Consider the following 58,196-nt stretch of genomic DNA (forward strand, 5'->3'; position numbering starts at 1 on the left):
AATTTTGTAAGGACCAACATAACGGGGACTAAGCTTTCCCTTCTTTCGAAATCTCTTCACCCCCCTCATGGGTAAAATTTTTAGATACACTAGGTCACCAACTTCAAACTCAAGGTCTCTCCTTCTAACATTTGCATATGACTTCTGAATACTCTGTGCAGTTTTCAACCTTTCCCTAATCAACTTAACATTTTCCATAGCCTCAAATACCAAATCAGGACTACTCACAACTGCTTCACCCACCTTGAACCAACCTATGGGTGATCTACACTTACTCCCATATAAGACTTCAAATGGATCCATGCCAATACTAGAGTGGAAACTGTTATTGTAAGCAAACTCTATCAACGGTAAGTGATCATCCCAACTTCCCTTAAAGTAAAGTGCACAAGCTCTCAACATATCCTCTAAGGTCTGGATAGTCTGCTCAGCCTGACTATCGATCTATGGATGAAAAGCAGAACTCAAAAGCACTTGGGTACCAAGACCCTTCTGAAAAGCTTTCCAAAATTGCGAAGTGAACTGAGTACCCCTATCCAAAATGATATACAAGGTAACTCCATGCAGTCTAACTAGCTCTCAGATATACAATCTAGCATAATCCTCAGCAGTATATGAAGTATGAATAGGCAAGAAATGAGCAGACTTAGTCAACCTATCAACCATAACCCAAATGGAATCATGATGGCGTCGGGAAGGAGGTAAACCAATCACGAAGTCCATATTTATCTCTTCCCACTTCTAGGTAGGAATACTAAAATCTTGTATCATACCTCCAGTTCTTTGGTGTTCAACCTTAAGCTGTTGGCATATTACACACTTAGCTACAAACGCTGCTATATCTTTCTTCATGCCACTCCACCAATAGATTTCCCGTAAGTCTCGGTACATCTTGGTGGCACCAGGATGAATAGAATATCGCACCCTGTGCGCTTCAGCCATAATCCTCTGTCTCAGATCATCAACATTCGGGACACACAATCTACCCTGCAATCTCAACACACCACCTCCCCTTTGGGAGAAAACCTCTACTTTTTGGTCCTTAACTAACTCCTTCAGTCTAACCAAACTAGTATCTAAGTATTGTTTTTCCTTCACTTTTGAAACCAAAGAGGATTCGGAACTAATCTGAACCCCTATACTACTTTCAGCAGGGTCAAACAACCTAACCCCCAATCTAGCCAAACGATATACATCACGAGCCAACTCTTTCTTACTTTCTACCACATGCGAAACACTACCCATGCACACTCTACTTAGGGCATCTGACGCAATATTGGCCTTTCTCGGATGGTATAACACACTCATATCATAGTCCTTTAACAATTCTAACCACCATCTCTGCCTAAGATTCAATTCTCTCTGGGTAAACACATACTACAGACTCTTATGATCAGTGAAAACATCAACATGGACACCATACAAATAGTGTCTCCAGATTTTCAAAGCAAACACAACAACAGCCAACTCAAGGTCTTGGGTGGGGTGATTTTTTCATGGGGTTTCAACTGTCTAGAAGCATAAGTTATCACTTTACCCTTTTCCTTCAATACGTAACCCAACCCAACTCTCGAAGCATCACAGTACACCACAAAACAATAAACACCATCAAGCAAAGTCAAAATAAGGACAGAAGTGAGTGGAGTTTTCAACTCCTAAAAACTCTTCTCACAAGATTCGGACCACAAGAACTTCACTTTCTTTTAGGTCAATTGAGTCATAGGAGATGCTATAGAAGAGAAGCCCTCAACAAAATAGTGGTAATAGCCAATTAAACCTAAGAAACCTCGAATATTAGTCGGAGAAATAGGTCTAGGCCAATTTCTAACAACTTCGGTCTTTTGGAGATAAACTCTCATACCCTCGAAAGAAATGATATGACCCAGAAAAGCAACTGACCTTAGCCAAAACTCACACTTATTGAACTTGACAAACAACTTGTGATCTCTAAGGGTTTGCAAGACAATTTGGAGATGATCAGAATGTTTATCCTTACTACGGGAGTACACCAGTATATCATCGATGAACACTATGACTAACATATCAAGATATGGTGTTGACACTTGATTCATGAGGTCTTTGAAAGATGCTGGGGCATTAGTTAACCTAAAAGACATAACAAGAAACTCAAAATGGCCATAACGAGTTCGGAAAGCGGTTTTCAAAATGTCACACTTCCTAACTTTGAGTTGAAAATAGCCGGAACGAAGGTCTATCTTTGAGAAATAACTTGCACCTTGCAATTGGTCAAACAAATCATCTATTCTCGGAAGGGGGTAATTATTTTTTACGGTGACTTGATTCAGTTGGTGGTAATCAATTCACATACGCAAAGAGCCATCTTTCTTTCTCATAAACAACACAGAAGTACCCCAAGGAGAAACACTGGGCCTTATGAACCCTTATCTAGTAGATCTTTGAGTTGCTCTTTCAACTCCTTAAGTTCTCAGGGACCATACGGTAAGGAGGAATAGAAATGGGCTGAGTATCGAGAAGAAGATCAATCTCGAACTCTATCTCTCTATCAGGAGGTATTCCTGGGAGATCATCCGAAAAGACATCAAAAAAATTATTGACGACGTTAACAGACTGGAGAGTTGGAGTCTCAGACTTAGTGTCTTTGACCTTAACCAAATGGTAAATACACCCCTTGGAAATAAGTTTTCTAGCTTTGAGGTAAGAGATAAAATAACTTATGGGTGACACAGAATTCCCAAACCACCCAAACACGGATGCACCTGGAAACTGAAACTTGGCCACTTAGTCCGACAATCAATAGAGGCATAAGAAAAATACAGCCAGTCCATACCCAGAATCATATCAAAATCTACCATGTCTAACTTAATCAGATCAGCCAACAAGACTCTATGAAGAACGGTAACAGGACACTTTTTATACACTTTCTGGGAAACAATCGAATCACCCACTGGGGTAGAAACTAGGATAGGCTCAGGAATAATCCCAGGACTCATTTCAAATTCTTAGCAATCAAAGGTGTAACATATGAGAAACTGGATCCAGGATCTAACAAAGCATACACATCAAACTAAAATATACGAAGCATACCAGTAATAACATTGGGAGAGTCCTCCTATTCTTGGTGGGACAGTAAAGCATAGAATCTATTTTGGCGCTGCCCGCCAGCATTGCTAGAAGAGACGGCCTGAGCTGGGGTTGGGCGAATCGCTGGAACTGAAGAACTAACAGTCTGAGTCTGGGTCTGAGGGCGATAGTCACGATGCCCTTGTCCATCATGTGGACAATCTCTAACTCTGTGACCCATGTCACCACACCTGAAATAACCCCTCTTCTCACCCCAACACTCACACAAATGAGCCCTACCATACATAGGACACAGGGGACATTTGGCTTACTGCCAGCACTATACTGGGACCTGGATGCATATGACCTTATACCTTGCTCCTACCTACCTCTAGGCACGAGAGCACTAGCAGATAACGGTGCTAGCATAGATGAATGATCCTGATACTGAGGGCGACTCCCTCCCTACGATCTAGTCTGACCCTGTCTGTGCTGCTCGGACCTAGCTCTCTTATTCCTTCTCATTCTATCTCTCTCCTTAATCTTGTATACATCAATCTATTGGGCATGAGTTATCAACCTAGAAAGATTCATCTCACTATTCAGCATAGAAAACCTACACTCCTTAACCACATAACTAGACACTCCAGTCACAAACTTACTCATACTAGCCCAATTATCAGCCACTAAGTCAGGAGCATACTTGGCCAACTGATTGAACTTTAGACAGTACTCCCTAATAGTCGTAGAGCCCTGTCGCAGGTTCATAAAATCTTCCACCTTTGCCTCCCTCATCTCCAAAGGGAAAAACTTATCCAGGAATGCATCCTGAAACTCTTGCCAAGTTGTAGGGACAGCTCTCTCACCTCTACCTTTCTCCAAGCAACAACCCAGTCATAAGCAAGGTCTTTCAACCTATACGAAGCCAACTCCACACTATGTTTCTCAGATACATGCATCACCTGAGTAATCTTCTGTACTCCTCTAAAAATAACTGTAGATCTTCATCAGACTTGGACCCATAGAATTCCGATGGATTCATCTGCATGAAGTGATGGATCCTAGAAGCAGCTGAATCACCACCCTGCAGCTGTGGAGCTGGGGTCGGGTTGGCCTGAACATTTGCAGTAACAGCTTGGGCCAGCGCCTAAAAGGATGCTTGAAATTCACCATGAGACACGTTTTCATTCAATGGGTCAGCAGGTTGAGGTTGCTGACCATCATTATTTCTTCTCGCTCGACGTGGAGGCATATTTTTAAAAGAGGAGAGCACAAATCAATAGCAGAGAGAGACACTTTAAGCACGATAGACTTCTAAAAGAAATAATCACACTTTTTCCTAAAACGTCTTGTAGCCTCTTGCTTATAGATGTGGCGCGCTACACACCAATGATCAAGACTCTGCTTAACGCGGCTTGTCAGACTCCCTAGGACACCTTAAAATCTTAGGCTTTAACCAAGTTTGTAATTCCCCGAAAATGGGTTTCGGAGCGTCACACGGTGCTTGAGGCTACAAGTAGTCCCAAGCTAACCCTTTGAGCTATTTTCATTTAGTTCAACACGAATCGATGGAGTTTCTATAAATAACCCTTAAATATCAACAGAGAAATCATCATCCAAGAATAAAAGAATTTTAGAAAGATAACAAAGTATTACTTATTAGTCAACTCCCAACATCTATACTAGTCTGACAAGCCTTTAAGAGAATCAATAAAACCAGTGAGCCACTGAGACATGCCCCAACTGACTCATACTCAGTTATCAAATGTAAATAATTCCGTGAAACCAATATCATACATCACGTCCTTGGAACATGAGGACTCACCATAATAGAGGATGCAAAATAGCGTGCCCAAAGAATCACTATCGAACCTAGAACTGAGCACCTAAACCTATATTCTGAGAAAATGCAGCCCACATCCAAAGATGTAGGTCAGTACCATGGAAAGGAATCGAGTATATGGGGGTATATGTAGTTTTATAAACATCATCATCATAAATATTGATAAGAAATATGCAGGATGTATGAAAGGCTCACATAGCCTGAAGAAAGTCATCATAATCATGAGAGGATGAAATAAGTACAATAACATATGTGAGTCATCATATAATTTGTCAATCACTTTCAGTTCATCAAGAATATCAATTCTCATAATGTAAATATCATTTAAATCTTCCGAAAGAATAACTTTCACAATTCCACTTTCAAATAACTTCACCACTCACCATAGACACAAGGAAACACACACACACTAGGAGATCCTATAACCGACATAAACCATGTGAGCTACATAGAGTCCAACGTACAACCCACATTGGGGAAAGCCGTTCTATCCTTGCCATCAGAGTAGGACTATCGATATCAAATTCAAACAAACTAGTGATTACTATATATAAATCAGCCTCAGGTTCACTCCTATGGGGGCATGTAGTTCTAGGGAAGTAAGGTCGCTTTATACCTCCCACTCGGTGCTTCAGATTATTTCAAAGAAAATTCACAACAAAACAATTTCAGTAATATATAAGTATACATCGGGAGCCATCATGCTTCCCATCTATCAAAATCAACCACGTTGTGGATTTCTTTCACGCTCGAGTTCAAAATAACTTCATTAAGACCAAAAGGTCAATTCATTCAAAATAACTCAAATATTCAACATCAACGTGCTTATAACACACACTTTCTCAAAAAAACATAATTTTCAATGGGGATTCATGACCCAAATATCAAAATCATGATAAATATCGTTCAAGATTCATTTTTTATATCTCCACACATGTAAATTTATCTTTCAAAATCATAAACATCAAGATTTCATAATAATCATCATAAGATATGGGTCCATCCTTCAAATTCATAAAAATCAAATAAAAATCGTGCGTTTGTAAAGAAAATTACTTTTGGGCACAAAAACAAAAGAGAGTTCTTATTGAAAAACCCCACATACCTTGAATGATGAACTTTCGATCGATACTTGTTTTTGAGATGTTAATCGTGCCTTTGAATAATGGTTCTTGGAGTTCTTGAACTTGGAACTTGGAATCTTGAATAAATTTGTAGAATTAATGGTGAACTTTGGAGGTTCTTGAAGTTGGATGTAGGAGCTTATGGTTTTTTTAGGGAATTTTATGAAATATAACATATAATGCTTCTAATGGGCTTTAATATAGGGTTTGGATGGATTTTGGGTGAGGGGGAATGACCAAAACGCCCCTAAAAAATAAATAATTCTCGAATCTGTCCTTTGGTGGACTATTTTGATAGTCTGAAGTAGATTTACCATAACATTTTACTCCGATATCCAAATTGGATTAAACCAATTTCATTCAAAAGAGGAGTCTCATATATTTCTATTGATATATAGTATCTCACCCAAATCATTGTGCACGAGGAGTTATGATCATTTGAAGTTGACCCAAAAATTTGCTTTTGATAGGATGAAGTAGATCGACCATAACTTTTTGCTTCGATAGACAAATTGGATAAAACTAATTTCATTCCAAAAAGGACTTGTAGAGATTTCCGCTGATATATAGTAGATCACCCAGATTATTATGTACAAGGATTTATGATCATTTAAAGTTGGAGAAAAAATACGTCAGGCCTCAGTGCTTTTTCCTGCATGTTTTATTGTTCACTACTATTCACGGTTTGATCAGAATGTTCATAACTCGTCGCTCGGGTGTCCGTTTTGGATGATCCACATATCGTTGGAAAGATTATTCAATACTCTTCATAATGGTGGGTCATAATATAAGACATTCTACATGGAAAATTTATAATTCTTTCTAGAAGATAGAACCCAACACATTTACGCACAAAATTTCAACAAAAAATTTCCCGGGGTATTACAAAGACCTACTATTCGAGTAACCCATAGCCCTCAATCTCAAGGGCTCTTTTCATTTCCAGTTGCCCTTGATAGATTCTTGTATTGCCTTTTTTATGTCTGCTTTCTCTTTTTCTGCTATCTCCACCTCTATCTGAGTCACCTTTGTCGCCGCTATTCTCTCAGCCTTTTTCTTTTTCTGCATTTTCTTGGCTCTGCTCTTGTCATTATCATCCTGCCTCTTTCTCTTCCCTTATTCTGCTTCTTTGTTTTTCCTTTTTTCTTCTTTACTAGCTCCGTAGAGAGATTAATGATTGGGAGTTCATCCTCCGATTCTTCAATTACCTGCCCTGCAGGTATCATAAATTGGTGTTGCTATAACACCCCAACATCTGCCTTTACTTTGTTCAAGGCCTCTCTAAATTTAGCAAGGTTTGCTTCTGTCATTTCTTTTGCCCTGGTGTCAAAGCAGTTTTCCACATCTGCAACCCATCCAGGCAAAGTAGCAAAAGGCTCAAGGGTATCCTTGATTCTCTTATCTATAGCAGTGGCAAATTGTTTGGCAAAGGCATGTATCTATGTTTCACACCACTTAGCCTGTTTGGACACTTTTTTTATATCAATCGATTGAGCTATAACTCCTACTGATGTTGTAGGAGCTGAAGGACCTGGCTCATCTTCAGGTACTAAACCTGCCTATACTGAATAGATTGGTGGTACAGTTTCAGAGTTTTGTACCTCCACCTCAGGTACTGAGCTAGGACTTGCAACTGATTACTCTACCTCAACCCTTACCCCTCTGTCAAGTGTCAGCCTTGGCTGATTTTTATCATAGCGAATAGGGTTGTAGGTTTTTGTGGCATGTAGCTTATCATCAAAGCCCTACTATCTTGGGTACCCTACTTCTATGCATAACCTTGTAATCAAACAAGGGAATGGATAAGCAGTGTGTGACCTTTTAAATCGAATCTTTATCTTTTTGGCAATAATCTCTCCAAAGTTCAAGTTGATGTTGGCCACAAGAAATGCTACCAATATAGCTTGATCATCACCAAAAATGTTGTCTCTATCAGTTGGCATCAAATAAGTGCGCTCGTTACCTCACCAAAACTTTGCTTATTGAGTCAAAAAAGCATTGTAAATATGTTCACTAGGTTTTGTCAGCCATATAGGATCACCATCAGCTATTAGTGTAGCTATCCAAGGACGCTGGTTGTCCTTAGTCTTCAAGCGATGGTAGAATGTCAGAGCGGTGAGCCGAGGAGTGAAGTTGGGTCCATGTAAGAATTGGTTGATAGTCATGTCAGAGACATCTATATTTACCCCTCGAACTGGAACTCTGGTCAACAAAGGCTGATCTGATGTGGTTTTTCCTTTCTTGCACATACCCTCTAACCTAGCCTGATAGTTCCTGTAGAATTCCTAGACTAATGTAGGACAAATGGCTTTCCTCCCTCAGAAGTCTATTCTAACCTCTAGTCTCTAAACTTCTACTCAACTATAGGATACTCTTTCAACCCTGTGATGATGACTCTCATTTCTGAAAAAACTGGCCTCTTAGTAGGTCTTCTTTTCATTCTCGTCAGGCCCTTAAGAAAGATATTCTCTACATTAGGGATCTTCCATATGGCATTATCTCAAACCATGAGATTCTTACATTTATTTAAAGTTCCCTAAACTGGAGGTTCCTTCTCAACTTATTTCTCTGCAGAAGGAGATTATGAGGATGGTTTCTTAGACTCAAATTTGTCATACCCAGTATGTTCTGACTCCTATTTTTCAAATTCAACATTCTCAAACTCAGACTGTTCGGAATTAGTTTGTTCAGAACTCTTCTTCTTAGAAGATTTGCTTTCAACTGGTGTTGTAGTTTCAGCATCATCACTATCTCCACCTTAACTAGTGGAGGTGGTGGAGGCTTTTTAGGGCTCAACTTCTTCTATTCTGAGCAATGGTACTTCTTCCCCATAATCAGAGTCTTTGTCAATGAGCTTCCGAACCACATTTGGCTTGGTAACTTTCTTTTGAGTGTTGGGACTCTTTCTTTTAGGTGCCATTTCAATATTCCAATGGCAACAAGAAAACAATATTCAGTACTCAAAATTAAAACACAAGCCTGCTATTTAATTCCAACAAATCATGAAAAACAAATTCTAATAGTACAGGTGCAGAAGGCTTTGACGACATATCCTGATAAGCCATCACATTTTTGAAGCCTATCAGCTATGTCGTCATCCTTAAATAGTGACGGTTTCTTTTAGCCAACTTGTGACAACATGGGCTAATAAGGCATCACTCTTGTGATAACCTAGCAGCAATGTCATCAACTCAGGGTACAACCCAACTCAATTTTCATTCTCAATTTTGGAACCAAATTTTTATTAGAATTGCATTGAGATTTCCATTCTTTGAACTATGGTTTCAATTTTTTGCAATTTAAGTACAACTCCATGGCAATCTTTAAAATTGATTTATTATTCTTGATAACCAAGTTTGCATCAAGCTTACCACTTTGTCAAGGAAAAGAAGAGATAAACTTAAAGCATACCTGTGAGTTTACCACTTAATCATATGAGAGAGAGAGGGAAGAACAGATGGGAGAGGTTTTGTTTTAGATTTCCTTTTCACTCCCACAACTACTAGGAGAGATGAGTTCTTGTTCTAATTGGGAACTATTTTGAAAGGAAATAAATATCCTAACTAAGAAAGGAAATAAACAAAAGGCGGGTAACTGAAAGGTTTTCTATCTGGGCCGGGTCGGATTTAATTTAAATTAGGCCCAGAGTTTTTTATTTTAGAGTTGTGGCTGACAATAACTTGTGATAAGGCATCACGTTTGTGATAGCCTATCAGCCAGGTAGTTAGCCTTAACAGTGAAGGCCTCAATTTTTGGTCTTGCTGACGACATTTTGTGATAAGCCGTCACAGTTGTGATAGCTTATCACGAATGTCGTCAAGAACACTTGATTGGCGTTGATCAATTTTTTCCTTGACCTTTTCATACCTTTTTAGTTCCTTATGATTATTACCTAAATAAATAAAAATAGACTGTATTAAAATAAAACCTTGGGTTGCCTCCCAACAATGCTTGATTTAATGTCGCGGCATGACTTGATCATCTTGACTACTCAAACTTCGTCAAGACACCAAGGAGATACCTCTTTCAACCTGCATCAAACACATCCACAACAGTCATGACATCCCACTTTTTTTGTTGTTTCATGGATGGATGCATTTTAAAACTTACCCCTTTATCGTTGAGCATCAATTTGAGCTTGTTTAGCTCCATGTCAATGATTACTCTTCCAATAGCTAAAAATGGTCTACCCAAAATAATGGACACTTAAAAATCCACATCACATTCAAGTACCACAAAATCAACCAATGTATCACGTAATATTCCCTCCGGTCGCTTCACGGATCTATCTGCCATTAGCAATTGCATGTTTGTGGGAGTAGGATCCCCCAAACCCATTTTTTATAAACAGCTAACAACATTAGATTTATGCTAGATCCTAGATCACATAGTGTTTTATCAAAATCCAACAACTCGACAGTGCAAGGGATGGTAAATGCTCCAGGATCCACCTTCTTTTGAGCTAAGGACCTTGTAGAAACAGCACTACAATGGTAGAGATTGTCTACTAGTTCATAGCTCGCCGTTCTCTTCTTTCTCACCAGATCATTCATAAACTTTGGATACTCTAAAATTTGTTTAAGTACATCAATCAATGGCATATTAATTGTCAATTGTTTTAGTATCACCATGAACTTGTTTAACTGTGACTCATCAGCTTTCTTTTTCAATTGTTGGGGAAAGAGAGGTGGTGGTATTGGCTTTTTTTTCAATATAGTTAGCCTCTTCTTTTGAGTTGGCCTCAACTCTGTCTTGAGCATCCATAGCCTTCACCTTTTCAATCTTGCCTAAAATCAAATGCTTAGTCAACAAGTCCATTTATATCTTAAGGTGGGATATTTCCTGATCTCGCTCCTCATCTCTTCTACATTGTTCCGCAGACCTACTAATAAAATAGTCAAGCCAACTACCTTAGAATCCCTGGTATGCTAAACCCAACTCTGCTTGGTCATTCTATCAGTATATCTGAAGCCTCTAGGAATGTAAGATCAACAAACGAACCACTCGTAGCATTATCTACTATCAGGTTTGTCATAGAGTTAAAATCCCTGTATAAAGTCTCCATCAAGGGTAAATCTGTCATGTTGTGGCTCGAACACTGTGATAGCTTCGTCTTAAATCTCTCCTATATTTCATGCAAGGCTTCAGTAAGGAGCTGTCAGAAGTTGCTGATCCCATCCCTCAACTGTACCCTCCTGGAGGGTGGAAAGAACCGTGCTAGGAATACATCTTTCAACTGCCTCCAGTGCATTATGGAATCTGAAGCCAACTCATTCAACCACATTATTACCTCCCCAGATAGAGACAACGGGAACAATCTTAACTGGAGAGAATTTTTACCAACTCCTAGATTATCGAAGGATTTGCAAATGGTGATAAAGTTCACCAAGTGCATGTTTGGATCATCACCAGGCAGGCCACCAAATAACCCCTTCGAATTCAGGAGTTGAATCATGGTACAAGTTATGCTGAATTTTGCACCAGGCTCCAACGGTGGAGGAATGATCGTACCTATTGCACCTGCTTCGTCCATCTCATCAACATCATCGAACAAATTATATTGGACAGGCTGATGTCCTTGTCTTTCTCTATATGGATGGTTCCGATTGACATTACACTACAATGGTGCAGCAAGTTGCTCTTCTCTCCTTGGGTTTTGAGGATTCAATAATGCCTCATAACCTAAGTCTTCGTTATCAGGATTTGGATGATGCTCCTGTTGATCGATATTTTGAACATTAACTTGATCCCTAGCCAAGGTGGCTAGTCTCTCATCTTTTGCTTGGTCTGCCATTCTACTAATTTTTTGGGGTTCTGGATTAAATAGTAATAATGTTTCTCCTGAACTTCTGGTATTTGGTATACACAGACCTAAACCTGAAATAAACAAAAATAATAAAAAAACATAAAATTAGAACTTAAACTAACAGTTAATTAGTGGTGAGTATTCCTGCCTATCACGCGGGTGACCTGAGTTCGATCCCTGGCAACGACGCTATTTTTTATAACACTCAAAGTACACCTCTAGCATAAGAATGTAAGAGATCATTAGCAATATAAAACCCAACTAGGTTGGGATCAATCCCACACATGGAATAAGGTGTCAATGCAAGTCGTTGGCATTTAATCAACTGGTAGCTGTTATTTCCTAAAGAGGGGGTTTTTAAAAGTAGCAAGTAAGGTTATCACATAGATGATACAGTTTGTAATCAATATAAATGGAATACCAAAGTTATGTTCACCATGGGTTTTGGGAATTGACAGATACTAGGTACTGCTTAAGACTCTTGAAGTAAGTAGGAACAGCAGAATATCCCTGACGATGATACTATCTGACTTATCTTTCGATCTCACCAAAAAATTTATTATCTAATTCTCTTAAACTTAGATAACATATCTATTTTCAATAGGTTGTTATCTCAGGTAGATTAATCCAGTTATGGCATCAATCATTAAAAAAAAGATTGGTAACTTCTAAGTCCCTATTGATAATTCACGTCCTCTAGTTCATTTGTTTGTTAAAAGAAAATAAGCCTAAGGCATAACCTATTGTTTGCAACCAATAGATTGAGTTAAAGCAACTGAATTTCAAGACGTTTTACTACTCTTTGAATCCTTTAAATACGTAGCATCATATCAAACCCTAATCCATGGATTCCATAACTTAGGCTAATGGAATTATCCGCTCATGATTTGAGGAAAGAAATAATAAGTTGATTTCATGATAACATGGATAAAATTATGAATGGATGAAAACCAACAAGTATCTCTTCAATTGAATCACAAGATAGAAATCCACCATAATTGATAAGTGCTTAAGAGAAAACAAGAAAATACTTGATGAAAAAGATGAGGCAATGTACGTGACTGAAAAGCACTGAATAAAAACCTAAAAACTTCTATTTATACCTAAGCCTAATTATGGAAATAAAATAGCAAAATAAATAAATCTTTGCATTAAGTGATGGCCTATCAGCAATCTGACGCCTTATCACGGATGGTGTCAACTGGGCTTCAGTCTTCTTCAAGTTCTGTCTTAGGCTGATCTATCTCTGATGCCACATCATGGTTCTGACGGCGTATCACCAACATCGTCAGATTTCTTCTTCAAGTTTTGATTCTCTGGTTAAGGCTGACGCCATTCCTGATGCCTTATCACCATTTTGATGCCTTATCACCAATTGACTTGACAACGTCTTCTCAGACTCAAGTTCCCAGTTTAGGCTTATACTGCTTCTGATAGCCTATCACAAGGCTGACGATGTATCACGAATGTCGTCAGCCATGTTTTCTTATTTTTTTTTGCATATTTTTCAAATCTTTTGCTCCGATTAAATTTAATTATGTCCATGAATATGTTGTTAGTTTGATTTCAAGTTAAGAGTATATAGGTTTTCAAGTGAAATAAGCCAATATATATTTTGAATGTTATAATCTTCATGCTAATTCCCTAATTATGAATTGAATTGTGTGACCATGATGTTTTTGCATGATTGCCCATTACCATGCTCAAGTTTATGACTCTTATGTATTTGATGAAATGCCTAAGTATTGGATTTTGAGAAATGACTCATCATTATGTTTTGAAACTCCTGTATAGCATTAACATTGTTTTCCATTGAGTTTTGGAGAGTTATGATCACCCGTTACTTAGCTGTTTACATAGTTTTTAGTGATTTTAGAATGGTTTCAGATAAACCACGAGCCTTGTCATTTATTTAGTATCATGTTTAGTTGTGTTTAGTTTAGTTGAGTAGTCAATGTTATTTAGTTTGGAGTAGGATTCATCACCGAGCGAACCCAAGGATGGGGGCATTTCTTCCAGGTTAAGGTTTGACCCTTAGTAACAATCCCCGAGTTACAAAACTACGTAGAAAGCGTAGGTTGATATGTCTTCCTTCTAATTTAGGGTTGATACATATCTAATAAGTACTCCTACAAGATTAGGGTGACACTTTAGTCCTTTGGGAAGCATTCTAGTAGATCCATACAGCTAGTGTTAGTACCTATGGAATGGTACTAACACCCATCTAATTGGGGATACAGGTTAGACCCTGATTAGCTTATAGTAAGGCATGTTGGTTAGATGTAGATTCAATATTCAGTATTTAATTTAGTTCAGGTTTGCATTGACCATAGCATATAATTTTAAGTTATTTAGTTATTATTTAGTATTTCAGTTTACAGGCTCTTTTAGATCATGTTATACGTTAGGTCATGCATTCTACATAGTAACCCATGCATATCAGCATAACCTCATCTTGCATACCAGTACATTCAAAGTACTAATTATATATATTTTCTTTGTGCCAATGATATCTTATATCATAGGTACAAATGCTCCGTTTCTTGACCAAGCTTAGACAAATTAGCCTATCAACAACAGTAGTCATGGTAAGTTCTTATCTATCGAGGACATGGTTATTTATTTCAATATATCTCAATAGTTTTGCATTTCATTTCAGCTAGACGGTTGGAGTTAGTTGGGTCATGTCCCTTCAACTCTTTTATGTTAGTTTAGAGGATTTTGGACACTATCAGACAATCAGTTAGTTTTATTAGTTTTTATAAGTCTTGATAGTTATTTTTCTTCAGATTTGAAAATTTAGTTGCATGTTCAGTATATAATACCTTATGGCATTTTCAGTTAAATTCAACGCCTATTATTTCTGATTAATTTTATTTAGTTATCATAGTAGGTACGGGATCAGAGGTTATCTTAGGGTCACTTGTGATCATAAGCACCATTGTCGTGACTAGGGGCTAGCCTTGGGTCGCGACAATGTTGTGACTTTCTTGGATCATGTTATTTCTAGTGAGGAGATTATGTTGGATCCATAAAAGGTTGTTGTTGTTAAGGGGTGGCCTAGGCCCACATCTCCATCTGATAGTCAGAGCTTTTTAGGGTTAGTCAGGTATTATAGTCGGTTTGTGGAAAGATTTTCTTTGATAGCTGCCCCATTGATGAAGTTAACTCAAAAGAAGGTTAAGTTTTTTTGGTTAGATGCTTGTGAGGGGAGTTCTTAGAAGTTGAAGGATAAGTTAACTTCGTCTACTATTCTAATGTTAAAAGAGGGTTGTGATGGGTTTGTGGTTTATTTTAAAGCAACTCGGGTAGGTTTTTTAGTTGTGTTTTGATGCAGCATGAGAAGGTGATTTCCTATTCTTTAAGGCAGTTAAAGGTGCATGAGAGAAATTATCCTACCTATGATTTGAAGTAGTTGGTCATTGTGTTTGCTTTGAAAATATGGAGGCATTATTTGTATGGAGTTAACACAGATATCTTTTCATACCATAAGAGTTTGCAGTACATGTTCACATAGAAGGAGCTTAATCTTAGGCAGAGGGATGACTTAAGCTTCTCAAAGACTATAACATGAGTCTTCACTACTACCCAGGTAAAGCTAATATGGTTGTTAATGCTCTTAGCAGGTTGTCCATGAGTAGTTTAGTGCATGAGGAGGAAGAAAAGTGAGGATTGGTGAAGGATATTCACTATTTTACTAATCTTGGGGTTCACCTATGGGACTCCAAGAATGGTGGTTTGATGGTGTAAGAATTTGTTAGATCATCTCTTGGTGAAGAGATAAAAAAAGCAATTGCCAGATCTTTTCTTGATGAAAATCAAGAGTGATGGTGGGGAAAAGGTAGTAGAGTTCGAGATTAGTGATGATGGTACTTTAAGGTACCAAGAAAGGTCGTGTATTCCTTAATGAAGAGGGATATGGTTGATTTTATTTCCAAGTGCATGGTGTGCTAACAAGTTAAGGTTGACCGCATAAGGCTTGGCAGGCTGTATCAAGAAATAAATTTTCATTAATATGGATTTTGTTACCGGTCTTCCTCAGTATCAAAACTAATTTGATTCAGTTTAGGTCATCATGGATAGGATGACTAAGTCTGCTCACTTTCTTCAAGTGCAGAGTACCTTTTTGGTGGAGGATTATATGAAGTTGCATCTTCAGAAGATTGTGAAGCTGTATGGGGTATCTATTTAGATTATTTTTTATTGTGGTATGCAGTTTATGCCTCACTTATGGTAGTTTTTCCAAAAAGTATTAGGGACTAAGGTTAGTCTCAGTACTTCTTTTCATCTGAAGTTGAATGGACAAGCGGAGAGAATTATTCAGACTTTAGAGGATATACTTCAGGCTTGTGTGATTCACTATAGTAGAAATTGGGTTGATCATCTACCTTGGGTAGAGTTTTCTTACAACAATAGCTATTATTCTAGTATTGGTATGGCCTTTTTTGATGCATTGTATGGTATAAGGTGTAAATCTCCTATTAGTTGGTTTGAGCTTGGGGAAGCGAATATATTTGGTTTAGATTTGGTGTATCAATAAATGGAGAAGGTGAAGGTAATTCAGGATAGTCTTAGGGCTACCCAAAGTTGCCAAAAGTCCTATGCAGATGTTAGGGATAGATACTTGGAGTTTGAGATTGGGGATAAGGTTTTCCCCAAGATATATCCAATGAAGGGAGTTGCGCAATTTTGAAAAAAAGGAAAGCGCAGGCCTTGGTATATTAGTCCTCATGAGATTTTACAAAGAGCAAGAAATGTTGCTTGTGAGTTAGAGCCGCCATCTAGCTCGGGTTCGGTTCATCCTGTATTTCATTTTTCTATATTGATAAGGTGTATTGGTGATCCTTCTTCAATTGTTCCTTTAGAGGGGTTTGGTATCTTGGATTCTCTATCTTATAAAGAGGTCCCGATAAAGATCTTAGATAGGCAGGTTTGTTGGTTGCAAACCAAGTATGTGGCTTCAGTTAAGGTTCTATGGCGATACCACAAGGTGGAAGAGGCTACTTGTGAAGCAGAGGATATGAAGTCTAAGTATCCAATCTTAGTTTCTGCTCCTGTGATTTATGCGGAAGGTATGTATTCTTTATCATACTTTAGTTTTCTAACTTAGTTAAAGGTTAGAATACATCCTGCATCTTTGTTTTCTAACTTAGTTATGGGTTAAAAGATATTTGATAATGCGAATGACTCTGTGTATGGATACCTCTACCTTGTCCATCATTCGGAGATGAATATTCCTAGTGGGGGAGACTGAAGCATCCTAGGATTTGTTCCTTAGAAAATTTCTTGGGATTCTATTATCTAGATCCAATACTAATCATATATACGAGCAATATGCTAGGGTACAAATGGTATGGTCATGTCGTATGCTGACCTGTATTGGTTGTTGGGATAAATTTGGGTCACTAGAATGGATACGACTTAGAGGGTATGAGTCGTATAGGTGGATACGTGTTGAATAGTTCTTTTACTTAATCTTAGTCTTGGTCACTTAGGTTGGGTTGAGTATGAGTGGCTTAACTTGAGCCATGAGCCAGAGTACAAATCCTACCTAGGACTCATATGGTAGACAATGTTCAATCCTCTTGGTATTACACTCTACCAGGGCTACGGGTGAGGGGTACAATCATATATTGTGATTACGACTTATTTGGATGAGTCGTATACTGGACAGTGAATGGTCTAAGGGTGGAGGCTCAGGATACAAGTGGCAGGTACCAACCGTATCTGAGGGTACGACTCATGAGGGTCAGTCATATCCCTATGATAGGTTTTTTGTGCAACTTAAGTTGGGGTATTTTGGATATTTTCCTACTTAGCCTAATAAGGTATCACGGCTTCTAACCAACTTGGAAGAGTATTTACCCTGTTATTCTATTCATTACTACTTAGAAATTACCCTTAAACACTCCATAACTCTCTCAAAAGCTTTAGGGAAAGGGGAGCTAGGGTTTCAACTAAGGGACTACTTTGGAGCTAGGGTTTCAACTAAGGAACTACTTTGGGGCTTTCTTTAATGATTTCTTTTAGTCATCTTTATTGGTTTAAGTCATGTTTCTCTTCCCTCTTTATTACTTCTTAAAAGGTATGGATTTTATGGATGTTTTCATGGTTTCAATATAGCATGATTTATGGTTTTTAAATATGATTTGGGATTTTGATATTAAATGCTTGCTTATGGTTTACTATGGTTTTAATTATGCTTTTATATGCATTAATGGTGGTTTTGGATAATTGGGTTGGATGAGAATGGTTTATTGGTAATTGATTTTGGTTTTGGTTATATTATGACCCTAGTGTGTTTGGTAAAATGTTTATAAAGATATGTGCATTGAATTGACTATTTTAAATGGAACTCTTGTATTTTTGGGCTTATATATAGAAACTTTAAATGGTTTAAATAGTTTTGGAAAGGTTAAAGGCTAATTGTCTATACTTTTGGAAAACATGGAATTCCCCAATTGATTTAATATGGTAATTGGAAGGCACTTGAAAGTCCGCTAAACCTAAACGGTTTGGTTGTGGATAAATGCTTGTGAGTATGGGTGGCATGATGATACCACTATTAAATGGCCTTGGTCATAAATAGAAAATGGGTTGTTTAGACATGATTTAAATTGGGCATTAATGGCAGGATATACAACTAAGCTGTAGAAGGTAGTGGTCCTGGGGGGATCGAAACTGGAAACTCATATTTGTTGATATGAGTATTGGTCTTAGTGGATCGTGTGCCTGATGTCACACTATTAGGGGATGTACTAGTCATCCCAGGGATATTTCACTGATCGTGTGGCTTTACGCACTGGAGCCCTTTCAGCAGGGGGAGCTGAACCCATATAGCCTGTGGGTAGTTTAGGACGGCAAAGCTACATAACCCAGGTAAAGGTTTTAAATGTATATTAAACTCGGTACCTTTCCTAGAACTTATATATATATATGGTTGTATACATTATGTATGGTTTTACTTGATTATTTTAAATGGAATTTCTTTATCCTTATCCTGAGATACATGCTAACATTCATCCACTAACCCGTCTATTGGCAGCTATATACCTTCGCTATGCAAAAACCGACCGTTCGACTCCTCCTACATAGTGATTGACTCGGGGATAGATTTGGATTGAAGTGGTGAGCTTCCATCTTTCCAAAAGGCTCCATTTCATGTTATGGATACTCTTAGATACTTTGACTTTATTTTGGATATTGGTTTTGGCCATGGTTGGGGTCATATCCTAACTAGATATTTTTACTCTTTTGGATAAATGCTTTGTGGTACGTCTGGGGGTTGGTATGGGCGGGATCGATAATGGTGCCGGCATTAGCATTGGCATAAACTAGTGGGCTATCTTTATTGGACCTAATTTCTTACTCTTCCATCGTATTTTATTTTATGGATTTATTATCAATAATTTTTTTTGAAACGTATTTGGTTATGGCCTGGTTTATGGTCCTTTGGTTTAGTTTGGTAAGGTGTAACACCCAGCACCTCTGAGCTCAAATTTAAAACATTGTTCCTACACATATAAACCCGAACTAAATGATTCCATGGTAATATATGTATGGTGATCAATCCTATAGTGTGGTAGTACCTTTGAATATAAATTGAGGTCACAAAAATCCCCTACCTCTAAGACAAGTTGAAAATATTTCTATCGATTAAGTTTTAGTGGACATTTCAACTTGGGTCACCTTTCATTGACTATTACTCATAGATTATGATAAGTTAAAGGGCATACTATATATCAAATTAAATCCCATCTAATCATCTTTCCAATGCCATCTATTGTTTGTCAGTTCAATTCCAGAGTCAAAAGTTATGAGTGCTTAAATGAGACACTATCCAAACTATGTGATAGGGCATGCAACACCCACTTAAGGCTATGCCATGGGTTGTACGTCTCCCATCTTGGATTGTGCTATAATTAGATAGTGCTAGATAAAATGAAATTTAGGGAGAAACATGAAAAAGACAAGTCCAAGTTCACCAAGTTAGGCAAGTTTTCCTTCATTTTTTTTTCTTTTGGTGGAGATCTGAACAAGTTTAATTAGGATCATGAAAATTCAAAGAATAACAGCTTAGAGAGGAAATAATTGTAGTGTAGCCAATAGATTAAGGAGAGCTCTATGTAGCTCTCACCTTACCATAGAATAGTACTCCACGTTTCATTCGCGGATTGAGTTAGTTCGAAATTAAAGTTTAGGAATTAATTTATCTTAATACTTCTAATGTGTGAAATAAAATAATATTAAGTTTAAGATAAAACTTATTCTCAAAATATTAATTATATATATTTTCAATCAAACTAAATATAAATTTAATCACAAATTTAATTTTGAAATATCTCATCTTATATATGAATCAGCAGGAGAATGGATTTGGGCCACTTACAATCTTTAATTTTTATTTTTTTTAATTTTATGGTCTTTTTAGAAGAGAAATTTATTTTTGCACATAAGAAATCTCAAAAAATCATTTTCTTCAATTCATTTTGTAAGTGGTCAGGAGATTTTAATTCTTCCACGAAATGAATCTCCATACCCTCATACGTTGTAGGTTTAGCACTATATACGTTAATATAAGCTTAATTAATTTGTTATAAGCGAAAATGATTAGCTAAAATCTCTGGAATCTACAAACAACCACTTCCTTCGTTTCATATTAGTTGGTCCTTATTGACTTGACACACTCATTAAGAAAATATTAATTAGAGATTTATTTTATCAAATTAGTCTTATTAATTATACTTTGAAAATACAAATTTGAGTAAATACACCTTGTTTAGTCATTTAATGTGAAGGGTGGTATTGAAAAAACAAAATAAAATTCTTCATCAAATGGACAACTAAATTAAAACAAATATTTTTAAAAAAAGGGCCAACTAAAACGAAACGGAGGAAGTACTACTAATATCTTTTGTCAAAATTAAGTACGATCCTTCCATTTTCCAAAGAATAAAGTGGTTCGAAGTAGGAGAGTTAATTAAGCCTTGTAATAATATTTTTCGCTTCCATTAATTGGAAGATTTAATCCTATGTTTAAACTTAAATTCACATATTATTTAGAACCTACATAATTCAAAATATACACATGATTTATTTTTATTTTTTATTTTTTTCATTGATGAATACATACCTAATTTTCCTACGTACCAATACTGATTCCTATATAAGAAGATTAGAAAAGAAGAAACAATAACATAACATAAACACTTTTCCTTTATTTAATCAAGTATAGAAAAAATATGTCTTTAGCTAAATGCATTTATCTGCTAAGTTTGATCCTCTTTGCATCAAACTCATTCGATTTTTCAGAAGGTCGACGACTGCTTTATTCACCAGAAATTCCTCCAACTGAATCCCCTATTATTAATATTATACAACTTGATCAAGATTCTTTGCCTCTTTCTCCCATCAATATTCATCAAATTTCTTCTGTATTATCTGATGATGATGGCTATGAAGTATTAGCTCCAGCCCCCAACAATATCCATGGTGATGATGCAGTATTAGCTCCTGTTAACTGAACGTATGGCATATTTTATGATCACTAGTGGTTACTCCATTTCATGTTCTCATGATAAATGGAGTTTCATTATATATTTGGAGTATATATTATTATTAAAATAAAACAGCCGTACGTTTTCATATGGGGTTACAAGTCCAAATTATGTAGTTTTCTTTGCATGTATTGATATTAATAAAGTGAATATATAATCACCTTTTTTATCTTCTTCTTGACTCCATCATGTATTGGTCTTTATTCTTGCTATTACAAGGTTAAGGTTTGATGTTATCCTTTTTTTTCAATGAGATAAAACGGTGAAAAACATATTTGAATTATCATTATTAATATTAGTTTTTTTTGCGAATTTCACACTCCAATGGTAATTTGTTTTCTTTTTTTTACCTGAACTATATATCACTAGTTTTTATCAGCTTTAAGGTGTGTTTTAATACATAAACGGTGATATAGTTCAAGCAAGAAAAGAAAACAACTGATAGTTGCTATGTATTTCATATGTGTTTTTGACTGTTAACTTGTGTTTTTGACTGTTAACTTGTTTTTAAACCATTCTGTTTCTAGTGCCAATCAGTAGTTCGACTATTTGGATTTATGTTGTGTAGAACCATCTAACGAGAAACACGTATTCCCTATCAAAAACTTCATCTCCAAAGTTCAAATTCGAGACTTTTAATTAAAATTAAAGGGTTCCTAGCCATCCATCTCACTCTCACCATATCCTTGGCAGAATAATGTTCAATCCTATGATGTTAATTAATTAAAGCCTATCTTGTGAATCATGGTTAGAGCATGCACGTCGAACATACAAAGTGACTTGAACTTTTTCAACTTCTTCAAGGATCCGGAGAGCAATAACTAATGAAAGTTTAGTTTGAACAAGATCTATCATCCAATATACTTCAATTAAGAAGATACAATAACAAACGAAATTTGCTACATATTAAGACCATATTTGAATTTACTAGACTGTTACACAAAGTGCAACAATTTGATATATGTATAAAAGAAGAGCATGGAATGATGACAAGGAAAGTTTGTTCACATATTAACTAATAGTGTATGTGAAGTAAAGGATTTCGTTCGCATAGAGATATTAAGTGTTCGATTAATTAGAAATACAATTATTGGTGTATCTAAGAGTAGAATGATATTAATTATGGAGGTGTTTACTGTAATTAAATTTTACCCATTAATTAGTTGAGACACACCTAGATAATGTATTTTGCAGCTACAATATAATGATCACTTTATATCATAAGTTTTTCTCGAGTTTTCTTCTGAACTAAAAATGGATGAATATGAACCTTTTCTCGAATTTTCTTCTGCTCTGAAATAATTATTAATGATTGATGTTCATATATAACAAGCTAGTAGCAGAAAATATATAGTCTGCTAATAACCATAAATAATGCTTATTTATAGTGATTGTGCCACGTCCTCTTTACTAAATGCAGGCATGTTGGTCCAAAAGATTAAAAAGATACAGTGCGTTATTCTGCTCAAGAAAACCTCTGTATCTTTTCACTTTATAATCTGGCACTTCAAAACTCTGCTTGACATATATAGCAGCTTCCGGCTGGTTCACCATGACCCTAAGATCTAATTAGATTAATTCTGCGAAAGCTCTCGACTTCGTTTAGCTGCAGCAACAACTGCATTCATCAAGATACCTCGAAATCCAGACTTCTCCAACTCATGAATTCCAGCAATGGTTGTACCACCAGGTGATGCAACATCATCTTTAAGTTGACCAGGATGCTTGCCCATACCAGAAACCATTGATGCTGCTCCTAGCACCTGCAACAGAGAATCAGTCCGCCACTTGACCAGCAGTATGTTTGACGGCATGTGTGTTAATCTCTTTAAGAAGAAAAGGAAGTCTCTAAACACTGCACCGCTAATGTGCAAGTCATTTAAATTTTAGATCAAGTAAATCTTTCACGGAGAAGAAGAAAAGCTCAAAGTAGAAAAGTTGAAAAGATGACTTTCCCTTATCAATAACGAAGCAGAAGGCACTCAAAAGATGATCCAAATTATGTTAGTTAGCTAAAATAAGCCACAATATAAACAATTGCTTTTTGAGGCATTGACAAGGACATTATTGATGCAACTTGCAAGTAGAAAGATGATTCAAGAAAGTGCATTTCTTAAGAAAAAGATTGTACTTGTATATCTAAGAAGGTGCAGGGTAAGTTAAATAACATATATACTATAGCCTAAAAAATGCAGATCATGGTAATAAACCAGAGTCTTCGCGAACAACCACGTTGCCTCTTATGGAACAAATGAACCTTGACATCTAAATGGATCTCAAACTGAATCAGAGAGTGCTAAAGAACAATTTCACTGCTTCAAAGAACATAACCATACTAACATATAGCATGATAGAGTATGACTAAATTGATGGCTAACTGTTAACTTACAGTTTGAGAGGCTAGTCCAAGTGCAAGCTCCCTAGGTAGACCAGCAGCCACCCCTCCATCAGCCAATGCCTCTATAGCTAGAAAAACATAGGCTGGTCCACTACCACTGACATTTCAAGGAGAAAGAATAGGCGTTTGTTAATAATGGTACTGGATTCCAACTTTGCAAGAACTCTGCTTGTCTATGCAAAAGCAGTTCGGAAGAACTAAGATCCCCAAGCGGGCTCAACAAACAGCTAGTCACAGGTGCAGAAATTGGCATCAAATTAAGCGATAATAAGTCTAGTTTCAGAAACATTAAAGAAGGAACATGCCTTAAGCCTGTAATTGCATCAAACAGCTTCTCATCAGCTTTCCACACCTTACCAATAGCTCCGAATAACTGGGAAATTAATTCTCCATCTTCTGCTGTTGCCTTTCCCGCCAAAGTAAAGACTACATGAAGACACTTAATTAGAAGGACACATAAATAGCAATAACTGATAACAAATCAGACTTAGTTATATTAGAACAACCAGAAAATTAAAATTTCTAGTGTCTACGTAACCTAAATTAGACAAATCTTCAAGGTGAAAGGTCGACCACGAGAGACATTCATGTCACAAACATGTAAAATTACTCTGTACTACAGCTGTGTGAATATACATAAGTTCCCATTTACAGAAAGCACAAACAGTATGCAAATCACAGCATACATATGTTTCGATATACTGTGTATGTTGAAAATGCATTGTATAATTAGCATATATATATATAAAAAAAAAAAACAGAAAAACTAATAACAAACTTACACTGGCATGCATATACATGCACACACTTATACACAAAAGCATACACACACACATCCACGTATGTGTGTGCATACCAAATGGACAATATACTCTTGCGCTTAGTTATCCATGTAAAGTTTTTTGTCTTGATACATGATATACTGCCACTATGTATCATTTACTATAGAAGAACATTGAAAGCTTACATTTGTAACACAAGTGTTAGATCTCATGCCAAAAATACGGATATAGAGTTGCCTTACATATCTTATTGTACAACTCTGACATTAACCTGAATTAACATCTTGCCTTTAAGAAATACAAGAATACATCCAAGAAAAAGAGACAATTTTTAGACATCTCATCTTATAGTTATACAACAACATACCCAGTGCATTCCCACATAGTAGGGTCTGGGGAGGGTAGAGTGTACGCAGACCATACCACTACCTTAGATGAAGTAGAGGCTGTTTCCGATAGACCCTCGGCTTAGGACCGATAACAGTATAACAATCACAAAAGATAAGTGCATATAAACTAGTACGGTAGGCAAAATAAACTAACACCGCTAACCACAAGATAATACTACAGCCACAAAACCATGAACAAGAAACTCCAGACACAAAAGAACGCTCCCCTACTATTACCGACACACTCCCACCCCCTAACCCTCTACCCTAATCCGAGTCTTCCACACCTTCCTATCAAGGGTCATGTCCTCCGTAAGCTGTAACTGCTCCATATCATGCCTAATCACCCTCCCTTCAATATCTCTTCGATCTATCTCTACCCCGCCTAAAACCATTCATTGTCAGTGTCTCACACCTCCACCTCCGCACTGGAGCATTAGAGCCCCTCCTCATCACATGCCCGAACCAACGTAACCTCACTTCTCGCATCTTGTCCTCCACCGAGGCAACTCTCACATTCTCCCGAATAATCTCATTCCTCACTCTATCTTTCCTGGTACGTCCACATGTCCATCGCAATATTCTTATCTCCGCCACCTTCAACTTTTGGATGTGGGAGTTCTTAACTGGCCAACACTCCGCTCCATACAACATAGCCGGCCGAACTACTACTTTGTAGAACTTACCTTTAAACTTCGAGGCGTCTTCTTTTTTTTTAGAAAGGTAACATATTTGTATATTTATATATAAGACTATACATAAACAGTGTAGCACCCCTTAATTACAGATTACAAAAGTATAGAGCATTTGATCCTCTGTCATCTAACAAGGATTCTAATACATCAAAGATTGTTTCTTGATATTCTAAACCTATTGCTTTACACCAAAAAAAGAACAACCCTAAGCATTTCATCTTAATCTTCTGGAGATGGTCGGCTTTGTTTTCAAAACATCTTTGGTTTCTCTCTTCCCAAACTATCCACCAAATGCACGCTGGAATAATCTTCCATCTCATTTTCTGGATTGTATTACTGCCTTCTTTGTTCCAGCATGCTAGAACATCAACTATATTACTTGGCATGGTCCATAGAATCCCCCTAAAGTTGAGGAACATCCACCATAATTGTCCAGTCAGTTCACAGTGCAGAAATAGATGATTAATTGTCTCAGCTTTCTCCCCACACAAAAAGAATTTGGAACATAGATGATGACCCCTCTTGCACAGATTGTCCTGGGTGAGTGTTTTTCCTTTAGCTAATAACCAAGTAAAACAAGATACTTTATCAGGAATTTTGCCTTTCCATATCATCTTCCAGGGCCAACACCTAATCTGATTGTTGAACAGGTTGAATTCTTTGTAGGCTGATCTGACGGAGAATTCTCCTTGCTTATTTCCTTGCCACTTGATGCTATCCTCCGAAATTATAGTCCCTGTAAATAGCTCTAGAGTGTTGAAGAACTCTGTTAGCCTATTAATTTCCCAATCATTCAAGCATCTTCTAAAGATCAAATTCCACCCCTTGTTGCTCCATACCTCCCCTATTGTTGCTTGTTGTTGTTGAGATAAAATATGAAGATTCGAAAAGAGTTGTTTCAGAATTCCTCGACCTAGCCATTTATCCTCCCAAAAGGATGTCTTCATGCCGTTTCCAACTTTAAAGCTTACCTTGTTCATGAGTTTAGGCCACAAATTCCTGATTAACTTCCACAGACTAACACCATAAGGGCCCTCCACAGTCTTGGTTGTCCATTTACCTTCCATGCCATACTTTTCTTTAATCACTTCATTCCATAATGATTCTTCATCACTAGCAAATCTCCACAACCATTTCAACATCAAACTTTGATTTTTGGATTTCAGATTCTTAATGCCTAATCCCCCTTCTTTCTTGCTGACGATGATGGATCTCTATTTAACCAAGTGATACTTCTTTTTGTCGCTGCGTCTTTCCTACAAGAAGTTCCTTCTCAATACATCTATCTTACTCAAGACATTCACAGGTATTGAACATAATGACATCATATATGTAGGCATATAGCATTAAGGACTGAATTGATCAAAACTAGCCTACCACACATTGAGAGATATTGGCTCTTCCAACTTGTTAGCTTCTTTTCACTTTTCTCCAGGACCCCATTCCAAATTCCTATTGACTTACTTTTGGCCCCCAAAGGCATCCCCAAATATGTTGTTGGTAATTCTCTTATTTTGCCTCCTAGAATATCAGCCAGGGATTGAATCTGGTTTACCTTATTAACTGGAAATAAAACTTTTGGTCCAATTAATATGTAAAACAAAATAAAGATTACCCTCAATATTGTCACCTGTTCAAAATCAGCGTCGCAGGATACAACAGTATCATCAGTATATTGTAGATGCGAAATCTCTAACTCGCTCTCAGTACTCGACTTCATCTTGAATCCCCATATCCATTTGTTTGTCTAAGCAGTCTTCAACAGGTCATGTAAACCCTCCATTGCAATGATAAAAAGGAAAGGAGATAGAGATCTCCTTGTCTTAAGCCCCTCTGAGATTGAAAAAATCATGTTGGTGAACCATTGATCAATATTGAGAATTTTACTGTGCTGATGCACACCTAATCCAGCTGACCCATCTACCACCAAATCCCAACTGCCTCAAAGTTTCCAGTAAGTAATTCCAGTTTAAGTGATCATACGCCTTTTCAATGTCAAGTTTACACACAATTCCAGGTTCTTGGCTTTTAAATCTTGCATCCACACATTCATTTGCAATTAGAATTGCATCCATAATTTGTCTACCGTTGATGAAGGTCATCTAATGCGCACCCACCAATTTGTTCATCACTTTCTTGAGTCCTTCGGTTAGTATTTTAGCAATAATCTTGTAAAAACTACCTATTAAGCTAATAGGTCTAAAATCTTTCAACTCTTTTGCAGGCACTTTCTTGGGAATCAGAGCCACAAAAGTGGCATTAAAGCTTTTTTCAAAAACACCTTGTTCATAGAAGTTTTGTACTGCTGCAACCACTTCTGTTTTTACCACCTCCCAACATTGAGTAAAAAATGCCATGGAAAATCCATCAGGTCTTGGAGCTTTGTCTCCAGGACAAGACTTCACACTTTCCCAAATTTCTTGTTCACCGAAAGGGCTTTGTAACAACTGATTTTCCTCTTGAGTAATCCTAGGGCAGTTACCACGATTACGTAGAGGTCTCCAATTCTCCGTCTCAGTGTAAAGCTTTTGGTAAAAAAAAACAATCTCTCTTGAAATATCAGCTGGATTGTCCACAATATCCCCTTCAAATATCAACTTGCAGTCCTATGGAAGAATTTTGTGTTTTTATCCCCTTGTTTCAACCAAAGAGCCCTAGATCTTTGTCTCCAGGCCACCTCCTCATGTTTTGCGATATCCTCAAATGCAACTGATAAGGATGTTTTTGCATACAACTCTTCCTCGGTTAAGCTCCTTTGATCATGAATCTTCTCTAATTCTGCAAGTTGATTGAGTACACTAGCCTTCTGTAATATCAAGTTTCCGTGTAGCATTTTGCTCCACTCCTTAAGTTTGTCCTTCAAAGCTTTTAATTTATAAGCCAAAACAAAATCAGGCCTCTCTTCACGCACAAATGAATCCCACCACCCTTTTACCCTATCATTGAAGCCCTCAGCCTGTAACCACCAGTTTTCGAACTTAAAATAAGATTTGATAGGGATCCCAATTACCACATCACAACATCACAGGGAAATGATCAGAAGTGATTCTGTGTATTGTTGATTGTTTAATGTTTCTAAAGCCCTCATTCCAATCCATGGAAACCAGGAATCTGTCCAGGCAGTTGTTTCTCGCCTATCACCCTTTCTACAAATGTATTTTTCATCTGATAGGGGCAAGTCTATCAGAACCATATCTTCAATAAACTCAAAAAAGTCATCCATTGCCTTAGTGATTTTGTTTGCATTCTTCTTCTCTGATGGAAATCTGACAGTATTAAAATCCCCACACACCACCCATGGCCCGATAAATAGTCCTCTGGCACCTGCTAATTCCCACCAAACCTCCTCCCTATCTGTCGTGTTATTTGGAGCATATACACTGAACAAATGCCAATTGAGTTCTTGAGTCTTGCCAAAGAACTTGCATGTTATGGAATATGAACCCAAACTACTAATCTCCCCTTCCCATACCCTGCTATCCCATAATATTATAATGCCCCCTCTAGTTCCACTGGCCTCCAATTGTGCATACTTGCCCCATCTATTAGGCCATAATTCTTTGATAATGGCACTAATATCCCTTCGACTTTTGATTCTTGAAAACATAAAACATCAGTCTTCCACATGTGAATTAAATTTTTAATCAACATTCTTTTTGATTGTTGATTCAACCCCCTAACGTTCCATGATATAATGTTGACTTTCATTGATCTTGCTTAATGAAACACCCCCCTTTACTTCTTGTTCCATTGCTCACAAAACAGCTCCCCCTCTCAAGGCTCTTCAGTTCTTTGATTCCTTTCTCTTTTGGGGTTCCAGGTTCTTGTGTTGATGAAACTCCATGTCGCTTGCTATCAATTTTCATGAAAAGCTCCAGTGTTTCCTTCTCATATCCATGAAATACCAACCCAAATTCCTTAGCCATTCTGATTATAATTTGGTGAACCCTTATTGTTGCATCAAATTCCACATCCCTCTCATCTACCACATTCACACCAACCCACTACTGTGTTGAGATTTTGTGGCTGCATATGCATGTTTTCTTTCACCTGAGAATTTGATGCCTGTTTTCCCCTATTTTCAATCAGTAGTATTTGATTTTCTTCCTCAACTGCAGCTTGTTGAACTCCTCTAATTTCTTCACTCTCTGTATCCATGTCTTTATCGCAAAGACTGACTTTATGACTTGCAAGTTGTGATTCAAGAATTGAAGTAAAAGCATTAGCTTTTAATTCCTCCTCCAATGGGTCGGTTCTAGGCTCATTGTAGCATGCCCTCTAAATATTCTAATCAGAAAAACTTTGGGCCAACAGATCTGGGCCCAACTTCTTGTTAGGGGTAGCCTCTTTATTTAAAAAAAAAGTCTTTGACTGTTTGCTGTCCCCACGTGATAAATCACGTGAGTATTCCAATCTTGGGAAAATCTCCATATCTGTTGAAGACCCCACGTTCCCCATCATGCTTTCTACACCTCGAAACCCTACTTCTGTACTATACAAGTCTTTTGTTGCCCGTTGGTTCATAGTTTTCTCTTGTGTGCCTTCTTTTACCCGTTGGTCCGTTATTTTGTCTCTTCCTAGAACTCTGGTGCTGGTTCTCACCGAAGTTTCACACCAGATTTGGATTTCACAGATTATACTTTCACTTTCCACCTTCACCACTTTTGGGACGTCGTCATCGTCCCAAAACCATTATTCTCGCCCATTTCAAGTGGTTTCTCAGCTCCGTCTCTTCTTCAGTTTGAATCCAGCGGCCACAAAAATCTCCGATCTCCTTGAACACCTTTTCGAACCATAACTAAAGGGGGAGGTTGATCAATCTAACCCAGACTTGATTTACCATGTCTTGAAACAGATCCCACTGCCGGAGACCACCATTGCAGGTTGAATTTATGTTCTTCCGCTGCTAGTCACCTCTCACAACATGCTCTGCAGTTACCTTCAACCACCCTACCTCAATACAATGCGTGACATCCTCGTCAATCTCACCATTGCCCTGACCCCAGATACTTGAACCTCTCCCTCTTCTGAATGGCCTGAGAGTCCAGCTTCACAACCACTCTAGCCTCCTGACACATCACTGAACTTACACTCCAAGTACTCCGTCTTGGTTCTACTTAACCGAAATCCTTTAGACTCAAGCGTCTATCTCCAAATCTCCAACTTATCATTAACTCCACCCCAAGTCTCGTCAATCAGTACCACATCATCTGCAAATAACATACACCAAGGCACTTCCCCTTGAATATGTCACATCAAAATATCCATCACCAAGGCAAATAAACATGGGTTGAGTCGATCCTGGGTGCAACCCTATCAAAACTGGGAAGTTCTCTGAATCTCCACCTACCGTCCTCACACGAGTCTTCGCACCATCATACATATCCTGAATCAACCTAGTGTACGCCACGGGCACCCCTCTAGCCTCCAAGCACCTCCACAAAATCTCCCTGGGAACTCTGTCATATGTCTTCTCAAGATCAATAAACACCATGTGCAAGTCCTTCTTCCTCTTCTGAAACTGCTCCACTAATCTCCTCACAAGGCAAATGGCCTCGGTGGTCGAGCGACCTGGCATGAAACCAAACTGATTCTCAGAGTTCGTCATGATCCTTCCCATCCTCAACTCTACCACCCTTTCTCAAACCTTCATAGTATGACTCAATAACTTAATACCTCAATAGTTGTTGCAACTCTGGATGTCTCCCTTGTTCTTATACACTGGAATCATCGTACTCCACCTCCACGCTCCAGGCATCTTCGCCTCCCTAAAAATTAATGTTAAACAACCTTGTCAACCGCTCCAAATTTGCCCCGCTAGTGCTCTTCCAAAAATCCACTGGAATCTCATCTGGCCCCGTCGCCCTACCCCGCCGCATCCTGCGAATAGCTCCCTTGACCTCCTTAACCTAGATATGCCTACAATAACCATAATCGCGACACTACTCAGATTTCTCCAAGTCCCCCAACACGAAACTTTTGTCCCCCTCGTCGTTCAAAAGTTTATGAAAATAGGACTGCCACCTCTCCCTAATGAGGGCATCCTCAACCAACACTGCACCATCCTCTCCTTTGATGCACTTCACTTGGCCAAGGTTTCGATCCCTCCGCTCCCTGGCCTTGGCAAGCCTATACAACTTCTTATCTCCGTCTTCCCCCTCTAAAGCCGCATACAAGCTCTCAAAAGTTGTTGTCTTAGCCGCCGTAACCGCCATCTTAGCCTCTCTTCTAGCTACCTTATACTCCTCCTTAGTCGTCTGTCTTTCCTCATCATCCTGGCTCTCAACCAACTAAGCATAAGCCACCTTCTTAGACTCCACCTTTCTCTTAACCTCTTCGTTCCACTACCAGTCTCCTCGATGCTTGCCAGGTTGACCTCTCGAGACACCCAACACCGCGATCTCCCTAATGCAACTGCCATTCGTCTCCCACATACTATCCATACCCCCTCTACTCTCCCAAGCCCCCCTACTCTTCAACTTCTCCTCCATTTCCAAAGCACTAGCCAAAGTCAAGCTACCCCAATTCATCCCAGGCCGAGCCTCCACACTTCTCTTCTTTTTTCCCTTATTGATAACCAAGTTCAGCACCAACAACTTATGCTAAGTCAAAAGATTCTCGCTAGGTATGACTTTACAGTCTTTACATAGTGCTCTATCCCCTTTCCTAAGAAGCAAAAAGTTTGAGTCTTGGTTACTGAACTACGAAACGTAATAAGGTGTTCCTCCTTCTTCAGAAAGCTTAAATTCGCTATCCACAACCCAAAAGCCCTAGAAAAATTCAAAAGGGAAGCTCTTCATTCCGCTCCCCAAAACCGAATCCGCCATGCACATCATCATAACCTCTCGACAAAGACCCAATATGCCATTGAAATCCCCTCCCACGAAAAGCTTCTCCGCACTCGGGATGCTCCTCACCACCTCATCTAAAACCTCCCAAAAGTCCTTCTTCACCTCCTCGTCCAAACCTACTTACAGGGCGTAGGCACTAATAAAGTTCACCGTAGACCCTCCAATGACCAACTTAATAGACATCAACCTATCACTAACTCTCTTAACTTCTACCACCTGCTCCCTAAGTTCATCTACTAAGATACCTACCCCATTTCTATATCTCACGCTACCCGAGTACCATAACTTATATCCATCCGCATCTCTCGCCTTAGTGCCTACCCATTTAATTTCCTGGACACACGCTATACTAACCCTGAATCTTCACCAGCTCCATAGACTTACCCGGCAAAGTTCCTATGTTCCAAGACCCAACTCACAAACATAATAATCCATTAAAAGATTGTGCATTCATTTATAAGCTTAAGCCAACTAGGTCATATTCGGTAAGATGGTGCATTCAACATGTGAAGGCGTTCATGTCCACTACCATAATACCTTATTTTGACAACTCAAATTTTTTTAATGCAGTTTGAAGTAGGACTTGGAACTACACAGGTAAACTGGAAAATATAATTGTCTAAATTTTGTCAATCCCTCCTTCAAATACCTCTAATGATGATAAAATCAGCAGGAGGCCTGTTGTATTAACCACTTCAAAGAAGATGGAATGACTTCAATACATATGGGACAGAATTTGACCCAAAATCTGGATATGGATATTGTAAGAATAGATAATTGCATCTGAATTCAGTTTACTTACATCTCAATTGTTTATGTAATCGTCAGACTCCAAACAAATTCTCAACAACAAACCATGATACATAGATAATTCCATGTAGAACGGGTATGTATGACATGGGCGTGTGTCACTGCAGATTCCACAAAAAGAAAACTGCATGTACCAGTAACGGAAACTTATTCACCTCTATAGGATTCTTACTCATAGCCAAATCAATGCAACATAAACAAAACACATTTGGAAGATCTACGTCTGAAGTTAAATCCTTTAGATAAAACCAGATATTAAGGTACAGGGAAAGGACTTCACTCGGGAATATTATATTTGACAGAAAATATCAGTACTTATTTCTCATTTACCTGTGGCAGCTTCACCAACAGCAGAGGGAGTGTTTGGCATCACCCTAATAAATCGGTCTTGACCTGCCCATTCCTTGAGAAGAGGAGAAAAATAGAATATGCTTCAGTAAAATGGGTAAAAAATATATATATAAATTGAAGCAACAAGGGGAAGAAATTAGATTGAACTGAGAGAAAATTGAAGAAAAATTTGGTCACCAAGTCAAAAAGTTTTTTATGAGTCAAAGCCAGCTCTTTGAAACTATTGCATATAAATAAAAGCTTGTTTCTGTGTTTTTGCTTGTTGAGGAATTTACATGCATATCCTACACCATTTGCACACAAACCTGCAGATCATTTAACTTAACACCAGCAGCAACTGACACCAAAAGCTGCTTCTCTGAAAGGATTGGCCTTAACTGTGACACCACATTTTTCACTGCATAAAAAAGTGATAAGAACAGCAGAATCACCACCAATTTTCGAAACATCCAATAAATCTGGCAATTGCAGTGTCTTTACCATAAATTTCCACAAGAGAAAGCAAAACAAAAGAATGTCAATCACTATATTTATTGTGCTGCCTCAATATCAAAATAGTAAGGTTGGTGGTATGAATCCTCTATATACACTTCTATTCAAGCCCTTTTTTTTATAAGTGCTATTTTATTTTTTAATAAGCGGAAAAGAGAAAGAATAGTATTCATCTAAATGATCAAGGACCCTAAATTCTCTAAATCTCACACTTATTCCTACTGACCTAGTGTAACTACAATAACTACAAAACTTTAACCCTACTAATTAGTATCGCCAATATGAATGCATTGCTTCGATTGTGTTTTTACTTTTAGCCAAATCTGTATCGACTTTGAGATATTGTGTCCTTTAAGACAATTCCCTCCATGTGATTTTTAGGTCTATCTTATCCATAATAGCATCTCCAATGACGACAATGTTGCACCTAATAATTGTTGCATTTTAAAGTTCAAGTAAGACATCGTCAAATCATCTCAAGTGATCTTTCCCATCTCATCCTCTATCTAGAATCAAATGTTGCATCACTTATGCAAAGATCATTTTTCTTATGCATCCAATCCAATTATCCTTTTTTACAATAGGTTGTTTACAACTTCATCTTATGGTTGCTTCGTTCAGACATCTAATTGAGGAAATATTATCTTTCACTTATTGAGCTGTACTTTTTCATAAAATAATAACTTTACGACTATCAAAACAGAAACAAAATTATTGTGGAAAAATGGATTTTAAATTCTCCTGCAATTGTTGAGAGGGAAAACATAAGAAAGCTCCATTTTTTAACCAAAAAAAAAACAGGAAACAAAAAGAGAGAAAGCAAAAGACTTGAACCATACCCACTTGAGGCTTCACAGAGAATATAATTACATCACTATCTTCAGCCACCTGCTCTGACAAAAACAAGAAACATTTGAACTAAGAATCTTCAAGGAACCAATCAAAGGTTATAAGAAAGATAAAATGAAAAAATTAGAGTTAGTCACTAGATCTCAGATATTTCGTTTTACCAAAAAGAACAAAAAAATAAAGAAATGATACTTAGTTCTTAGAGAAAACCAAGAATATACACTCCATTTAGTGTTTTAATGTAAGAAAAATCCCTAGGAAAAGAAAAACAAAAAACAAACGAAAAATGTCCGGTATGAATCTATGTGAATACAAAAACAAGAGAGTATAAATTTTGATACTCCTATGATGAGATGACCATGAAGTGTTACTGACATAGCAATTACTAAATACAGGTCTTAAATGGTTAGTCCCTTTACTGAACAAAATTTCTGAGGTCAAACTGAATCTAAGAACTCTGCTTTGTATTATAGTAATTATTTTGTCCCAAAAAATATCTCTCCTGACGTATTCAAGGTCACTTGTCTTGCATTACTCCGAGAGATACATAAGTCAGTTTGTCCCAGCAATAAATGTTTCTTTTACCCATGTTCTAACTTATCAAAATTAATAACTTTGGCCATCCTATTAATAGAGTACAGGAAGAGCTTGAAAACATCAACAACTTGAAGCATTTAGGATTGTCCTGCCATATGATCTAATCAATTTGGGAAGAAAAAAATATATAATCAAATGCAAATCAAGATTGTCCTACCAATTTAGGATTTCTTTTTATCACCTAAGAAATGAGGAGTCGAAATCCTAATAAAATGAATTAAAAGTCTTACTATAAAGTTTGTTTTTTTTTCTTATTACCAAATAGAGAAACCTACTCAATAATATGGTTCTCTACAGATGTCACTCAATAATATGGTTGTCTACAGATGTCACTCAATTTTCTTTAAAGGAGCTATACGGGCACACCAAAAACTTACTAAGAAGCTTCCATACAAACATATACTCCCTCCGGTAGCTTTTACTTGTCATTAATTTCCTAATTGTATTTCTCCTTTTACTTGTCATTTTTGACATATCAAGAAAAAACTTATTTTTCCTATTTTACCCTTTAACATTAATTGCCTTGTCTCCAAAATAATTTCAAAACAAAATGTAAACATCATTTTAATAAGGTAAGGTAAAATAACTATGTTAAATATATTAATATATATGATCACCAAGAAAACAAAAACATCCCACCTGAGTATAAGTTCATTCAATTTAAGATTGAGAATGAATAAGGGGTACCCACCTGAGTATTATTATCAAAAACAGTAACCCCAATAGACTCAAAAGCAGTACGACGAGCTGATCCAGAGTGGGCTGTTCGAATACGTGAAGCAGGCAATATTCCGGATTTAACCACACCTCTAGCTATGCTTTCAGCCATTTTACCAGCTCCTATAAACCCCACTTTGTATGAATCGCTTGGAATCGGACAAACATTCGCCATTTCGAAAATATGAAACAGTAAAAATGTTACGTTTTTTTTCTGAAAAAAAGAGGGAAAACAAGAGTCAGAAATTCATAGAAGCATTTCATCGAACACCTGGAATGCAAAGCAGATTTTCCCAAATCTACAATAGCTAAAAGTAATAAGATGATGCAATTGAAACCCAGACTTAAGAGATTTTAAGTCGAGGTGACGAACCTGAGCTCAGGGAATGATTTAATGCAGCACTCTTCTTCCTCTTTAAATTAAACTACTAAATTACTTTTGCTAAGCGATTATTTAGGTCTTATAAATCCCCACTAATTTGCAGTTTTACGTCTATATATTCGCTAACATTTTAAACAGAATTTAAGGTATATATGCTGAAGGGGCGTTTGGCAGAATCGATAAGAAAAATAATTTCTAAATAAAGTTTGAAATTGATTTTATTCGATGTTTGATATAAAATATTACTTAATTTTAAGATTATTTATCTCATTATTTCTACTCCCTCTGTCTCAAATGAGATGGCAAATTGTTAAAAAAAAATAATTAATAATATATCTAGTTTATCATAATACCCTTAGTAAATAATATTGATATTTTAATTTGAAGAAAAAGTAATTAATGTAAAAGATAAAATATGAAGAAAAAAAAACTATCTCTTCTTGATTAATAAAAAAAGACAAGTAAAATAAAAAATTAAATTAAAAAATTTGGAACGAAAATTATAAAATAGTGGACTATTATCATACGGGGAAGGAGGGATAAAATCATCCCATTAGATATCCCATGGAGTGATCAAATGATCCCTAACAACGTTATGTCGTATATACTTACAGTATTTTTAATTTTTTAAGATTGTATATTTGAATATTTCTTTAATAACATAAGGGGTTGATATGCGAATCTATATATAATATAAAAAAGAGTTACAACCACATTGACGTGACGCTCTCTATGATCATCATTAGTATTTATCTTTGTTGTCATTTTTTGGGGTTTTTATCTCATTTTTTTGTAAGTTAATGCAAACATTAAATTACTTATTGCAGTTGAATTCTATCGTATTTATTAAGTTGGCATTAATTTTCTTAATAGCCATATTAATTAATTGTATATAAGTTTCATTTTAATATCAATTATTGGGTATATGAATGAAGAATTGAAAATCCACTATTGTGTATATGTAAGTTATTATATTGATATTAATTACTGTAAAACATGAATGAAAAAGTGGAAAGCCACCACTTTTTTGCACTGCAATCTTGCCTTCTCATTTCCCGAATATGTATGCATTTTATTTTTTTTAATAAATGGAATACTCCATAAGCTTTTGTTGTTTCAATATCCATCAATTTGCTCTCTTAACTATTCCTTTATTACACAATTTCAGTCATGAAAGTATAAATTGGTTGAAGGCCTATGGACATTGTGTATTTAGCTTTTTGCTATATTAAAATCTTTTCATTGGTATATTAAATCTTTCAGCTTGTATTTGTTAAGTGTAATGTATGTGTTTACGATTATTATTTGTGTAATGTGTAATAAATTTATTTGATATTTATTTTTGCAGTTATTTGATTCTTTCACGAGTTATCTTTTCTTTTGTCATTGGGGCTAAGCAAAGAGCTCATGATTCGAGAAAAATAGGTAAAATTCTATAGCTCAAGTGTTTTGTTAATTATTTTCGTCTAATTTATAACCATATATTTGGACGGAGTTTATGTAATACTTTTAGTGGACGTTTGAACATATGAATTGTGACATTTGAAAAAAAAAAAAAGTATTCTTTGCTTTTAAGTTGATCAAAATGACATTTGAAAATTGAAATTGTATTTGAAAGATGGCTTTTTTAGAGTTTTCGAATTTCAAAAATTAAGTTGAATTCAGAAATTGTAACAATTTCAAGTCCAAAAAGTTCTCCGCAATAATATCCCAGAAAAAAATATGAAAACTCACTAAAGGTTATTCTCTTGATTATATTTTTCTTCTATAAGCATTTTTGAGTGAAGTCCTTATAAATTTGAGTATATGAGTATAAGCGTTAAGAGATAATATTAGTTGTTCTTATGTGTGATCACTTTGAATGTTCATTTTTGTATTACTTCGACTATACTTCACTTATATTGCATATCTCTATCAAACACAAAATATATGACAAATATACTTAATTTAATCATATTTAAAGATTCAGAATTTAGTTTCTATAAAAAGAGTAAATTGTGTTTGAGTAGTTAATTTTTAGTTCTAAAAATTAAATTCATTTTAAGTAAAAAAGTATGCTTATCCATAATATTAGAATGTATTTCATGAGCTTTATAGACGATTAAATATAAATCAGAGAATTGAAAAGGTGTGATGGAGTAGGAAATTTTTTTCCAATGAATTTTTCTTCTTATTTATTTTGAATCTATCAATATTACCATTTCTCATGAACTTTTCCTTTATAGCTTTGTTATGAAATTTGATTCGTTTATTATTGATTCAGTAAAGCTTTTAGAAAGAATTGGAAACTTAAAAGAATAATTACTACTTTTAAAATAGGAACATAGTACTTTAGAAAGTAAATTATATTTTAACTATATAACATGCATTTTATCACCGATTTTTTTTTTTGAAGTAATAAATAGACTTACATAAGTCAAGTGAGACAAATTTTTTATTCACTATATATATTATGTTAAGGTGAAAGATATTTTGGAATTTAAATTTTAGCCTTTTTGTTTATTGTACTTTTGTGTATGTCTTTTTATTTTCACTGAAAATGTCAATGATATTTTATTTGGTTTAGCTATTGATTTAATTTTTAAATATTTAAATTTTTAAAAATACATATAAGACGAATGTATAAGTTTAATTTTTCTCATGACATGAATTAAAGAAGACTTTAGATTTTATAAAGTGTATTTTCAAAATCTTGATATGAAAAACGTAATTTTTTATGAGGTCTTTCATAATCGCACGAAATACGGATAAATTTACTAATTAAATTATAAAGAAATATTTATATATAAAGCTTTCGCAATATATTAAATTCATAAAAAAGTCGAATCATAATAATATATTGTACATCGTTTCATATTACATTTCTGATAAAGGCAGGCAAAGGAAAATCTTAGATTTAGGTCTGGTGTTCTATTAATCAATTGACACGTCTCCATTACAAACTGATTGGGTTTGAATATATTTTGTGTATCCGTTTGGCTCTATTCTAGCTTATTTAAAACTAGAAATACTATCCATCTCACACTTGTCTTTGCAATGTTAGACGGAGACAAAATAAACCTAGGACCACACGCTCTCAACTTTTAATCAACTATTGTATCAGTTTTTTGTTTTTTTTTTTTTATATTATAATTATGATATTCACCTCAATTAAATTTAAAAAATATTTTTTATTTTTAACTTATAACAAATTTCAGATAATTATATCCATCAAAGTTAAGATAAATGAAAAGTTATCTCCTTTGAAACACTTCATTTAAGCCATTTCTCCAACAAAAACACGAAGTCATACTGGTAAGTTAATTTCTTCTAAATCTTATGGGGTGAATTTTGCAATTCAGCACTAATATTTCTACTCTCCATTTTACATCAACAGTTGCTTTTAACTGCGAAACTAATATTTGTCAATAACTTGTTTTCATATTGTAACATATATAAAGTTAACGTTTAATGAATCCTCTTACATCAGTTTTTCATTTATATCCTTAAACGAAAAAATATCATTTCCACCTCATACTATACAAGAAAAGTTGAAATCACACTTAAACTATATAAGTGACTTATTACACAACTTAACTATATAAAAATGATATTATTACCTCCCCGTGATCCCCATTTTAAGGCGCGTATGTTACACTTATTTTAGGCGCGTCCAGCCTATTAAATAACAAAAGTAAACGACTAAACACATTACGGAAAAAGACATCGTTTTCACCCCAAACTATAGTCGAAAAATCAAATCCACACCTAAATTATATAAGTGATCTATTACACACCTTAACTATAAAAAATGATACCTTTTACTCCCTAGATCTAACATGGAAAATACATAATTATTTAAATATTAATGCGTTTAAATTAAAAATTAATGCCAACAAAAAAAATTTAAAATTAAAATACTCCTCCCCCAACCCCCAGCATCCATCTCCCCACCCCCACCCCCAAACAATCATCTTCTTCATCACCCGCACCCCCAAATCATCATCTCCTTTATCACCCCCACCTCGAAACTCCAACCCCAACCCCAAACATCTTCTTCTTTATCAGCACACCCCAACCAACACAATTTTTTTATCACCCCACCTCCAAATTCCAACCTCATCCCCAAATAACACAATTCATCCTCCACCTTCATCGAATCAATATCAATTTCACAATGAACAAAATTAAATTGTATTTGATGTTTAAATAGGCAAAATCAAATTTTATAAAATATAAAATTTTGTAGTAAGGATGTTTTTCGGTGAATTCTCATCGAAAAAGTCGGATTATCGTCGACTTTCTCCTCTCTGTCTGTTAATTATTAATTCATCAAAAAATGTAGCTTGCTACCATATTAGATTTTTTTTTTTTTAATTATAGCTGAAAAACAAATAGAAAAAGTATGGAAATGTGTTGGTCATTACCATTTAAAACACAGAGGCCAATAGTCGAGTGACCGTTTTTTGAAACAATAAAGGCCATAGCTGAGATTTTTTTTTTTAAAGAAAAGACGACGGGTTACGGATGAAGAACAATGTTAGAAAAAATTAATTGTTATGGTAATTTTGTTGGTGGGATAAAGTTTATGGTGGTGAATATGGTGTAACGGAGGTAATGGGGGTTTTGGACATTGACAACAATAGAGGTTTTAGACATTGAAGAAAAAGGGAAAAAAATTAAATTAAAAAGAAAAAATTATGAAAATAATAAATTTATTATTTTTTCGGATTATGCGGACATAGCAGCGCGTGTAAAACACCACACAAGTGGTGTAATGCCTGACAGGGTGTAAAAAGTATCACTTTTTTATAGTTAAGGTGTGTAATAGGTCACTTATATTGTTTAGGTGTGGATTCGACTTTTCGACTATAGTTTGGGGTGAAAACAATGTCTTTTTCCTTATTTTTTTGGATTATGCTAACGTGGCAGCGCATGTAAAACACCACACTACATGCAAGTGGTGTAATATCTGACAGGGTGTAAAAAATATCACTTTTTTATAGTTAAGGTGTGTAATAAGTCACTTATATAGTTTAGGTGTGGATTCGACTTTTCGACTATAGTTTAAGGTGGAAACGATTCTTTTTTCCTATCCTTAAAAGACAAATAAAGAAGTACATTATAGAAAATAAAAGACAACCAAAGATGTAATGTATGGAAAAAAACATCATTTTCATCTCATACTATACAAGAAAAGTCTAAGCCACACCTAAATTATATAAGTGACCTATTACACACCTTAACTATATAAAAGTGATATTATCACCTCCTCGCGATCCCCATTCTAAGGCGCGTGTGTTACACTTATTTTAGGTGCGTCCAGCCTATTAAATAACAAAAGTAAACGGCTAAAAACATTAAGGGAAAAAACATCGTTTCCATCCCAAACTATAGTCGAAAAGTCGAATCCACACCTAAACTATATAAGTGACGTATTACACACCTTAACTATAAAAAAGTGATACTTTTTACTGACGTGGTGCTGACGTGATAGCGCGTGTAAAACACTACACTACATGCAAGTGGTGGTAGCCGGACATAGTGTAAATAGTTTCACTTTTTTATAGTTTAGATGTGTAATAGATCACTAGTATAGTTTAGGTGTGACTTTGATTTTTCGGGTATAGTTTGAGGTGAAAACAATGTCTTTTCCCTGTAACGTATCAATGCAACTCTTGTTAAATATCATAAAGATATAATATCTGAGCCTAACTCAACCCAAGGAACAATTAGTACGTAGAGAGGAGAACAAAAATCTTTTCTCCACCAGTATAATAAGAGCTAGATACTCGTCTGGTTTCTTCAAGTAAAAGTTGCAACTCAATTCTAGCTACGCCTTCATAACCCCATTTGAACAGCATTCCAGAGCGTCTTTCGTTTGTCACAGCCTTCCAACTCAACTCTATATTTGTACAACTTGTAACTTACAAGCCAACAGTGCTAAGCATGCTTCCAGATATAGATCTTACGCCTTCGACTAAAGATCATCCTCCATGTGTTTTGCAGGATGCCTCAGCTAGCTCTCATTCCCTACTGAATCGCTCACAGGGCAAGTACACAAGCGACTCTGCTTGATGAAGGCAATCTGCTTAGCATCATCAAGTTGTTTGCACATACATTGCTTGCTGCAATATTTTCATACGTACACAAAACACAAACCCATAGCACTGCTCCGCGCCAGCTTTACCTCTTAGATTGCTCTTTACAACCTCGAAAGCAAAATTACATCTCATGGCAGCACCATAAATGGATTATGCTACAAAAGAGCACATCAGGATCATCTCCAAAGAAAATGACCAAAACTATTTTGGGGAAAAAGATGGAAACAGTGAAAGAGCTGGTTGTGCAAATAAGCACGGGGCAACCACCTTTTATCGTGATTATAATATCAAAAAAATAAGTGTCCGTCCTTTTTCCTCTGAAGGATACTCATACTTCGAGAAACTCCAATCGACATCTTAAGTTTTGGCTACTCTACAATGTTAGCAATACTCTGAAAAGAAAATTCTGCTTTTGAGGATATAAGATCCAAAATATCATAAATATCTTCATTTTGCGGATGTTTTTTGTCCCCAGCAACAAATGCAGAAACTTGATCCTTGACCTTAATCCAAGACCATCCAGGCTCCTTCATGACACCTTTCGATCTCATTAACTTCCTCAGTTCTGCTACTTCTCCCCACTTCCCCTTTGATGCATAAATGTTAGACAGAGTAGTGTGAGTCACAGCACAACTTGGAGCAAGTTTAAGAATTTGCTCAGCTGCACGCCTTCCACATTCAACATCACCATGTAACCTGCAGCCTCTAAGTAAGGTTGACCAAACAACATCATCCTTTTCAAATGGCATATTTTTGATCATGTTCTCGGCATCAATTATTCGTCCAGCACGACAGAGAAGATCAATCATACAACCATAATGTTCCTTTGACAAACTTATTTTGTACTCCCCTTTCATCAATCTAAAATAGTGAAAAGCTAGATCAACAAGGCCAGCATGACTACAAGCGATTAGAACGCCAATGAAGGTCACAGAATCTGGTCTTAGACCAGCATAAGGAATTTTTTCAAATAAATTTACAGCATCTTGGCTGTATCCATGTTCAGCATACCCATGAATCATGGCTGTCCACGATACAATGTCATTATTTTGTGCTGGATTAAATATCTTTGAGGCTTCTGCAATACTTCCACATTTTGAATACATGTTGATCAAAGCACTCAGTACTAAAGGCGTATGATCTAATCCAATGATAAGAACATGAGCATGAAGTTGCTTGCCCTGGTCAAGGATTGCCATACTACCACATGCACTAAGTACACTTGCAAGAGCAAATTCTGTTGGCTTTGGTCCTTCCTTTCTCATCCATGTTAGAAGCTCTAAAGCTTCCTCACCACAACCACCCTGAGCATACCCAGCAATAATTGTGCTCCAAGAGACAATGTCTCTTCTACTCATTTCATGAAATATGAGTGAGGCCGAATCCAACTGTCCACATTTCGAGTACATTGTGACAATTGAATTCGATACAGACAGAGAATCAAGAAAACCTACACGTAAAACATTTGCATGCAGTTGCACACCCCAGTCTAGTCTCGAAAGATTTGCACAAGCAGCAACAACCGCAGCAAATGTATATTCATTAGGAGTCACACTCGATTCTTTCATTCCCAAGAATGCCTGTATACCATATCGGTCTTGACCAGTTTGAACATATGTCGTGATTACTGTAGTCCAGGAGACAACATCTCGCAACCTCATTCTTCCAAACAAACACATACCATAATTTAGTTTCCCGCATTTATTGTACATTGTAGCAAGACTATTAGCCACATAAGAGCTCATATCCAAGCCTTTCTTCACAATCCTAGTATGCATTTCCCTCCCATAATTCAGACACCCCATATCAGCACACGCTTTTAACACAATAGCATAAGCATACGAATCACATTCTATGCCATCTCTCCACATTTCAGAAAAATACACCAACCCTTCCTCATTGTAACCTGCACGAACAAGCCCGGTTATAACAGCAGTCCAAGAAACTACATTCCTAAGAGGCATTTCGTCAAAAACTACGCAACCCTCCAACACTTTACCAGCTTTCATGTACATGTCAACAAGTGAACTACCCACAAAAACAGAAGTAACCAAACCGACTTTTATCGAATACCCATGTAATAACTCCCCACACTTCAAATTCACAATAACCCCACATGCCTTCACAGCAAGGCTAAGAGCAAAAGGATCCACTTTGATAGTAGGATCACGCCGCATTTCTAAGAATAAAGACAATGCTTTTACTGAACTAGAAGCGTTTACGTAACCGGAAATCATGTTGGTCCATGAGACCTCATCTCTTTCAGTCATTTTGTCAAACACCTGCCGTGCATTTTCCAAGTGACCTTTTTTAACCAAATCCTTTAAGTGGGAATTGATTTCTAGCATGCTCTGCTTAGGAAAATCATGGGGTTGGTGCATTAAATGATAGTTTCTTTTCTCCAAAGCCAAAAAGTCTCCCCGTCCAGCATAGGTAGATCTTGATATTGCAACAAGTCTTGTCAGATGAAGCCTGATTGATATCATACCATTCCTAGTTCAGAACTAGATGCTATATAGCACTTCATACATTACCCCATCTTAGGACGACGAACAAGTTCAGAAGCCACTATTCCACTATTCTTGCACACGTCGTTTAATGGCAGCTTTATAATGCAAACACTTGTCACCGTTAGCTGCAATATTCATTTTATATTCATGACATTTGCACTTGAAGAGTGCAATAATAATTTTGAAATTATCCCGAATAACTCACAAAAATAAGTTGAAAGACCTCACAATTCTTTAATTAAATAATGGTAATAAATGGATTTCTTAATATTATTAAGTTAAAAAAAAATTATTTAAACAATTGAAACAGTTGAAAAAGTTGTTAACTTTTTTTGGTACATATGGGACAGTGGTTTGGCCTCTAGTTTAGCCTTGCAAATAGTCATTATAATTTTTTGATTTTCTAACAAAAATAGTTCCTACACTATCTGCTTCAAAAGCTTCCAATGCACATAGTAGTGGAACTACCAAAATTTGTAGGTTTGTTGCTGCTGAACCCACTTTTCCTTCCTTAGCTAGGCTATCTGCTACTCTATTTTGCTCCCTCCAGATGTGGTTGGGATGTAGAGCATTCAACTTGCTTAGCGATGACCTGCGTTCAAGATGATGTTACTAAACATGACATGATCTTTTAAGAACATGTTAACTTCTTCTTGGGCATCCGCTTCAATTTGCAGAGGATAGAAGTGGTATGTTTCAGCAATCCTAAGTCCTTCTACGATGGCCAGGAGCTCAGTTTCTATGAGGGAGGTGTTTATGATTGTTTTCAAGATCATATGGTTTCTGAACACACCACCTAGTCCTTCTACATTATTATTCTTGCTACAAGCTCCATCAGTATTCAGCTTGTAGGTACCATATTGTGGGGGTTCCCACTTTAGGTAGATGTGGTGGGCTGGACTAGTATATTTACCAGTTCTGGCAGTCAAAAACAGAAACTCAGTGGCTAGATAAATAACTTGATTGGTTTCTGTAGGATCTTTTTGTTGGTTAAAGAGATTATCGTTCCTCTTAATCCAAATGCTCCAAAGGGAAAAAGGGATAATTTTAGCTCAACCAATGGTTGAAGGCCATTTTTTTTATGCTGGTCCATGTGGTCAGCCAGTTATTAGTGTTAAGAACATTGGAGTTGAAGTACTGGATGTTAGAGCTCTTGTTGGCCAGGCTTGACCAAAAGGAGGATGAGTTGGGGCATTGGAAGAAGATGTGATCTATGGTTTCCTCCTGGTCTCCATAGAAATTACATTGAGGGGTGATGGTTACCCCAATGTGATAAAGGTAGGCACTGGTGGAAAGTCTCTTGTGATGGAGAAGCTAAATAAAGGATTTGATTTTGTTAGGGATATCTAATTTCCAAATCCATCCAAATGAGGGGTTCCCTTGGACTAGGGCTTGGTGTTTCTTGTCCCTTATCGTCTGGTAGGAAATTTTCATGGAAAACAGCCCATTCCTAGTGTTATCCCAGTAAAGCTTATCATCAAGGAGACTGTTCTGGGGGATGAAAGAGTTGTGGATGTTAAGGGAAAGATCTTGAGGGGGTAAAGGAGGGGGCATCCAGGTCCCCAAGATCCATTAGAGAAATGTCTTTAACTTTGAGAAGGTCTTCACCTAAGTTTTGGGGGACCTTGGATATGGTTTCTGATGGAATCATGGTTGGGTAACTATTTGTTATGAAAGAGGTTTTTTCTATTCCCATTGTGGATGATCCATCTGATGTTTTTGTTACATATAGACCATCAATTTCTGATGCATTTCTAAATTCTAGAGGAGTATCTCTTCTTTGGTTTTCTAGACATGGGTCCACAGTATTTGTGGTAGAGAATTCTAGCCAAAAGAGCTTGGGGGTTGTGGTACATCCTCCAAGCCAAGCTTGCCAACATGGTTTTATTTTTAAGTTTTTTTTTCTTGATACCCAACCACTCTTCCTCCTTTGGAGAGGTGATGTTGTCCCATCTAATGAGATGAATTTTTTTCTTTTCAGCAGTAGTACCCCAAAGAAAATTTCTTTGGATTTGGTCAATAAGTTTAGTAGTTTTCTGGGGAAGTGCTATGTATTCCATGACATGAGAAGAGATACTGCCAAGGTTAGCTTTGGCTAGAACAGTACTTCCTACCATCTTTAGCATTTCTGTTTTCCAACCAACAAGCTTGTTGTACATGTTATCAATGATGTCTTGGAAATCAGCATGAATAAGTTTGGAGTTGAGGATAGGGAACTCCAAGTATTTCCTAAAATGGGTGCTGGGTTAAATATTGGGGATTTGGGAATGAGAATTTGCAGTGATGATATTACAGTTTTCAGAGAAGAAGCATTTAGATTTGTTAAGGTTAAGCTTCTGACCAAACTGGGTGTAGAATATTTGAAGTGTCTCCATCATGGCGTGGTTGTCATCATCAGTAGCTGTGGAGAAGAAGGTCAGATCATCTGCAAAGAAGAGATGGTACACTTTAGGGCACTTGTTAGAGATAGATATGGGATTCCATTTCTTGTTAAGGATAAGATCATCAATGGCTCTAGAGAGTCTTTTCATACAAAGTATGAAAATGTAAGGGGATAGGGGGTTCCCTTGTTTAATACCTCTGGTGAGATGGAAGAGGGTAGTTTGCCCTTCATTTACCAGGATGGATATACTAGAGCTGGAGATAAAGGACATTATGAGGTTGATGAGATTGGTGGTGGAGGTTGAAGATAGTGAGGGTGTCCCTGATGAAAGACCACTCAAGTGTATCAAAGGCCTTCTCTAAATCTATTTTGAGGATCGTGTTGCCTTTCTTACTTTTTATTTTAGAGAAGTGGGTGATGAACTCTTGGACAATGATTGCATTATCAGAGGTTTTTTTATTTGAGAGAAAGCTAGCTTGACTGGGACTAATAATCTGCTATAAATGGGGTTTAAGCCTATTTACAACGATTTTTGTCGCCATTTTATAACTAGTATTACAAAGGCCAATGAGTTTATAGTTCTTGATGACATTAGCTTGGAATGACTTTGGGATGAGATAGAGAAGAGTTTTGTTCATATCAGGGTCCATTGTACAGCTATAAAGGTGCTTTTGAAAAGGAGATTATTTTTTCACCAATAATGTCCCAATATTTTTGGTAGAGATGGGGTGGACTCCGTCCGATCTAGGAGCTTTCATAGGTTTAAAAGATTTGATGGCTAAAGTAATCTCAAAGTCCCTGAGGGGTTCTTCAAGGGATGCTTTAGCATTTTGGGAAAACTTGGGTCCACTGTAAGGGGTGCTGGTCTTAGGAGTGAGATGAGAGTTGTAGTGCTCAGTAGTATAAAGGCTAGAGACGAAGAAAGTAATAGGATCATTGATTTCAACCTGATTGATGAGCCAACTCCCATTTTTTTGTGGTGTTTATTCTATTCCTCTTTTTTTATTGATGGTGAAGGCATGAAAGAAACTAGTATTTGATTTTCCTTGATTCAGCCATGAAATTCTGGATTTAGTCATCCAAAATTCCTCCTCTAGCCTCAGAGTTCCTCATATTGCTGGAGGAGGTCTTCTTCCAGATTTTGGAGGAAGGGGCTAGTAGGGAAGTTGGGAGAGTTTTGGATTCCCTCCAGCCTGGCCAAAATATTTTTCATTATTTGGAAGATATTTCCAAAGGTTGTTAAATTCCAATGGTTTGCAATGGTTTGAAATTTTTTGAGGGAGCTAAGGGGGGGAGGTAAAGGTATCTTTAGCAATATTGTTAAAAGATGGGTGGCTACACTACATGGGCCCTATTCTGAAGGGTTTGGGGACCTTGGTGGTAGAGTTGACATGTCTGAATAGGAGGGGGTAGTGGTCGGACTTAGTCCTAAGGAGGTGGGTAACATTAGTGTCGGGGTACCTGGAAATTTAGGAGGTATTGGCCAGACATCTATCTAATCTTTCAAAGATTAGTTATTTCTTGTTTTTTTACCTCTTGTTAGTTCAGGTGTAACTACTGCGTTTGAACCCCAGGTCAATAATGTTACACTGGTTTAGGCAGTGTCTTAGAAGCTCAACCCTCCTACTATTAATACTGTTCCCCTTTTTCTTTCTTTGGCTTGGAGGACTTTATTGAAGTCATCCCCCATGAACCAGTCTCCTAAGTAATTTTGGGACATGCCAATAAGGCATCCCCAGAGTGTACTCTGGTTATTGAAATAATTACTAATATAAATTGCAGAAATGAGCCAAGGTTGAGAAGAAGGGGTTACCTTTACCATGGCATGGATACCTTGGGGAGTGATGGATATGTCTTCAATGGTAAGGATGTCCGCTTTCTACATAATCACTATGCCCCAAGATTGGCCATTTGCAGCTGACTGTATCTGATGGTCAAAACCAAGGGCTTCAATGATTCTTTTGTAATCCTACATCTTAGTTTCAAGCAAAATCAACATAGAAGATTTGTAAAACTTCACCACCTTCTGAAGTTGGCACTGTTAGCACCTCTAATATTTTAGATAATGAAGTTCATCATTAGGGTTTGATTTGGGAGGGGTTGTTCTGGTTTCTTCCTCTTCCCTAGTGTGGGTGAGGTGTTCATGAGTTTCAAGACTTCCAGCTTCACTGCTGAGAGAGTGTGATCCCTTTCATTCCTCAGTGATAGTAAACATTTCTTCAGATTCAGAGGGTAATACAGAATAATGGCTTCTCTGATAAGCTTTTTGAACTCCTTCAGAAATGTTTTTTCTAAGGCTGAGACATGAGCCCTTGGTTCCATAAAGCTTTCTAATATTTCTTCCAGGTCCTTATTATATTGGATTAGTTGTTCCATGGTATGTTTCTTACCCTTTTAGGTCTTCTCCCAAATTTTGATTCGCTTGGTAGGAGAGTGAACCTAGAGGTATCCATACAATAAATAGGGGGCTCACCAGTGGGTGAGTTGAGGGTTGGGTAGGGAAGAAGGGTAGGCTGAGAGTTGCCTGGGTCATCAGGTTGTTGTAGTCCTGAGTGGATAGTTGGTGGATGTTCCCTCGGCTTGGCGCATTAACATTATCTGCAGCCATGTCTGGTTCCCTATGTTTTGTACTGCATGGTCCATCCCCTCCTTTATAAGTCTTCCTAAATAAGAGGGGTCTTGTATGGCAGTTACCATAGGTTGGTGTCCCACCATTACATTCAGTGTTATCGGGAAGTTGTGGAGGTAGAGCTCCAGCCAAGATATTAGAGTGTGGTCTGGTGGTAGGGGGTTGATACTAAGAATAGTGGGGGGGTTATCCATGTAACGCCCCAAAATCTTCTCCCGAAACATCACTGTAATACCCCGAATTTAGTACCCAAAATGTTACACGGTGCTCATGATCCTGAAGGACCACAAACTAACCCATGACTAATATCTGTACCTGAACAATGCATAATATACTGTAAAAATATGCAGAAACATGAACTGAAAGGCCATAAGGTTCAATATTGATACATCACTGAAAATATGGTAAAATAATACCAAAACTGAATATAAATACTGAAAATACTGAAGTCTGAATATCTAGTCTAAAAGCCTCTAAACTGTCTGAATAAGGAGTTAATGGAACATGTCCCCAACTAACTTCGTCTACTACAATAACTAAGTACTGAAATAATGGAATAATCAAATAATAACATCCTCGAATGATGAGGACTCACTGCTGACTCTGACTGCTGAAAGCTGAAATGCTATTGATGCTCCGGATCTCATACTTCTGAACCTATAGCATAAAGTAAAAACACCATAACGCAAATGCATCAGTACGATTGAAGATACTGACATACAAATGAGGTAGGTTAAATGCAAAAGGGTTCATATGCATGAACAATACTGAATGACTGACTAACATGAACGTGAGAATACATGCATGAATACGTAACTGTAACTGACATCGTGATAGGACTAAATACTAAGTTCTGACTACTGAGTCTACTGGTAACATAGATTTACTGACATCTGAGTTACTGATAACATGGATACTGAGTAACTGAGTTTACTGATATTGATATCTGAGTCACTGAATAGTGAGGAACTGAAATTGTATTACTAAATACTAAGGAAATGATAATATGTTACTGACAAATGAAAGATTATTTCTGACAGTTCTGATTATGAAGAACTATTCTGGTTGACTGTATCTGACAGTCGTGTATCTGAACATATATATATAACATGAGTTACTGATCTGAGTTGACTGTATTTGACAGTCCTAAATCTGAAGAACTATCTGAGTTCTTTTACTGAGATTGGGTGACTATATCTGATAGTCCTGAAATCTATAACTAAAACTATGGGAAGTATTCATTTAACCGATATGCCCCAAACAAGCAATTATTGCATGAATTGGGGTCCAATCTGTAACTCCAATTGGAAGGGTGTCAATACCGCGCCACTGGTAAGGACAAGCTGTGAGAACCCTCTACTGGTAGGTACTTAAAATGAGAACGGTGGGAATCCTCTACTGGCAGGTTAAGCCACCTCATCAACCCTCGACTGGCAGGTTAGATGTCTCAACTTACGCTGGCTACGTAGTTCTAGAACACAAGGATTATTTCTAGGAATCACACCCTCTACTGGCAGGTGAGTTCCCATCCTTGGGTTCACTCGGTGCTAATTCCTACTCCCATCTGAATAGACATTAAGTTGGTTAACTGAAGAGAACTGATTAACTGAACTGAACTGACACTAGTGGTATTATTTAGCTGAGTTGAACTGAGTTTTGTTGTCTGGCGGAATGCTACTCAGATATGAGAATTGACTGTGAGGACTAAAGTTACTGATATTACTGAGAATACTAAAGTCTCTGAGATTACTGAGCACTGAGATCACTGAGATTACTGAACTACTGAGATTACTGAGATTTCTGAGTTTTCCTGAGTCACATGACTGACTGAGTTCTACGGATCATGGCTTGACTAAGAGTATCGTGAAAACATGACACTGGCTCTAGGCACACAACTATATTTTTTGGGTACAAGTACCCCCAAAACTCGATAGAAGAAAACTGACAAAGTATGACTTTCTTGCATACATCACCAACCTCATCAACAATTCATAATACCATAAGTTGGGATTACATCGGGAGGCACTTGTTTGTCATAATCTTATACATAGATAAGAGAGCAAATAATCATGGATTAATTACATACTTCTAATATCATGAACACTTTATCAAGCAAGCATAATGCAAAATCAATTATAGGGAAGTCATATTGAACATGAGTAAATGGCATGCATTTATCATATAAACCACAATTGAGTCATTATTCATGATTTCTACTATACTAAGCATTTCATCAAATACCTTGCTGCACAATTTAGAGCATAGGTATGATCATCAAGTAAATACAATATGATTCCACCATGTAACTCCATTGCGTGGATTTCAACCCTATACTAACATGGTTTTATGAAAACATGGTAAAGATTCAATCTTGATATTCATATAACCATAACAACATGAACATAATCAATTCACCACATACATATCATGATATAATATTTAAAAGAGGATTCTTGGGCTTCATGGATGAAAGGAATTCATAAATAAACACTATGCATACCTTAGCTTGTGATTCTATGAAGATTGACGGAGAGATTCTTGAAAATTATCGGTGAGTTCCCTTAGAATTGAACCTTCTATGAAAACCCTATGGCTTGTTCTGGAGGAATTTTAAGAGAAATCAAGTATATGTAGCTGAATTATGACCAAATCTTGTGTTATTGGGCTTATATAGGGTGGGAAAATTGACCAAATTGCCCTTCAAAATACGAAGGTGGAATGCTAAAAACTGGATACCTACCAGAGTTCTAGGGCGTCGCCCTGCCTAAAGCGTCGGGGAACCTAGGGCGGCGCCCTGCTTAGAGCGGTGTCGAAGCATGTGCGGCGCCCTGCTATCGCCTTGGGCTACTGGTTTGAAATTCAAACGTTCCCTAAACAGAGTCCAAAAATTCCAAAACTCACTCGGGATGTACTATTATCTTGCCCCATCATAACGCAACTTGAAAATCGCAAAATGGAGGTCGAAAAGGTCGTTAAATAAATCTCAGAAGTTTGAAGGCTTAAAATGAGACTAAGTGTTGAACACTTAGCTAAAATATTCCAAGTGTTTGAGATTTTGAAGAGCTTAAGGAGACGAATTTAGACTTAGGATTTTGCGGGGTCTTACATTCACAAGGTGCTTAAGGCTACAAGTAGCCCCAAGCTAACCCCTTGAGCCTGCTACTACTTATAAAACTTACTTAGTGATGAATGAAATGAAATAGTGGTACTCTCATAGAATAATAATAAGAAATACACGGGAAATACTTCGTCCGAACGGACACAATACTGAAAATCTCAACATACTAATAATCTGACAAACTAGTCTGACAGAGCCTCTACTACTCAAATAAACTAGAGAGCCATTGGGACAACCCCCCAACTGACTCATACCCAAATGAAGAGACATAAATCATCAATTCTAAATATACTTAAATGTCTGAAAAGGGGTCCTCGAACCATGAGGACTCACCACTGGAAATGCAGATAAAGGTGCTTGGGATCATTGACGCAGCTGGGACTGAGTACCTGAACCTATATTATGAGGAAATGTAGCACACAGATAAGTATGTGGATCAGTACCTTGGAAATGTACTGAGTATATGGGGGTGTATGCAATTAAATAATCAATACCATAAGTCTTTATAGAAAAGTAATGCATGCTATTATAGATGACTCACATAGCTTGAATAAAATTCTCATATATAATGAAAAGGAGAAACATGCAATACAAACCACGTGAGTCATTACACTTTAATCTAAATCTGTATCCTTTATTTGTTCCTAAACTTGTAAACTAGATGAGATCTTAAAACATCAACTTTCAGGATGTATACTTTAATCTTTGGAAACTTGAGAGGTCTTAGGGTCATAGTTTTCACATGACATATACTGTCAAACTCATATTTTTATATTAAGAAGAATAAAAACTTCTTTAAAACCCAAAGACTTAAGACTTTAAAAACTTTAAGACTTGGAACGCTTGGAAACTTGGGAGCTTATTCTAACCGACCTAAACTATGTGAGCTACATAGAGTCCAACGTCTTTTCCATGTTGGGGAGAGCTGTTCTATCCTTGCCATCAGAGTAGAACCTTTACTTTGTAGTGATTACTAGCTTAACCCACTTGGAGTGAATCAGAAACCTATGGGGGCACGTAGTTCTGGGGCATGAGACCTTAGAATTAAGCCCAACTCGGTGCTAAATACTACTCCTTGACTTAGCTTAGAACTTGTAAGAAAATCCACCTTAAACAGTTCAAAAGTATGTAATGGGGCCAAAAGTATGGATTCCTTTCTTAGCTTAGGATCAAAATCAACTCTTTTCTTTAAACTTTGATAGACTATCTTTAACAAGCTTTAAAACTTTAATGATATGAAGATATCAATACCATTCTTGAAATACTGTAAAATATATCAAAATTCATTCTTGGACCTTAAAACATGCATACATATTCAAGAAATATCAATTCAAAATAGAGGGTAAATCATGACTTCAACATTAAGCGTATTCAAAACATCAATCATTGAAGAACTATGCAATTCATGACATTAATTCTAAATTCAAATTATAAAATAGGTGAGATATCATATAATTCAAGACTTAAACAAATCCATAATCTCAAATACTTGAAATATAGCAATTTAGGCATAATTCATCTTGAAAATATTAAAATCTTTAAGAAAACCAAAAGTTTGGACACAAAAATGAAAGGGTGTTCTTGTTCAAACCCCACATACCTTAAATTTGAAGCTTTGAATGAACTCTTAACTTCGAGTTGCTATTTGTGGAATTAATGGGTGCTTCTCGTAGCCCTAGGAATGGGGAATTCGAATCTTGAAAAATTATCGAAAATCTACGGTTGAATCTTGAGATATTTGGATCTTTAGGTTGAAACCCAAAAGAATGTTCTTGGTGATTTTGAGAGAAAATAGAATTATTTTGGTGTCTTAGGGATTTAAGCCCGTGTTAAGGATGATAAAGGGCTGGAAAATACCATTTCTACTACTGAGATGGAGGAAGTTGTAGGATTTGGCCGGGCGCTCTAGCCAAGGTATCGCCCTGCCTAGTTCGCCGGACTTGGCAAGGCGTCGCCCTGCTTAGTTCGCTGGACTTACAGGGCGCCGCCCCGCCTGGTGCAGGGTGATACCCAGGGTGACGCGGGCCTATTGCCCTGAGCTACTATTTCTAATACCCAGACACGCCCTTAAGCTCGTCTAAAATTTCTGAAACTCATTCGAGACGTACTCTCGACTTGCCCCATCGTAATGTAACAAAAAAATTAAGAAACGGAGGTCGGAAAGGTCGAGAAATAGTTCATCAAAGTTCAATGATTCAAAATAATCTAAGTGTTAAACATTTAGCTAAAATTCTAAGTGTTAAACTTCTTTTAACTTGCTTTGAAGACTTTAGCGACTCGAAAACTTACGAGGTCTTATAGTCCATTTCCTTGAGTTATTTCAAGAGTTTTAGCAGTTGTGGTGGAGTTCTGTTGTTTTATGCTATTGATATTGCTTAAAACAACCCCCTGGTTGGTGTTTAGGGACTTAATAGACATGACTTCAGTTGTCGTGTCTACTAATGAGGAGTAAATGATATTCCTTATGTTTGATTGAGTGTCTTCTTGAGAGGCGAAGGGTTTTCCTTCCTTTTTCGAGTGGCGAAGTTCACTTGAGTGGATATTTGGTGGGCCCATTAACTAAGTAATATAGACTATATCAATACTCTTACCCGGTTGTAAAGTCAACTCGCCTTAGGGAATGGCTTGGTCAGTGAGCCCTTTTGGAACTGTATGACTAACAGTTGAGTTCTAGGGGTCCTAACCATATCTAACTACATCTGTGGTTCCCCGAGGATATAGTCTCTTCTTGCCTAAATTAATTTTTGGAGGATTTAACACTAAAAGAGAATAAGAGAATTTACCTGTGATGGGATCAAAGGATTTCACCTGTGTAGGTGTATGATTTTGAGACTTACCTTGAGCGCCAGTATGTGGGGCTTTACCTTTCTCCGATGACTTTTTCTTTCTAAATGGAACTGTTTTCAATATATCTTCTTGTTGTTGAGACAACTTTTTTAGTTGTTGGAGTGAAAATATTAAAAAAAATTATCCTTTTTACCTAATTTTTAAAACTTGAAGGGACTCCACTTAATTGACAAACTTGTTTATCCCTTTTAATTCAAAGTCCCAAATAACTTGCTCTTCATCGAAACAAAACACTTAATTGTTCAATTTATTTATCTTACTTGAAATTACAATGGAATTTAGGAAATTATAAACACATTTAAATGTTGTGGTCTAAATTTAAAAATGTAGTATTAAATGTTTTTAAAATTTAATGATTTTAGATATGTTAGTGATAAGTTGAAATTAAAAAATTATTAAATTAAAAAGTATTCTTTTTAAACACACTAGCTTAGTGTACGTGGTTTGCACGTGTGTCTTTCCTTAATGAAGTAAGTTTTATAAAAAAAAATTATTAAAACATAGCAATTTATATTAAAACAAATATTGTATCTAATTAAACAATATAAAAAAATTAGTATAACTCAAATATGTTATTGCATGTTGTGTTTCAATTTATTGTTTCTTTAAAATAAAATAAAAATAGTTTTTTTAACCAAAAAATAAATAAATAAATTTGTTCTTTTTATCAAGATTCACGCAAGTAAACGCGGTAAATACTAATCATTGTCATGTAGCTATCCCGCCGTTAAGCTGCTCCACTTAAATATTAATCAATCATATTATTACTGAACCAACTTAAGACTTTTAGTTTCCTGAGTAATTGATTTGCTGGCCAATTAGCTTAAATTCAGCAAAGAAAAATGATAATTTAATTCTTTACCTTCTTACAAACACCAATACATATCTAATGGGCAACAACAAAATCTAATGAGTTATCTCTAGTAATTACTGCCCCAATGATTGAGCATGTCTTTCTAGGTTTCAAGCTTTATTTTCCAGTTGATAAGCACAATAACAGAAGAAAAGCTACAATAATTTATATCATTCAAAACTAAAAGCATGAAAAAAATTAGAATAAAGATCAAAATGCAGAAGGAAAAATTTATCATGATTTATATCATTCAAAATTAAAATTATAAAAAGAATTATATTAAAGATTATAACTAAAAATTATTATGCGAAATTAAATTTTGATTTTAAATTTTTCTACAAATAAAATAAAGATAAAAACTAAATCTTCTCTAAGCCGATGATGATAAATTAGGGCATTCATGTCCTCCTTTAAAAGAATACACGACAAACAAATTTTCTAACAAATCCTAGACCTAATGAATTCTATCCTGAAAAGGATTTTAGAATTAAAAGAAAATTAACTATCCTCTAATATTAAAAATAGACATGTAATTATTAGTTTTTCATATTAGTTAATTATTCTTGCACTTTAACCATATAACTAATAATAAAATAATTAGTACTATTAGTTGTTTCATATTAAATTATCTGTTATTGTTATATTTTGCAATATCTAATTAATAATTTTCATATTTGTATGTAACTGTCGTACTTTAACCATAATTCTTATGGAAAATTGGTCACACAAACCAAATAGAAGACAAACTTGAGAAAAGTACGTAGAAAAAATTTCACGTGAAATTATTTATTTTTAGGATTAAAAGAATCCTAGTTCTAACCATATATATTTTTGTATTTTAGGACTCCTTAGTTATAGCTTTCTTTCTATATATTTTTCTTTTACCATATACTTTAGGATTCCTTAATTATAAATATTAAAGATAATTATTTAATAATTTAAGAAAATAAGTAAAAAGACTATTTTGTCTATTGTGAAGATTTTTAATGAAGGGGGAAAAGTTCAAATCACTTTTTTAAGGGTCTTTACACTTTTAATATATTATTATTATTATTATTATTATTATTATTATTATTATTATTATTATT

General features: G+C 36.4%; 2 protein-coding genes across 4 annotated transcripts; both read right to left on the reverse strand.

Annotated features, from left to right (window-relative positions):
- Positions 1-22,643: 22,643 nt before the first annotated feature.
- On the reverse strand, positions 22,644-37,293 carry LOC107858927 (pyrroline-5-carboxylate reductase). Of its 3 annotated transcripts, XM_016703733.2 has the most exons (8): positions 36,677-37,293; positions 36,278-36,517; positions 34,980-35,028; positions 33,954-34,045; positions 33,628-33,700; positions 24,076-24,196; positions 23,762-23,867; positions 22,644-23,135 (listed from the first exon to the last, which is right to left on the reverse strand). In XM_016703733.2, the coding sequence occupies exons 2-8, from the start codon at positions 36,476-36,478 to the stop codon at positions 22,947-22,949; spliced, it is 831 nt and encodes a 276-aa protein (XP_016559219.1). In that variant the 5' UTR covers positions 36,479-36,517; positions 36,677-37,293; the 3' UTR covers positions 22,644-22,946. The 3 variants fall into 3 exon arrangements, with proteins under 3 accessions (XP_016559219.1, XP_047262553.1, XP_047262554.1); XM_047406597.1 differs by lacking the exons at positions 36,278-36,517; positions 36,677-37,293 and adding an exon at positions 35,744-35,761; XM_047406598.1 differs by lacking the exons at positions 36,278-36,517; positions 36,677-37,293 and adding an exon at positions 35,365-35,383.
- A 5,052-nt stretch (positions 37,294-42,345) lies between these two features.
- Positions 42,346-45,653, reverse strand: LOC107858926 (putative pentatricopeptide repeat-containing protein At3g47840). The gene has a single exon (XM_016703731.2). The coding sequence runs from the start codon at positions 45,252-45,254 to the stop codon at positions 43,137-43,139; it is 2,118 nt and encodes a 705-aa protein (XP_016559217.1). The 5' UTR covers positions 45,255-45,653; the 3' UTR covers positions 42,346-43,136.
- Positions 45,654-58,196: the final 12,543 nt, after the last annotated feature.

Source organism: Capsicum annuum, chromosome 2 (assembly GCF_002878395.1).
Source record: "Capsicum annuum cultivar UCD-10X-F1 chromosome 2, UCD10Xv1.1, whole genome shotgun sequence".
NCBI classification, from domain to species: domain Eukaryota; kingdom Viridiplantae; phylum Streptophyta; class Magnoliopsida; order Solanales; family Solanaceae; genus Capsicum; species Capsicum annuum.

Coding starts and splice junctions, on each gene's coding strand:
- LOC107858927 (XM_016703733.2), bottom strand. CDS start 36,478: ATGGCGAATGTTTGTCCGATTCCAAGCGATTCATACAAAGTGGGGTTT. Junction 23,868..24,075: donor GATGCAATTACAGGCTTAAG/GCATGTTCCTTC, acceptor TTGAAATGTCAG/TGGTAGTGGACCAGCCTATG. Junction 23,136..23,761: donor TTGGACTAGCCTCTCAAACT/GTAAGTTAACAG, acceptor TCTCTGTTGCAG/GTGCTAGGAGCAGCATCAAT.
- LOC107858926 (XM_016703731.2), bottom strand. CDS start 45,254: ATGATATCAATCAGGCTTCATCTGACAAGACTTGTTGCAATATCAAGA.